The 72089-nt window shown below is 36.2% G+C and overlaps 1 protein-coding gene across 1 annotated transcript; it reads left to right on the top strand.

Moving 5' to 3' along the window:
• The first annotated feature begins 29181 nt into the window (after positions 1 to 29181).
• LOC149174792 (cysteine-rich receptor-like protein kinase 43) lies at positions 29182 to 34667 on the top strand. Its single transcript, XM_089422693.1, has 3 exons — positions 29182 to 29408; positions 33773 to 33906; positions 34137 to 34667. Exons 2-3 carry the CDS (start codon positions 33826 to 33828, stop codon positions 34353 to 34355), a joined length of 300 nt encoding a protein of 99 aa, XP_089278819.1. The 5' UTR covers positions 29182 to 29408; positions 33773 to 33825; the 3' UTR covers positions 34356 to 34667.
• Positions 34668 to 72089: the final 37422 nt, after the last annotated feature.

The raw sequence follows: 72089 nt of genomic DNA, 5'->3' as shown, positions 1-72089 counted from the left end.
ATCATCCAAGAATTGTTCACTTGTGTAATGTAAAGGAGGTTTCCCCCTCAAAGAGGCTGAATTCTAAGGCGTTGATCTATGTTTTCTATCTTTTGTGAGCTGGTTTCATAACATCATGATACCTTTAACTGCCTGGAAATTGTGTTTTGAACACATAGTGTGATTTGTAAACATGGTTATGGAACTATCACGATTGTATCAGATTGTCTTTTGGGTTCCTTCATTAATTACTACCTTTATGGGATCATTGATATTCCTTTCCTCTATTAAATAATGTGCAAACCACATGCTACAAGTATAAAATCTTTTGTTGTGTGTTTTACTTTGCTTTGATATTTTTGGTTGATCTAAGCCATTAAAATAGAAGGCATTCTTGGTAATCTCAATTACAGCCATACGATCTAGGTCTGTGTCATTGGATTTCCCTTGTAGCGCTCAGTGAAGAGGTAAAAAAATGGGAAATATTGACAATGCCCTATCCAAGCTTACCCTTATTACTTTCGAGTTTGACTAATTCGTTGGTGGATGTGCTGCATTTCCAATCAAGCCCCTTACAACCTATCATTGTTGTGATTGTTGATTTTAATTAATAGGCATCATATTCCTTGATCTATAGTTCACACATCCCCTTGTTGATTTGTTGTGTGATGGCATATCTGTAGAAATTTCACCGTAGATCACCTGATAATGCAATATACTAAAGCAAAATGCTTGATCTACTTCTACTATCAAACTTTGCGGAATCTTATTCAATTTGAGCAAGATCAATTGGAACACATATAGCAGAGAAGAAGAAATCATACACATGAAACACAGAAGAATACTCAGGGGAAAGCCTCAGCTGAAAACCCCGCTATCTATATTATCATATAAGTGGAAATATCTCATGATTACACAAAACTTTAGCTCTCAAGCTATCCAGCCCTCAGTACAATCCCTCACTGCTGCTCATAGACAGAATAGACAACACATATGCCTTCCTTCAGCCCTCCAAGCCTCCTATTTCCTTGCGCAGTTTCTCCTGTGTCCTCCAGCTACAACTTGTGTGATTCTCACCTCACATACAACACTGACCTCTGAAATAACTACGCAATCCTGAAGGAATGAATTCCTTCTGCATGGATGAGTTCCTTTCCTTTAATCTCAACTGGGTCTTTCTCTGAACTGACATGCATGAGTTATTTATGAGAGAATATTCAGTTATCTGGAGAACACTAGTTGCATGCATGCATTCATTAACTGACTGAACTCACAATTAGTTCCACAAGCTTTTTGGAACCAATTTAACTCATCTTAACTCAGTTAACTGAGCTAACTAATTATAACTCAAATACAACTCATCCTTATCTCCTAATTAAGGGATAACTTCCTCAATCAAAGGCATAACTGTTGCATGTCTTCACATAGACTTCATGTTTGATGTTCTCCAACTAATTAACTCAAGATGAATTAATTAATTATTTTTCAAACAGCTGCTGAGACCAAATTCGAATTTTAATTCAGGGACTAATTAAAAGTGGAATATATCCTGAAATGCTATTTATAGCAATGTTATTTTTATCATTTCTATTTTATCATTCCTTGTTGCTATTTTCAACACTGGTACCTAAAATACTATCTATAGCAATGCTATTTATATCATTTCTATTTTTCGCATTTCTTGTTACTATTTTCAACACTCCCTCTCAACAAGAAAGGCATTCAACTGGAACCCAATCCTGAACCTTTGGAATGTTCTGCATGCAACAATTCTCTCAAGTGTTGTTGCTCCAGCAACTCCATAAACAAAAAATATACAACCTAAATCAGAATGATGCCTCTGTCATCAAAGTCTCTGACTGCTATTACCTCTGTCGACTGAAAACTCTGCACCTCTGTGCCCTTCAGTATCTAACTGCTCTAGCCTCTGTCACTTTGATCTTTGATTGCATCAATCACACTGATTCCTCCTACTGCAGCCATTGTGTTGCTGGTCCTATCTCCCAGCACTGCATCCACACTGCACCTCCTCTCATCATGTTGCATCGTGTTGCCCACTACTGCACTACAACTCAATTACTGAGAAGTAAGTAACTGATCTCCCAACTGACCTCCCTGTTGGGCTAGAAACACCCTCTGATGTTGAAGCTCCCTTTGCCGCTGACAAGTGCTCCCTCTCTAACCTCTGCGCTGTTGCAACAACTCCTCGCATCTCACATCATTGCACACCTCTCTGTGTCATCCTTCACTGATGCAACACTCATGTGCCTCTCGCATTGTTGCAACGTGCTAGCTCTGCGTTGTATTGGGACTCCTGCACTGTAGCTCTCTTTGCTACTCCATCTCCATTCATCTCTACCCACTCAGTTAGTCCTGCTACTCCTCATCGGACCTCCTACAGCAAGGTCTAATCAAAGAAGTTGGGTACCTCAAGGATCCTACCCCTATTTCAGCCTTCTTGGGACCATCACTTCACATCGCCCCACCTCTCACTTGGAGGTATGGATGCATGTGATCCCTCTGCCCACTTGGCTCGAAATTTCCCCCTACTGGAGGTCTCTGCATGAGTGGATGCCTCCACTCGGTCTCCTCTCGGCTTCTCCAAATGTGGCTGCTCCACAACCTCTTGAAGCTACTTCACCAATTGTGGCTCCTCCACAATTATCTAAGACTTCTTCTGGCGCTGCATGTTGAGAGGTAATGTACTCTCCCTCTCAACCACCAAGTCTCTAACCTTTACCTTGCTCCTCAAGGCTTTGCATGCATCTTGAACCTCAAGAGCATACAGGTTCTTGACTCGTGAACCGATCTGCTTCACTTGTCTCATGGTGATGTGTCTAAGGAAAACCTTTCCCTTATTGAAGACCACATCATAGCCTTTGTCCTCCAACATCATGATCGATACCAAGTTCTTCTTCCATCCAAGCACATACTTCACATCTGTCAAGGTGATGCGAGCTCCATGCTCCCTCTGAAAAGCAACCATGCCCACTCTTGAAACACTATACTTTTCATCATTACCCATCCCTATGCGCATCTCAAGGTCTTTCTCCTCCAAGGTACTGAACAAACTCTTATCGCCGGTCATGTGGAAGGAGGCTCCAATGTAAAGAAACAAACCACAACCCATCATCGATGAAACCATGCATGCGATGAGGGTAAAATCCAATTCGAACTGAGAGGCCAATGCCTCACCTTCAGATCCTTCCAATGATCCCTGCTTAGATTTCTTCAATGGAAAATTAGTTGCATAATGGCCCACCTCATGACAATTAAAGCATCTCACTTTAGATTTGTCAATCTTCTTCCCTCCATGAGAAGAACTCGATTTGGGATGAGAATCCTTCTCCTTCACTTTCCTTGCCTTACTCGCTAAGGCGAAATTTTCTTCATCATCCTTGGATGAAGAACCATATCTGGTGCTCCTCCTTATCTCCTCCTACATCAAATCTGACCACAGTCGTTCCTAATCTGGAAGTTTCTCTCTTCCATTCACTGAGTCCTGGTAGCTATGTCAGCTCTTAGGAAGACCGAGGAGAGCAAGACTCACCATATCATCATCGGCTATTGTGATTCCTACACTTCCAACCTCATCTTTGCAGGTGGTGAGCTTGGTCAGATATGTAGAGATCGTGTCACCCTTTTCGTACTTGATTTTCTGAAGCTTGTCCTTCACTTCCAGCTTCCTCTTATCGTTGCTATTATAATATAGATCCTTCAATTTCGTTCACATTGAAAGTGGTGTATCCTTCCCATGGAGACTCCAGACAATATGGTCTCGAACTCCCTCCAAAAGAATCCTCCTCACTCTATGTTGAGATTTTCGGTTTTATTAAATTGGGCAGAAATCTCATGTATGTGACAACAATAGGATTAGTTGCTATATTAGCTCCAGTATTTTTTGAGGAGGAGTTAATGCATCCTATATTTGTTGTGAGGGAATTTATGATTCAGTTTTATGCTCCAGCTATATAGAAATGTAATCCGTAAAGGATTGTAAGAGTGTGTAGAGAAAGTAGAGGAAATAGGGGAGAGCTGAGAGCATGTGTGAATTATTAGATTTGTTGTAATCTCCTTTGAATAATAAGATTGCCGATGCCTCTGTTCTGGTGGACGTAGCCCAGATTGGTTGGGTGAACCACGTTAAATCTCTGTGTTATGTTTTTGTGAGGTTTTTGTTTGTGCTGTGTATGTTTATATTTATTCCAACTGCGCTTTGTTTAGTCTAACAAGTGGTATCAGAGCGGCGCAGCGGAGCGTGGAGGGCCCATAATCTACAAGTCGCTGGTTGTGGAGCTGGTGCGCGTGAGAGATCGGCTGAAGGTGGAGTTTCAGCGATTGGCGCGGTTTTAGCAGAGACAGTCGCGCCAATTTGGCAGTGAACCAGTTGGCACGTTTTATTTTTTAACAGACGCGCCCATTGGCGCGGATCCGAGGCTGATACTCACGCCAGATTTCCAATGTTCAGATTGGCGCGGATTAGGCACAGTTTTTTCGCTGTCCAGGAGCGCCCAGCAGATTTTCCCTCTGGTAAATTTGCAATTTTTGGTTTTTCTTTTAAAATTGTGATTACACAGTACGACAGAGGCGTTTTTTAATTCGGAATTGGAGATTGTTTGTTTGATACAACATGGCAAAAACTCAAAGTGCTCGTTTTGAGATCGAGAAGTTTAATGGCAAAAATAACTTTGAGATCTGGAAAGTGAAGATGCATGATCTGCTTGTGCAACAAGGCATGGCAAAGGCGCTGTTGGGAAGAGCCAAACAGCCTTACCCCATGACAGATGATGAATGGAATGAAATGGATGGAAGAGCTCTGAGCGGTATTCGACTGTGTCTGGCGGATGATGTTTTGTTTAACATCGTGTCAGAGAAAACTGCTGCTGGTTTGTGGACAAAGCTGGAGAAGCTGTACATGACAAAATCCTTGACCAATAGGATTCTTCTGAAGCGACAATTGTACAGTCTGCGTATGAAGGAAGGTACAGCTATTGCTGATCATTTAAATGTCTTTAATACTCTCCTGGTGCAATTAGAAAGTATAGAAGTAACATTTGAATCAGAAGATAAAGCTATAACTTTATTGTGCTCGTTGCCCGAGTCATGGGATCATTTTGTTACTTCTATAAGTCTTAGTTCATCAGAAACCATTGAATTTGATGATGTTGTTGGAGCTTTGTTGTCCGAAGAGACAAGGAAGAGGTCAAATGCAGAATCCTCTACATCAGAGGCAATGATGGCTAGAGGTCGTTCTAGAGAAAGACGCTCAGGTAAGCACAGCGACTCGTGATCAAAATCAAAAGGGAAGAAGAGTAAGGTAAAGTGTTGGTTTTGTGGCAAATCGGGACATTTGAAAAAGGACTGTTGGAAGAGACAGCAAGCATCCAAAGACGACTCTTCGACAGTGAAGCAAGAAGCAAACACGATAGATACAGGTTCGGCATCTGGTTCAGGTATGAGTGATGAAGTGTTATCAGTTAATTTGTCAAATCATGATCAACATTGGTTGTTAGATTCTGGTGCATCAAACCACATGTGTATTCATAAAGAATGGTTTAAGACGTATAGATCAATTAATGATGGAGTCGTGTACATGGGTAATGATGTCACATGTAATATTGTGGGAATAGGGAGTATACAGCTGCAAATGTTTGATGGGACAACCAAAATGTTAACTGATGTAAGACATGTACCAGATTTAAGGAAAAATCTAATTTCACTAGGAGCACTTGACACAAATGGATATAAAACTGTAATTCAAGGTGGAGTAATGAAAATTTACAAAGGTATTTTACTAGTAATGAAAACTAAGAAGGTAGAAAATCTATTTCAGTTAGAAGGAAGAACAGGGTTAGATCATGTGTCTACGGTGTCTGAACATGACAGTAGTTCCATTCGCTTATGGCATCAAAGGTTGGGCCATATGAGCGAAAGAGGGTTAAAGATTTTGGCTGATCGCAAGCTACTTCCTAATCTAAAGTCTGGAAAGTTAGGTTTCTGTAAACATTGTCTGTTTGGAAAACAAAGTAAGCAAAAGTTTAAAACAGGCAAACATACTAGTAAAGGAATACTTGATTATATCCATTCGGATGTTTGGGGTCCAGCCCCTACAACTTCATATGGTGGCTCGTCATGTTTTGTATCGTTTATTGATGATTTCTCTAGGAAAGTGTGGGTCTACATGTTGAAAAGGAAGTCTCATGTTTTTACAGTTTTCAAACAGTTTAGAGCATTGGTAGAAAACATCACTGGTAGAACTATAAAATGTTTAAGAACTGACAATGGTGGTGAGTTTACTTCCAAAGAGTTTGAAAACTATTGCAAGGATGCAAGGATCGAGAGACATGAGACCACTGTTTATACTCCTCAGCAAAATGGAGTTGTTGAATGCATGAATAGGACTCTTTTAGAGAGAGCAAGGAGTATGTTGAGTAACGCCGGTTTGCAGAAGGAATTGTGGACAGAAGCGGTGGCTACAGCTTGTTATGTGATAAATTGATCACCATCCACAGCGATAGGTTGCAAGATTCCTCAAGAGGTATGGAAAGGTCACCCTTGTGATTATTCTAAACTCAGAGTGTTTGGTTGTGATGCATATGCTCTAGTACCTAAACATCAGCGAACTAAATTAGATCCAAAGTCAAAAAGGTATATCTTTGTTGGATATGGTGATGGAACAAAGGGATATAGATTGTGGGATCCTACTACCCGCAAGATCATCATCAACAGAGATGTAAAGTTTAATGAATCCTCTCTTGTACAGTTAGATATAGATAATAGATTGAAACAAGATGATGTATCTGATTTTCAGCACATTCAGTTTGAAATCACTTCTAATGATAGCTATGATGACCATAGTTCAGATACTAGTCATGAATAGGTTTCAGAATCAGATCATGAACAGGGTTCAGATGTAGATCATGAACAAGTCTCAGATGCTGATCATGAAGAAGTTCCTACGGATGGTAGTCAGCCAATTGAGGAAGCACCAGAAACATCTTTAAGGAGGTCCACGAGAATTAAACGTCCTCCTAGAAGGTATGATGATTATGTTACTTCAGTTGCTTTAACCGCTAACGATGATGAACCTCTGTGCTATCAGGAAGCTGTAGAAGGTTCGAAAAGTGACAAGTGGAAAGAAGCTATGAAGGACGAGATGATGGCATTACACAAGAATGGCACATGGGATCTGGTTGAACTTCCGAAAGACAGGAAAACTGTGGGATGTAAATGGGTTTTCAAGTTGAAACGAGGTGTGAATGATACTGAGGATAGGTACAAAGCGAGGCTGGTTGCAAAAGGTTTTTCTCAGAAAGCAGGCATTGACTTTCATGAGATTTTTTCACCAGTTGTTAAAATAGTTTCAATTAGAATTGTGTTAGCATTAGTCGCTTTGCTTGATTTAGAATTGCAGCAACTAGATGTTAAGACTGCATTTTTACATGGAGACTTAGATGAGGAAATTTATATGGAACAACCGGAAGGGTTTGTTCAGCATCGCAATAAGAAATTTGTCTGCAGGCTCAAGAAATCATTGTATGGTCTGAAGCAGTCGCCTCGACAATGGTACAAGAAGTTTGATTCTTTCATGTTGAGTCAGAAATATATAAGAAGTGAATATGATCATTGTCTTTATTTTAAGCAATTAAATGATGGCATGTTCATTATATTAGTGTTATATGTTGACGATATGCTTTTAGCAAGCAAAAGCATAGTGGAGATCAACAAGTTAAAGGCTCAGATGGCAAGGATGTTTGATATGAAAGATCTAGGAGCAGCAAGACAGATTTTGGGCATGGAGATTTTCAGAGACAGGAGCAATGGTAAGCTGTGGCTATCACAACAGAAGTATATTGAGAAAATACTCTTGAGGTTTGGTATGAACAATGTGAAGCCTGTGTCAGTCCCTTTAGCTTCCCATTTTAAGCTTTCTTCCAGTTTATGTCCTAATACAGATGAAGAAAAGGAATATATGTCTCGAATTCCGTATGCCAATGTAGTAGGATGTTTAATGTATGTGATGGTTTGTACTCGACCAGATATTTCACATGCAGTTGGGGTTGTCAGCAGGTATAAAGCAAATCCAGGAAAAGAACACTGGTCAGCGGTGAAATGGGTGCTTTGGTATTTGAGAGGCACAAGTGATTATTGTATCACTTATAATAAAAGTAGTGAATTTGTTTGTGGATATGTTGATTCCGATTTTGCAGGTGATTTGGATAAGAGAAGGTCAACTTCAGGGTATGTCTTTACTCTTGCAGGTGGAGCTATTAGCTGGATGTCAAAGCTACAGAATAATGTTGCTTTATATACTACTAAAGCAGAATACATAGCTACTTCACATGCTTGCAAAGAAGCGGTTTGGTTGAAAGGTTTGATTGGTGAGTTTGGGAGGTTACAGGACAACATCAAGTTATTTTGTGATAGTCAAAGTGCAATTCACTTGGCTAAGAATCCAGCCTATCATAGTAAATCAAAGCATATACCAATCAAGTACCATTTTGTAAGACAGGTTATCACTGAAAGGGGTGTTTCTCTTGAAAAGGTGCATACGAAGGAAAACTGTGCAGACATGTTCACGAAACCAGTTTTGTTAGAGAAGCTGCGTTGGTGTTTGGCTTCTCTTGGCTTGCAGAAAAGATAAAAATAATAAATGAACAAGGCATCAGGCTAATTGTTGTCAAGGTGGAGATTGTTGAGATTTTCGGTTTTATTAAATTGGGCAGAAATCTCATGTATGTGACAACAATAGGATTAGTTGCTATATTAGCTCCAGTATTTTTTGAGGAGTTAATGCATCCTATATTTGTTGTGAGGGAATTTATGATTCAGTTTTATGCTCCAGCTATATAGAAATGTAATCCGTAAAGGATTGTAAGAGTGTGTAGAGAAAGTAGAGGAAATAGGGGAGAGCTGAGAGCATGTGTGAATTATTAGATTTGTTGTAATCTCCTTTTGAATAATAAGATTGTTGATGCCTCTGTTCTGGTGGACGTAGCCCAGATTGGTTGGGTGAACCACGTTAAATCTCTGTGTTATGTTTTTGTGAGGTTTTGGTTTGTGCTATGTATGTTTATATTTATTCCAGCTACGCTTTGTTTAGTCCAACACTCTAGCCACACATTTCTTCCATTTCGAAAATTCTTGGGCATTCGCTGCTACTGGTTTGGGGACTTCTTGATTAATGAATTCCTTCAAACCATTGTCCTCTAATACCGCTTCCATGCGATCCTTCCAGGCTATATAATTCGAGTTGCCATCTAGGGCATACTCGAGTCTCAAACCATTGAACGCCATTGGTGAACTTTGAGATGTGATAAGAATTCAATTTCTATAATCAACAACTTCAAACTTCGAACTTCTCCCTTCTTTGTATACTGTTCTCTGCTTTGATCACCTTTGCTTTGATACCACGTAGAAATTTACCGTAGATCATCTGATAATGCAATATACTAAAGCAAAATACTTAATCTACTTCTACTATCAAAGTTTGCGGAAGCTTAATCAATTTGAACAAGATCAATCGGAACACATATAACAGAGAAGAAGAAATCATACACATGAAACACAGAAGAATACTCAGGGGAAAGCCTCAGCTAAAAACCCCGGTATTTGTATTATCATACAAGTGGAAATATCTTAGGATTACACAAAGCTTTAGCTCTCAATCTATCCAGCTCTCAGTACAATCCCTCACTGCTGCTCATAGACAAAATAGAAAACACATATGCCTTCCTTCAGTCCTCCAAGCCTCCTATTTCCTTACGCAGTTTCTCATGGGTACTCCTACTGCAACCTGTGCGATTCTCACCTCACACACAACACTGACCTCTAAAATAACTGTACAATCCTGAAGGAGTGAATTCCTTCTGCATGGATGAGTTTCCTTTATAGGAAAATTCCTCCAACTGATAGTACATTGTCCTTGCCTTTAATCTCAACTGGGTCTTTCTCTGAACTGACATGCATGAGTTATTTATGAGAGAATATTCAATAATCTAGAGAACACTAGTTGCATGCATGCATGCATTAACTGACTAAACTCACAATTAGTTCCACAAACTGTTTGGAACCAATTTAACTCGACTTAACTCAATTAACTGAGCTAACTAATTACAACTCAAATACAACTCATCCTTATCTCCTTAATTAAGGGATAACTTCCTCAATCAAAGGGATAACTGTTGCATATCTTCACATAGACTTCATATTTGATTTTCTCCAACTAATTAACTCAAGATGAATTAATTAAGTATTTTTCAAATAGCTGTTGAGACCAAATTCAAATTTTAATTCAGGGACTAATTAAAATTGTAATATATCCTGAAATGCTATTTATAGCAATGCTATTTTTAGCATTTCTATTTTATCATTCCTTGTTGCTATTTTCAACACTGGTACCTGAAATGCTATATATAGCAATGCTATTTATAGCATTTCTTGTTGCTATTTTCAACAATATCAAAGAAATTGCATTGAGACCAAATATGGGAAACAAAATCAGAGCAAGTGATATGACCACAAATTCATTCAAAATAGCATTATCTATTGTTCTATGTCGTTCACATTGTCTTTGGTTTAACATTTGCACTGCAGAGTGCACACTGCAACTGACCTAATAGAGTGATATGCACATGTAACACCCTCCTGCCACATCCACCCAAGTTACCATGCCAATTGGGGTAAACATGAGACGAGAGGCTATTATGATCATATTTGACTTCCTAGGTGACCTTAAGGAAGTGGAATTGATGGAACATCACATACAACCATCCAATACCATCAACAAAACCCTCAGGAGACAAGTTAGCCACTCTGACATCCTGTCCCTCGGTCCCACTGTGTTTCTAAACAATTTAAGGCTCAGTCACTCTCATGCTATGGGCAAGGGAGCGACCAGAGACCTAAAGTCACTCTCATAGGCTTACCTGCCAGCGACTGTGGTGAAAACTTGCTAGTTTTGTGCCAGCAACCCTGGGATTTGAGCCACTTTTTCAGGCCCAAAGCCCAAGCCATTGCCCATAATGGAATGAAAGCTTAGAATTAAGTAAAGTACAGGGAAATAATGATGCAAAAGTAAATAGTTGATCAAGGCCTTAACCAAACCCCTACTAGCCATGACAGACATTTAATCCAACATATCAATGACATGTAACCTATAGGTGCAAACAATAGAGTTAAGTGTAGGGATCTCTTACTTATCTGAGAATCGTCGTGAACCATTATTTCCTCATGTCATTTGCTGCCTTAACACTTATTAGGTCATATATACAATATCCATTCAAATACAAGTAAAGACATACTGAGAGCCAAACATAGCTACTGCCATAAAAGGAACATATAACCAACATAATAGGAACATAATTACAATAAACATATCAACCATCAAAATCCATATATACACGAGTACATTTACTCGTGAAGATTAATGGAATGAATTTCTCATTAATCAATTCAGTGAATCGACCGGAGATCAGACTACCACGTTCCACCCGACCATAGATTGGCTGAGCCAAGTCTCTCTTCAGCCAATCACCCCTGTGCCATATTCTAAGCATGAATGTGGAACTCATAGAACACATTGAAAACACCAATCAATGTGGATACCACCGAAGTTCTCCACCTACACTGTGAGGAATTTGAGTGTCTCCTAGTCTCTCAGGCTTTACCATGCATCTGCAATCTGATCTAGGGATCACTAGTACCCTACATTGAGACATACTCTCTAGGATTTGCTATGCATTCCATCCTAGAATCACCAGGCCCAACAGAGATAAAATCCACCTCTTGTCTTTACTTTATATCTCACCATTCACCGGCAAGGATTCCTAGGCCCACCGAGGCACACAATATGGCTTTACCGCAAATCACAGTCTCGTTCAGGGGTTACTAGTCCAGTGGCTTCATGTATCCTCAGTCTAATTCAAGGACCACTACCACCATGTGTTTGTCAATTCATAGATCCACCCCACTCAACTTTGAATCCAATCCCTCCATCCCACACAAACCGCATGAGAGAACCCATCTCATCAAAGTTATGAGGAAATGGCAAGGCTAGGCTGAAAATACTATCAAACCTAGAAAAACCCATGCTATGGTAGAAAAGAAACACATGCAATCCCATGCATTCCAAATCTAGCAAGGAAAATACACATGCAAGTTTATACCTACAATGAAGCTTGTTGTAGTTGCTTGATCCGGTCTTTCTCTTCTGGATATTTGCTTCCTCTTGCCTTCTTTTCCTTTCTTGCTCCAATGCCAAAATGCTCCAAGAAAACTCAAGTGTCCAAGAGTATGAGAGAGAGAGAGAGTAATGAGAGATCTCCAAAGCTAAACTGACAAAAGGTTACCAACTGATCCTTAGAAGTCTTTTTATGAATGAGGCCTCTATTTTCTTCATTTTCCATTATTTTCCTTCATTTTACTCCTCACATGCAACATGTGACCTTTCACCTCCCTTTTCTCCTAATTTCGATTATTTTCATAAAAAAATGTGCCAAAAATTCCTTTTAATGCCTTATCCATTGCCTTTGCCAATTTCCTTAGCCATAAACAACCAAATGAACAGCCCCTAGGATGTCTTGCCCAACATTCAGTCTGGAATAAGTGTCCCAATCATCCGTGGTTATTGTTTTTAACATTTATTACATGAAATTTTCCCTAGGGTTGTTACATAACCCTCCCCCTTGGGGGACACCGTCCTCGGTGTTCAATCACATATATACCTTAGCAACATGGTGAAAGAAGACATACTACTTATGGAACTTTATAACACAACTCGATGCAGTATTTACAATTAAAGATTTGCTCAAGACATAACATCATGACAACATACCACATAGTGGAGCTTTATATCATAGCTCATTGTGGTATTTACAATTATCATCTTGTTGAGTTCCAATCTACATGACATCATAACATCATGATAATATAACCACATGATAGCATAATAACTTAATCGTAATAACATGACACCCATATCGCATAGTGGAGCTTTATAGCACAGCTCATTACGATATTTACATCCATACACAGTGTCCATATAACAACATCATCAAAACTATATATACCAAAACATATGCCAAATCATATACCAAAACATATGCCAAATCATATACCAAACATATATCAAACATATACTAACACCATATATCATGTATCAAAACATCATAAGGTATATATCAAAACATCATATAGCATGTATCAACCAACATAAATCATATATCGATCACCATAAAGCATATACTAAACCAACATAAAGCAAAACTAAACCACCATAAAGCATATGCCAAGTCATGATAAGCAAATACTAAAACATCATAAATAAATTACCAAACCACCATAAGAAACTACCAAAGCCACCATAAGCAATCATCAAACCACCATACGCAGTCATCAAACTACCATAAGCAATCACCAAACTAGCATACCAAGTTTGCTTTGCCTTAGCCGACAAACAAGGAAGGATACATAGCCCGCATCTAATATGTCATCTCCCGTGTAGCTTCATCGGGCCCAAAGTGCTTCCATTGCACTTTAACATTCTCTATTTCTCAGTTTCGGAGCATGAGCACCCTTTTCTACAATATACACTGAGGCTCCAGCTGGAATTCTCCATCTGGTTCCACTTGCAATACAGACCATTCAATCACATGATCAACATCTTTAATATACTTCTTAAGCAATGAGACATGGAAAACATCATGGAATTCCACTGTCAGAGGTAGTGCAAGTCGATAGGCTACTGGCCCAATCCTCTCAATGATACTGAAGAATCCACAAAACCGTGGTGCTAGCTTGGCACATGATCCAATATGTAAGGAGTTATTCTTCGGTTTGATGCCCAAGTAAACTTGTTCCCCAACCTAGAATGCCTTGAACAACCTGTTCTTGTCTGCATAACTCTTTTGCCTATCGAGTGTCTATGAAATTTTCAAAAATTAAATCTATTTTTACATAAAAAGTAATAATAATAATAAATAAATAAATAAATGCAATTAAATTAAACCCACTTTACTCATTCAATTAAATTTTCACTTTAAAAGTTCCATTTTATTTTTAAAAATGCTTTAAATTGAATATTGATGAAAATAAATTTAAGAAACATTAAGCTTGTAACCTTAATAATAAATAAATGAGTTTAAATAAATAATAAGATATTGAAAACTGTGCCCATTAAAAAATATTTAATCATAATAATTAATAGAAAATTTTATAATATTTAAAAATTTTAATGAAATAAAATATATAAATTCTATTTTATCTTTACATTTTTAAATATTTGTAAAATATAACACGATAGAAACAATTTTTCTTCCGAATAGAGAACAATGTTTTTTAAAATTAAATTGATTGAAGAATGTTTATGGAGTTGTCTATAATGCGACTTTTTGGAGATTCCGGTGACGGAATCGAGCAGAAGAAATTGAGGTTAAATCTTGATTTGTTGCAGTTAAAATGGTTTTTTAACTGCATATTTGGATTCAGCACCCTGAAAAACCCCTGGGACGCTTTCATTGTGCAGAAACTAGCTATCAAACTTGTGATTCCAATAAATTCCTGCCGGATTTTGACCGAAAAAATCTGCCGGAAAGGCTTTCAAAAAGTCCGTTATAGACAACTGCAATGTTTATTAAAATTAAATTGATTTTAAATTTTATATTGATATTTAAAACACATTGTTTCAATTTTTCTTCCGAATAGAGAACCATGTTTTTTAAAATTAAATGGATTGAAGAATGTTTATTAAAATTAAATTGATTTTAAATTTTATATTGATATTGAAAACACATTGTTTCAATATTACATTTGCTTTAATTTATTTTAAAACGAAAATAAAAATTATTATAAAAATTAATAATTTTTTATTAAAATAAAACAAAAAATTCATTTATATTAAATTAAATTAGTTTTCATTTAATGGATTTAAAAACTACACATTCTAATACTAATACTAAGTTGTTTACGAAGGTGGAGGAATTGTTAAAACAAATTCAAAAAATCTTGTCATAGCAGTGTTTGAATTATGTTTTTGATGGTGGAAATGGATTCAACACCATCAAAAACTTTTGGGGCACCCAAAATATTGAAGTTTGACAGTTTTAATTTGAATTTAGAAAAAATCATGCAAGATTTTATCAAAATATAACCAAAATTTTCATGATTTTCAAGAGAAAAAAGTAATCGAGTTAGACTAACTAGCAAAAAATTAAAATTATATTTGCTTTAATTTATTTTAAAATGAAAAAAAAAAGTATCATAACAGTTAATAATTTTCTTATTAAATCGGCATGGAGTATGCCGTAAAACTGCTTCTGCTTGGCTAAGAGCTCGTCTTCCTCGGACGTAAGGAAACAGGTTAACGGCCCAAGACCCAGAGGCATCTGGCAGGAGTGAAACCCTGCTCCCTTACGGACCACCAGCGGGTTATTACAGGTGGCGTGGTTTTCCTTGATAACGGTGATGAGTCAAACCGACATTCGCGGATAGCAGCCAGAGATGGCTGTCCTCACTGTTGGTTTGACACCTGAGTTTAATAAATTTTGCCACCTTCGGAAAAAAAAATAATAATAATAATAATAATAATTTTCTTATTAAAATAAAATTAAAAAATCAATTTTATTATATTAAATTCATTTTTCATTTAATAGACTTAAAAACAACACATTCCAATACTCTCTAACTGACAGAAAATTAAAATTGAAAAAACATACCATTGAAAAAAAACCGCAGAAATTAAGAAAATTTAGAATTCAAATTTCATGGATAATGGATGACGATGCATGAATGACATGTTATGGAGACCGGACAACGTGGAGGGCGTACCGGCGGTCGAGGGACAGCGACGGGCAAGGGACCTACGACGTCACATCAACCGCTAAATCAGAAAAATCTATTTGCCGGATATCCAAAAAGTCGCATTTTTATATATATATATATATATATATATATATATATTACTGGGTAAATAATGAATGTTGGATGAATTTAGAGACGTTACACCACTGCCCTTCTGTCTTCCATGATGACTGGTTTTCGTAATAGATTTTGACGGTATATAAATGTCAGCTATTTTTTTTTTTGTGATGGAGTTTCACACTCAGGTTGATTATCTGATTTTCCAATAATGAATTCAAAATAATTATATTCTCAAATTTTTTATCAAATTAAGAAATACTTTTTCATTTTTTTTAAATATTTTATATATTAAATGAAAAGTATCTGATAATATTTTTAAATTTTAAATTTTAATCTTTTAAAATCTCCATAATTATTATTGATTATTGCAAATTGGTGGGCACCCACTAGGTAAGATCCATAATTAATTTGAAAAACCAATAACTTCTGAAAATGATTTTTAACCTAAGATTTATAATCACTTTAACACGTTGTTAAAGTTTTAAAAGTGACTTACATGTGTACTTGAGGATTAAGTTCTTCACTTTTTTCGCAGGGAAGTTTATAAAATAATAATTTTTAATTTAAGCGGAAATTAATTTAGAGATTAAATTATTTATTTATATTTTTTTAATTTAATAGTTCAAATTTTATTAATAATATTGAATTTTTAAAAATTTATCTATATAAATGTGTGTAGGTAAGCAATTTCAAATAAGATTGTCCAAAAAATGTAGCTAATGATTCTCCAAAGCATAGAATGTTTTAAAAAGTTTTTATAGTTTGAAGATTTCAAGATAAACATAAATTTAGGCATAGTGAATTTTTGTATTTATTAGAAAAAACTTATCTTTATCTCCATTGGCATGATGCAATACTAAGCAATGAACTCTAAAGCTTAAAGGTTGAGACTAACACGACTTTCCCAAGCCTATAACTCATTGGTGTATGATATAAGATATAAAATAGTAACCTACCAAGATAGAGTAATCAAATTGAATGATTTTTTTAATTGTTCAATAAAAATAATAGACCTAGTTTTTCTTATTTTTATGAGTAATATAGTAGTTTTCACTTTAATTTTGAGATTTTTATATAATTTATTTAATTTATGTATTTCGTTAATCTCTTGACCAACTCTTCCCTATTAATCAATCCTATGTAAATCCATCCTTTGACTAACTACATTCAAAAGTCTAGAAATTTCATGAACGAATAGAGCTTTAGATTCCAACAAAAACCACACATTGAAAGACTCCATGCTAACATCAACCATCAAATAAATAGTACCATCTTAGATCCATCTAACACCAAATCTATCATGGGCAAGAGGGATCAAATCCCTTAAGGTGAAAACCTTCTTTTTGGAGTGTATAACTTGAGGAAAACTTTGCACCTCGAGGGATTTGATCCCTCTAGGAGCATGATAAATCTGGTGTTAGATTGATCTAAGCTGGTTCCAAATGACGGAAACAATGTCACATTTTTAGATTATCATTATTATGTATATGTTTGAGATAAACTTCAAAATTCACATTATGTTTTCTTTGCTTGGCATGACCATATCATTCTCTTCATTAATTTAGTCTTTGTTGTTTGCCTTGAATGATTTGTACATATGTATTTAGATGCTTTGAGTGGTTTGCCTATTTATGTGTTTGGATTTGGATGGTAATGTTTGTGAATATTACAGTTGTTGTGTTATATTTTTATATATGTATGTAATTATCTATTAGTATGTATTTAATTTTAGGTATCACAATTTTTGAAAACTAATTAATTCTTAGTAGTGTCCCTTTAGGCATTACTAAATATATCTTGAAGAGTAGTTTTAGTAATATACTGAATCAAGGTTAAACTTTGGAGAATGATTGATTTCGCCCATCTATTTCATTTTAATTCTAGGTATCACAACTTTTGACAACTAATTAATTCTTAATATTGTCCCTCTAGGTATTACTAAATATATCTTGCAAAATATTATTTTTTAATAAATGCAAGCAATCAAATAAGATTCGAAAACAACATCTACACTAAAATCAATGCATCTAGTGCAAGCAATCAAATGAGATTAGCAATCAATGACTACATTGAAATCAATGCATTTAGTGCAAATAATCAAATAGGATTATAAATCCATATCTACACTAAAATCAATGCATATAGTGCAAGCAATCAAATAGGATTAGAAATCAACATCTACACTGAAATCAATGCATCTAGTGCAAGCAATCAAATAGGAATAGAAATCAACATCTACACTGAAATCAATGCATTTAGTGCAAACAGTCAAATAGGATTATAAATCATCATCTACACTGGAATCAATGCATCTAGTGCAAGAATCTTCTTTCTTCTCTTCCCCCTCCATCTAATCTCAAAAAATATTTTTATCTAATGCGAGCAATCAAATAAGATTAGAAATCAACATCTACACTAAAATCAATGCATCTAGTGCAAGTAATCAAACAAGATTAGAAATCACCATCTACGTTGAAATCAATGTATATAGAGAAAGCAATGAAATAGGATTAGAAATCACCATCTACACTGAAATCAATGCATCTAGTGCAAACAATCATATATAATTAGAAATCACCATCTACATTGAAATCAATTCATCTAGTGCAAAGAAGCAAATAGGATTAGAAATCATCATCTACATTGAAATCAATATCTATAATGAAAGAGATCTTCTTCCATCTTTTTGTTAGCCTCTCTCACAAAACAATAATAAATCCAAAATAAATAAATTAATTAAATATTCTAAGTTAAGAATTTGTGCCTAACTCTTGGGTTGTTCCTCTAAGATAGGAGTTAGTTTAGGTAACTCCTATATTGGTGTATGTCTGGTGAGAAATTATCTCAACCAAAGGAGAAATTATCTCAACCAAAAGTGTCTAAGATAGCACGCACTATCTTGAGAACACTATCTCTCATCTATTTATTTGTAACACTATATTCAATTATTTTAATGAATGAAAATGTGAGAGAGAAGCATGAGGCTTCAGCCTTTTTCCGCCAATATTTTGTGTCTGTTTTTATGTGTGCTTTATCTATTTGTCTGAGTTAATTTCTATTTTCAATATGTGGTATCAGAGCAATATGAGCCTGTGAGGGAAATAGGAGAATAATATGACCGTGCGAGTGATTGAGTGTGGTTGCTGATTAACTGTGGCAAAATTTTTGAAGATTTTATCCTTTGCTCATTCCACTGGACATACCTTGTGTGGAAAGGACAGACTGAACTTAAGAACCGCTGCCTCCCATCGGCGAAGTACCTAAAGAGGTCGATCTGCAGAGAATCTGTCGAAGAGGAACATATGTTTCGGGCGACTCTTCGCCACATCCTTGCCGAATTGGAGCTCACGACCCTAAAACCCTCGGCGGTTTAAGAAAATTAGTGTTCAGCGTTATGGAAGACCGTGGATGAGATTCATTTCAGAATATACGATCGGATACGTTGATTTGAAGATCCACTTGCTTTATCCCAATCGTGAGAATCCATTGGGATCTCTGAGTCGTTCACACTATTTTTAATTTTGGAACTTGCAGTCTAGCACTACGGATCTGCCAAGTTCATCATGGCCTCTTAATGAAATATGATTGCAAAGCGATGTGCAGAGATGATAAGCGAGGCTCCGGCGAGGAATATCTGATGCCTTTCCCTGCTGGATTCTCGGCATTCTCATCCACCACGGTGTAGAAACTGAATACACAGCGGATCTTGAAGATCTTAAAGGCAAATTTCAGAAATGCGAATCTCCTTCCCCGGGACCAGTCAAGCATGATCTGCTCCCTCCAGCCCAGCTTAATGTTGGAAAATGCTTATATTTCGGTATCGTACAAGCACAAAGAAGCCAGCAAAGCCAACGTGAAGCCAGCAGAAGCCAGCAACTAAGCCAACCGTGCGGAAGAGCCGTTGTATAGCCACTGTAGAGGAGCCTGCCCGAGCCTATGATGACACTGCTAGATACATGAATTCGTTTGAGAACCTGCGTGGCGAATGATGCGTAGAGCCACTGCTTGAAGGCATGGAGGCATGAATCATAGTGTACGTATAATCAAGTTTCGTTTTAAATCCTCCAAGGGACTAAGTTTTGCCACATTGTTTTTCCATTCAGCACTCAGCTTCTCTAATATAATCGTGCTTGCATTTATATTAAAATGGTATGTTACTGCATTTTATGTTAACGTTGGGACAACAGTTTTCTTCCTGAATCCGTGGTCGATGGAAATGGTCTGCTCGGACATTTGAGGGTCGTTTTGTATTGGTTGGTTCAAAAGGTATTTGCATTTGATCCAAATCGAGTCTGGCATTTGAACCAGCGTCCTCCAGCAATAAGAACCAGAGTTCAAACACCCCTTCAAACATTTTCATTCATTCCAGCATGTTTGACAGTGTTTTAAAGGTGTTAAGAAGAGCATTTTGAAATCTGCAAGATCGATTTTGAATAATCGATTATGAATACCCATACCCATACTTATGCGTTTGTTGAGTATGGAACAGACTTGGGTAGCTCAAAAGATGTGAAAGGAAACCCAACAGAGTTCTTTCGCCGAGTTGGTCATGGTGCTTCTTATGGTCTTGGTGTTAAATTGGTTTAATGAGAGCAGAGTATGCAGTAGACCATAATGTAGGGACTGGTTCAGTATTGGTTCGCTTCCGGGAAAGATTCTAAGAGTTAGCAGGCATCCTTGGCATCGAGGTCATGGAATTCATGGAATCTCTGCAGCAAGGGCATATATTACTCTCTCAATTACCATTTTAAGAAAGTTATTGATCTGATATTGCATTTGAACATATAGACCATGTCCATTTCTTTCCTCAAGAGGAACAAAACTAGCCCAAAATTTCCTTGTATTGTCTTGCTTTTCTCCTTAGAGGTATTGCGTGAGTCAGAAGTTGATAATCTCCCCCAACTCCATATTAATAGCGGCCAGAGATCTATTTTCCTAATACTCTGAGGTCTGAATGGAATTATTCCACGTGAATATATCCATATTTGAATTGATTGACTTTGATGTCTTCCTAAGATCCAGTGATGAGGTATTTGCTTGAAGGAAAGCAGTTAGTTTGCACCTTGTTGAGTTTTTATCCCTTTGGAATAGTTAGCGCCAAATATTCATGATTGATGTCTACTAATAAAAGTCTGTTGTAGTTTGATACATTTACTACAACACAGTAGAAAATCCTATCATAAAACGACTAATTTTAAAGGACAAACAAATGACGGTATGCTCTAGTCATTAATTAGAGATTGACGGTTTACTTCAATCCACCCGTTGTCATGCATTTTTGTTGGGTCCAATTTGGGTAACTAGTGCATAAATGAGAATTGCAACTTTGATTGTAATCTATTGATTTAGCTTCGGAGATGTGTTTTCGATGTAAAATTTTTGAAGTAGGAAGACGGCCTTCGTATGAATTCGAACTGCAACTGAAGTTGAATTGAATGGAAGGAGAGAGGAATTACACGACATGGTCTTTCCATATTTCTCAGAAATCTAGAAAATGACTACAAACCAATAGTCGTAGGCTATCTTTTAGATTTTTTGAGAGTCATTGGAATTTTTCTCATTAAAAGTTCTCCAAACATATAGCCATGCTCCGTGTATTTTTTTTTAATGTAATTTTTTTGGGAGTAATAAGGGTGATGTTTTGAAATCTTTGGAGTGATAAACTTTTCAAAGGAAAGTTCATTGATGTAGGAGGTTGAGTCAGGTTTTTGAAAGCATTTGCTTCCAAAATTTGCGAGTGTCAAAATCCCATTGTTTGAGAAAGCTTTAATTGCAATGTTGTAAAAGATGAAAGGTTGATGATCTCAATACTCAATAAAAACATATATTTGTGGTGATTGTGTCCTAGATCCACCCGGAATTGAATAAGGGGATCTTAGGTACACCATGTGTATTTGTGATGGCGAGTGTTTTTATGACTTCATGTTGTTGCTTATGATTTGTGTCTAGTTTTGACACATAAATGATCTCATTTAACACACATAAAGTTCAATGCAAGCAAGCACAACACTTGTAACAGAATAGCTTCAAGGAAGGATAATTAAGCTCAACACATGCATTTGCGTCACTACAACAAATAATCAAAATTTTCAACAACGGCATTCTACCTCAACAAACAAATTCACTCAATACAATCAAGTTCATGAATCTGCAGACTCCAGCATTTCAAAGCAATGTCTACATCACTACAATCAAGTTAATGAATCTGTAAACTTCAACGTTTCAAAGCACAATCTACATCAACATTATTGAACTTGTAATCAAACTCAAATTACATTGAATTGTAAGGGTGCATTCTCGGTTGAAACCGACACCCAAGTCTTCCATCGAGTCAAATTGAATTCATTGTAGTGAGTCATTGAAATCATTGTAAGCTTTTTGGGTGCATTTTCAACAGTGTTCGACACTCAAGTGAGTCCATGAATTTTAACTCTAAAGCAAACAAGCAACAAGTTCACATCTCCTACAAGCAAGCACGAGTATTCATTCAAGCAATTTGCATCACAACAGTACAAAGTTCAAACCTTCAAGCGACCCAGCGTGAAGTTCATTGCAGCAACCATCAAAGCAACCAAACAAGTTCAACTCTAACACCAATCAAGCAAGTTGAGATCGACATCAAGTGAGCGTGGCTATTCATTCAAGTGAGCGTGAAGTCATTCATGCAAACACGATCGTCATCAAGCGAGCGTGAATTCCAGAGTTTAAGCAAGAAAGTTCTACAACTCTAGCAAGTGTTCTCAGCAAGTACAATAAGCAACAAATCAAGCGAGCATGCCATTCAAGTCCCATAGCAAGCGAGCCTGTCATCCAAGTAACAAAATCAAGTGCAACAGTTCAAAGCACGACATCTATGACAAGGGAGCCTGATTTCAAGTGAGCAAGTTCAGATGGCGCAACATATTTAGTGGTTATACATTCTTCACAGTTTGATCATCTCCAGTGATAAAGACATGGTGCACATCAGCAAAGAAACTCTTGCTGATCTTTCACAACATCTACAACAAACACATGAAACCATTGAGTTTCTTCAACTAGAGTCACAACTACAAAGAGATGAGCTACAACAGAAGAGTGCTTCTTCCAAGTCATTCAACCATATAGATGAAGACAAAGATGTTGATTCCAAATCACTCATCCAAACAACTTCAAGTGTCGAAGTTGTTCATGATCAAATTCAAATTTCTTCCAAACCCACCATCAAGCCCTGGGAAGAAATTCAAAATAACAAGAATCGACGAGGCTTAGGATATGTCATTGATGACACCAACTTACACATCCCAGATTATTCCAAGCCAATTAAGTTCATCAGTGCAGGATTTCTTGCACAACACACCTCAGAAGGTTCTGAGAAAATTGCAGACAAATAGAATTGCACGCAATCTGAAGTTGAAGTCCAACCGAAGTGTTCTCATTGTCAAAGAACCGGTCATATGGAAGATCAGTGTTTTGATCTCCATCCTTGTTGCCATTGTGGCAAGCCCAATCATTCCTCAGAAAAATGTCGCAACCAACAAAAATCAGCTAGATTGAAGATACATTATGAATGGATCAATCCTTGGGAATGGTCATCCACAGTGAAAAGATTGTCTCAATTCTACAACCGACTACAATCACACATAGTGCAGCCAATAGTGAACAGATGATGGTACTCTCATGCAGTTGAACGAGGGAGTACAACAATGAAACTCTCCTACACCTGAAGGGGGGGAGTTCAAATATATTTTGGAGAATATTGTCTCTCCTTTCAGCTGAAAAAGGGGGGAAAATGTCAATGAAATTGACAAGTGGTTGTCAGACTGAAAGTCTCGACAATATCAACGAAGCAGCCAGTGGGCATCTTCATCAGCCAGTGGGCATTTTTCATCAGCAGTGAGCATCAGCAAATTCGCTAGTGGGCGATCGACAGCCAAAGCAGCAGTGAGCAGCTTTCATGATAGTAAAAACAACATTGAGTTGTTTTTCGACATCTTCAGCGAGTGGGCAATCATCATCAGCAAACACGCCAGTGGGCGTTCATCAAATTGTGTCAGTGGACACCGGATGCTGTTTTCAAACAAAGGACAGTTGGATCCTTTTGCGGCTTGGCACGTGATGGAGTTGTCAAGCAACATTCAGAGATGAATCAGGCATGTAGCTGATTCATGTTCTCTTCAGATTTGAGTTTTTTCCAGCATCCAGTTTTGGCGGTTTTTTTAGGCACTGTTTTTGAGGATCAACATGAGAACTTGGAAGATGGTTCCTCGTTCTTATTTTGGATTTATCATTGAGGGGGGGAATGTTAGCCTCTCTCACAAAACAATAATAAATCCAAAATAAATTAATTAATTAAATATTCCAAGTTAAGAATTTGTGCCTAACTCTTGGGTTGTTCCTCTAAGATAGGAGTTAGTTTAGGTAACTCCTATATTGGTGTATGTCTGGTGAGAAATTATCTCAACCAAAGGAGAAATTATCTCAACCAAAAGTGTCTAAGATAGCACGCACTATCTTGAGAACACTATCTCTCATCTATTTATTTGTAACACTATATTCAATTATTTTAATGAATGAAAATGTGAGAGAGAAGCATGAGGCTTCAGCCTTTTTCCGCCAATATTTTGTGTCTGTTTTTATGTGTGCTTTATCTATTTGTCTGAGTTAATTTCTATTTTCAATACTTTCCAACCTTGTCACTATCTCCCACCCTCTCTCGTATCTCCCCCTCTCTCCCCCCTCCATCTTTATGTCTCCCTCTCTCTCCCTTACCCTTCTCTCCCTCTCTCACTCCTATCTTTCTCTCTCTTCATTCCTCCTCTCCCCTTTCCTTCATTTTATCTCTGTCCCTCCCTTGTCACTCCTATCTCTCCACGTCTACCACTCTATGTCTTTATTCTTCCCTCCATATATATATAGAGTTAATATATACCGTGATATATTAATATATATTATAATATTACAAATTTAATATTATATTAAATTTAATATTGTACTAACCCAAAGTAAGTTATTAAATTTAATAATATTAATATTAGATTTAATGATGTTTTTTACATTATATGATAACAAAATTTATAATAAAACTACATCAAATTAATATTTTCAAATATTGCAAATTAGATGTAGAAATATTTATGTTTTAACGATCTTAATGTATCCATATGATATTGTCTTTCCTTTTAAAGATTCATTTTATAAATATTTAATTAAAAGAAACATTAAAAGATTTTGGAGTAGGGTTGTGGATTCTTTATTGAGTTAAGGTTTTCCATTCAAGTTAAGAAATCATATTCACTTTAGTAAAGAGTATATATGTTTAAAATTTTATTTAATTTGAAATTTTAATGCGGTAAATTTTTTGTTAAAGTAAATTTATGATCCATTCAAATTCACATATATGATAAACACATAAGATAATTTATCCATTCAAATTATATATAATAATACATCGTTATATTTTCTTAATTCATTAACAAGATTAAAAAGTTATATATAATCTAAACATTCAAGTTATATATAATTTAAGATTAAATTAATGTTTTGGTGGATATTAACCAAAATTATTTTTTATTATTTTTAAAGACATAGCATACTTATGATTTCACCAAATTATTAATACACCCAAAACCAAAACAAACATACCTGAACTCTAGATCATTTCACATAAGTTCATGCTCTTCAATCCATTGAGATCCAATTTTAGCTGGAAATGAAGGGATGAATTGTTCATAATCTGCGTGATGCCAATCTGCAAATTTAAAAAGGTAACAACGCCATAAATCTAACGTATGGCAACTCATCTTCAAAGCCTAACTAGCCCATACGTAAAGCCTAACTCGCTTGACCACGTTTTAATTCTTCAACTCTCCACTTCCATTTGTCCTGCCAATTCATTGCAAACTTGGGGATTCAATTTGGAATTTGGAGATTATGGCTTATGAATAAACTTGATTGAGAAAGGTTTGGCTTGCATGAGCAATTTGTCCTTCCATTCATTGCAAACTTGGGGATTCCATTTGGAATTTAGAGAGTATGGCTGACCAATAAATTTGATTCAGCAAGGTTTGGTTTGGTTCGGTTTGGTTTATAAGAGCAAAATTTAATGGTGGAATTAGAAAGATAAGTGAAAATAAGAAAAAAACATAAAATAAATGTGTATAGTATTGGAATAATGAAAAGAACATGTGGAAAAATGGATATATAACAAAAGGGTTTTCTAAATAGGAGAGAGTGTTTTTTGTATTAGAATCAGATATAATTACATTGTGCATCCAAGGAGAAATTGAACCAAAACGTACAGGACCAAAGTCTTCACTCATATAACCATTACTAATTGAGATACCTCACCTAAGCCAGATAAAAAAAATTGATTAAAAAATATCATTAAAGAAGAAAATATCAAAATTTAAGCTAAAAAAATCACGGTTTGATATTATGAAGAAGATGTTCATTCTATAATAGAGGAATCTAAATAAGTTTGTGATACATTATCATTAATATATGATACATATATTATAATACATCATTCTATTATCCCAAAGTCTCTTGAATTCGTCGTCCTAATCATAATTTCTAGTCCCTTTGTAATTCTTGATATTATATTTTCAAGTGGATATCATAATTTTAATGGATTATATTTTTAACATTAATACATACATACATCTTAGTAATATTAAAATAAAAGTCAATCACAAAGTACATGTTTTAGAAAGAAAAACATAATGTTGGCACACAAATTTAAAATACGGCATATAATTTCACAAAATCAAAACCAAAGTTCAGTTTTCACGGTAATTATTTTTCTATTAGTATAATTTTTTAGAAGTTTTTATTTTTTTTCTTGAGATTTTTTTTGGTTAAATTTTTCTGAAATTTGGTAGGGATTTTTTGGACTCTTAAGTTTTAGCTATGCAATCTTGGTAAATCTACTATAAGGTTTTTCAGGGGATTAAATCTATTTATACATTTTAAAACATGTTTTAAACAACTAAAATTTATAATTTGACCAAAAATTTCTTGGAATCTTAAGTTTCAACTATGCAATCTACGTAAATCTACTCTAACGTTTTTTTTGGAAGTTGAATCCATTTATACATTTAAAAACATGTTTTAAACAATTAAAATTTATAATTTGGTGAAAATTCTTATTTAATGATTAAGTTGCTTCATAAATGGGTAGATTAATCTATTTTTTAATTCAATTTTTTTATTTTATGGACATAAATGAAAGATGTTAACATATTATAGTTATTTTTCTACATTAATGAATAGAATTTCAAATATTAACTAGATTACATATTAAAATCTATATTTACCTTTTTATATTACTTAATACAATCATAAAAATATTATTACAAATTCTCAAATAAATAGAATTTCAAATATTAATTAGATTGCATATCTAAATCTCTATGTTTCTCAAATAAACAGAATTTCAAATATTAATTAGATTGCATATCTAAATCTCTATATTGACCTTTTCATATTTACTTAATAGTAAATACAATTATAGAAATATTATAGAAATTCTCAAATAGTATTATGTATAATATATTTACCTTATAACATTTCCTAATATAATTATATATGGATTTATAAAAAAAAAAGTTATACTAATATGTTCGTAGATTTTTGGTGATGGGACTTGCATTCATATTGCTTGTATTTTTCTACACTACGAACATATGGGTTAAGCCTCTAGAGATTTGAATACTAGTGGGACTACTTCCAAATCGATTCCAAACACCAAAACTCCAAGACCGGAATTGGTGACGAGACTTGCATTTATATTGCTTGTATCTTTCTACACAACTGGCATATGAGTTACACCTCCAAAAATTTAAACACTAATAAAATTACTTACAAATCAATTCCAAACACCAAAACTCCAAATACTAAAATTAATGATAAAACTTGGATTCATATTATTTGTATTTTGTAAAAAAATATATCCCGCCCAATCCATATTTTCACGAAATCAAAATCGAAGCGAAGGCCAGCTGTCAATCGCACCCAAAAAGTGAAGGCAAACATACGTGGCAAAAGGTCATGCGTTTTCGTTAGGGAATCCATATATTTCCTTCATCCATTCACTATGAATATCTTTGCAAATTTGAGTTGGTAATAAAGTTAATAACCCACTTTGGATATTTTCATTGAACACACAAAATTTATAACTATAAATATAAAATTGAATAAGCATTAACGCATCACAAGCAACCTAGTTTTAAAAAATTATTCAAATTGTCATTCATAGGCATGAACACTACACACAAAATCTATTTTTCGAAAATGACTCAAATTATCATTCTTGTTTCTATCCATGCCAGCTGTCCAATCTCAATATACGACAAAATGGACTCAAATTATGATTCTTGTTTTATTTTGAGTGCCAGCTATAGTATGTGGGGTATGATACAGAATCAAAATCTGGGTCAAGGAAGTTTGTACATCAAAGAAAACACTAAAGGATAACGTGAATATACATCCCATGCAATACATACATCCTCATAAAATCAGATTGGGACAGGCTGCGATTCACATAAAAAGCTCTTGGTGAGAAAGGCCATTCATAGACTAACTAAGAAGTTACACGCGTTTCTGAAAATTTCAAGTGAAGAATGGTAAAAAAAGGTTTTATTTAAATAAAATTTAATTACTTATGACAACATTAAAAGTTTTTATTAATATATTAAGTTTTAATATTCAAATTACTTTTTATCTTAAAAAACTTAAAATTCTAAGAAACTAAGAAATTATATCAAATCACTTCAAAATTAAATAAAGACGATATAATGTTAGTAATTGAATTAAGTTTAAACATAATTTAATTAACCAAAAAACAATAAAAATGAAGATTTCATCTAAAAAATAAAACAACTAATAATATTGTATCGTTGAATGTTATCAATAAAAAATAAGAAATATGATTAACTAATATTATTTATATTAAACTGTATACACTTTAATATATATGTTTATTATTTTTATATATATTTAAGTGTTTTATATTTTATTACTATATATATAAGTGTTTGGTCTGAGCAGAATAATGGACACAAATGGGGGCGGTAATTACCTGGAGGGATTTGGCGGGGACACGGGTGTCTTTATGCCGACTGACTTTCAAGCGTCTGCCAAGAATCTCTTAAACAAAATTGTCAGGGGAAGCAGCAAATGACACGAAACGATTTACGGTCTGGTCCAGTGCACCAGAGATTTAACTACTGACGACTGCAATACATGTCTATCCTACTCAATCAATAAAATATTCACATCTAATCCCACTACCGGAGTTCAGTATTGGAGCCGAAGCTGCATACTTCGTTATGAAATATATCCCTTCTATAATTCGTCCGTGCTTCGAGGAGTCCCCGTGGAAGGTTCAGCTAATCATACACAGATCAAGTATTCACAGAAAAGAACCCACATAATCTTAGGTATTGTGGGTGGCCTGGTTCCGGTGTTAATCGTATGCGCGTTCCAAACTGGGAGAAGACTGAAGTCCGCTCAATTTCGAAGGCGATACCAAGGTAGGTATTGCATGTTATTGAAACTATCACACACCCATCTAAAATCGTTTTTTTTTCAGAAAGAAAAGCATTATATTTATATTAAAGAAATATAAACATCATAATTCTGATGGGTCTTAAGAAAACAAGACCGCGACAGAGAGAGCCATTGTTTTAGGAGAAAACAGCATAACATCATAGCTGTAGCATCACATAGAAACATATTGAAAAACTTTGAGGAAAAGGTCATCACCACTATTGACTCATTGTGCATCAGGAATAGGAGAAGAAACCCACAGCACATCTGATTACAACCTTCAGAATCAAAAATGAAAACTCTATACCCTTCAGACGTGCAGCAGTCATGAGAAAGGAGGATAGAGTGCCGAGACAGAAGACAGCACATCTTTGGCGGAAATGTTTGAGTCCTCAAAAATTTTTAAATTTCTCCGTTTCCAGAGGCACCAGATTGTTGTGGGGAGGATTGGACGTTTGTTAGCACCCTGTCCTCCCCACCAGGCAAAGGCAGAGGCACCAGATTGTTGTGGGGAGGATTGGACGTTTGTTAGCACCCTGTCCTCCCCACCAGGCAAAGGCTGCATCAACAGAAGAGAAGTTAGGGCGCTGAAAGGAAAAAAACGAAGCGAGATCATACCAGATTTGTAGAGAGACCATGCAATTGAAGAACATATGGAGATTCGTTTCCTCCTCCATTTTGCAAAACACGCATCTGCTAGGGCCCTGCCAGGATCGCTTCCTCAAATTTTCCCAAGATAAATTCTTGTTGTAAAAGACAAGCCAAGAGAAAATGATCACTTTGAGGGGGCAGGCGAGCTTCCACCATAACACTGGGAAAATCTTTCTAGCCGGCATAATTTTCTTTGAAATGAGATCCAAGTAGATGACCTTGACAGTAGCTTGAGTGTTTGAGAGAGATAACGACCATACCAGATGGTCATCAATCCCGGTCTGCTTCAGACTTGCTTGATCAATGGATAATTTGAGGTTTTCCCAGAGGGAAGACAATGCCTGAGAGATACCAAGATCAGCAGCATTCTTGAGCATAGGATAGGGTCCTCTCCATCTATCAATAATTCTGTTCCAAGTGAAAATACCAGACCTGTGGAGGTGAAAAAGAAGAGGATCTGGAACCTGAAGATTTCCATTGAAACCAACAAAAGAGTCAAGACCAATGAAGATCTTCCTACCAGAAAAAATTCTCCATTTAAGGTTGTCAAGAAAGTACTGCTCAATTCTCCTGAAACTCAGCCAGATAGCAGACCCCTGTTTGATACCAAGAGAGCCAAACCTGAACCAGAACTCCAAGCTTCTACCTTTTTGATATTTTTGGCGGATAATTGCACTCCATGGATTTGTGTTAAAAATGCCTCTCCATAAGGATTTGCAGAGAAGGGCTTTTCCAAAAATCCTTATATCCTTCAGACCCCAACCACCCAATTTTTTTGGCAGAGATAAGAAGTCCAGTTTTGAAAGATGGAATTGCCTCTTTCCGCTTTTGCCCCCAAAATAAAATTGGCAGAGATTTTGTTCATGGCGTGAATAATGCTGGCCGGAAGAAGAAAGAGGTGGGCCCAGTAGACCGACAGCTGCATCAAAACTGATTGGGCAAGAACGACCCTTCCACCCAGAGATAAGGATCTGAATTCCCATAACGATATCTTGCTATGAAATGATCAATAAGCCACCTCCAATCATCCTTTGAATATGCATTTGGTTTAAGGCGAAAACCCAGATACTTGATTCCATCGGACAACGGCCTGGAGATAATCCCAAAGAGCTGGCAAATCCAAATTATGAAGGCCTCATCTGTTTCATTGTGAAAGAGGACCGATTTTGACTTGTTGATAGCAAGCCCAGAGGCCTTTTGAAACCGGTCAAGAATAGACTTGATGCAAATCCAAGAGACTTTAGAGAGCATAGCGAAAAGCAGAACATCATCTACGAAGAGGTTATGAGATATATGTATATGCTTGCAGATTCTGATCGGAACATAATCATTTGCCTCCACTGCGCGGTTGATATGCAAGCTCAGAGGATTAATAGCTAAGATGAAAAGAAGAGGCGACAATGGGCATCCTTATCGCAGGCCCCTTTCCGCCTGAAAGAAAGGAGAGGGAAAACTGTTAACCAAAACAACATAGTTTACATTTTCAAAACAGGCCATAATCCATCGAATCGGGCCCTGCTCTAAGCCGATTTTTGCAAGGAGACTTTGCAGATATCCCCAATCCAGAACATCGTATGCTCTCTGAAGGTCAATTTTCATGATAGCTGCATTTGTTTTGTGCACAGACATAGAGTGAATGCATTCTTGTGTACTGGCAACTGCATCAAGAATATTACGGCCCTTTAAGAAAGCATGTTGGTTTGGAGAGAGAGAAGATGCCAGAGTCCCTTTAATTCTCTCTGCAATAATCTTAGAAATAATCTTGAAAGTTATGTTGCAAAGAGATATGGGCCTAAAGTCCATAAAAGATTCAGGCTCTTCCTTCTTAGGAATAAGAGCAACGTAAGTGGATGAGGTGTGCGGATGAATACTGCCCGAAAGTCTGGATGCTTCCACCATGCTGAGCAGGTCCTTTTTTAATAGGTCAAAAAAACGAATGAAGAAGTCAATTGACCATCCATCGGGGCCAGGAGATTTATCCTTCTTGAATGATTTCATAACCTCAAGGAGTTCTTTTTCAGAAACTGGGCAGAACAGGGCTTCATTTTTGGCTTGGTCAAACATCTCTGGCATCAAATCTATGCCCCATCTTATGTCGTTGAAGGCAATCACACCATTTCTGCCGTATTGTTTTTTGAAGAAGCCTATAGCCTGCTTAGTAATATCCTCCTGTGAGACAGCTAAATTCGTTGTTTGATAGAGTTTTCAAATTTGAATGCACAGGTGTGGATGGTTTTGTTTTTCTAAATAATATAGGATAATTATTCTCCAAATCGGAAAATTAAATTAAATTTTATTGGAATTAGCAGAGGAGGTGTAGAGTAACAGGTTGTTTCGGAAAATTAAATTAAATTTTATTGGAATTAGCAGAGGAGGTGTAGAGTAACAGGTTGTTTAGGCGGTTTAGTTAATGTATTGTGTGATGTAAAGGTTTTTGGTTTGAAATTTTAGCAGAAAAATCTAGTTATATTAAAATTTGTGAGATAAATATAAAAAAAATTAAAATAAACATGCATTCATCAATTTCAGAGAGAAAACATTTAACAAAACCAGAGCTGCAGCTCGTTTTTAACTGCATCTTAAAAATCCCTTGTTCAACTCCTTTCCAACTACATCAAAATCCCCCGTTCAACTCTGTTTTCTAACAAACAGTGAAATGCCCTGTTTTGTTCTGCAATTATCTCGCCATCGCCTTGGCTCCACATGCGAATATCTTCGGAAATCTTACAATACATACACTCTACATATATTGACAAACAGGCCAAAACAGAGTTCTGCAATGTCAAGACAACGCGGTCAATTAAATAAGATATCCGTCACTGTTATGGAATAACCTCCGGGGGACCGTTTTAAAGCGTAGTTTAAATAGCGGACATTTTATCTCGGAAAAGGTTGGTCTTTTGGGTAGATTTTTGGTTAAATCGTGTGGGAATTAAAAATAAACTAAGTTAAGTTTGTCAAGTTAGAATTTAAGATGCCCACTTATTTTAATGATAATATGATCGGAATAAAAAAAAAAAATAGATTACCTTTATTATGTTGCCAAATTTAAGGCGCCCAGGGGATTTTAATGAAAAATAAGTTACAGTTGTCAAATTAAGATGCCCGCAGATTTGAATGATGCTCATTAAAATACTAAAAAAATTAAAATTTTGCGATTTCTCTAAGCTCTGTTTATCAAGAATAAACGCTGTAGTAGGATTATTCCAAACTCAATTTAGTTTCCAAACATTTAATACTTCTCAGAATTGATTTACCTAAATCTATTTTCCCAAAATATTCTCAGTTCTGCGGCTTCCCTCTCTCCCGTAAATATTTATTTTTTTGAATTAAAAAAAAGAAAAGTACTAAATAAAAGTCCCAAGTCATCGAGGTCCATTAGATTTGCTTAAATTTTATAAAATATTTAATTTTTTTAACCCACATTTTAGATAAATTTTTTAATATTTCTCAAATTTGATAAATTTAAACCTACACTTATTATATATTTTGTATTAATACCGCTCTATATTACAATTTTTGTTTTGATTATTATGTTTTCTGACGGTTGTCATGGCAAAGCTCGTTATATATCTCCTTCAATGGTAACAAATTATACAATTTTATTTTATTTTTATATTTTCTAACCTAACTCTGTATTTTCATTAAATTTTTATATTTATATTTTCTAACATAACTCTGTATTTTCATTATATAGAAGATGAGGAGGAAAGCACACTAATCAATCGTGATCGACTCATAGTATTTACAATGGAAACATTGATAGCTGCTACTAAAAACTTTGATGATGGTAACAAGCTCGAAGAGGGAGGTTTTGGTCCTGTATATAAGGTAACATAGGCTAAGAAAGCTACCACTTGTCATTTTTACAGTTTTAAATTATAATGAATATGGGGTGTTTACAGTTTTAAATTATAATGAATATGGAGTGCTCTCATCACACTAAGCACCGTTGGATGCAAATTCCTAGCCTGAAAACAAATATATTGCACGCAGGCAATTAAGTTAAAATGCTTTACAAAAGTTTCATACGGAATTTTTTTCTTGTTTGAACCGTTCAGGGAACTACTCAGGATGGAAAAGAAATAGCTGTAAAAAAATTGTCTTTAAAATCTATGCAAGGGAGGAAAGAATTTCTCAATGAAGTTAAACTTGTCGCCAAAATTCAACATAGAAATCTTGTGAATCTATTAGGATGTTGCGCAAAGGGATCCGAAAGGTTCCTAGTTTATGAGTACTTACCCAATAAGAGCCTTGATACAATCATATTGGGTAAGTGACTTCCATTTTATTTTTTAAAATACATACCAAACATTAATGTTCAAAGAACACTTATATTTAATCCCATTCACAGATACAGATCCAAACAAACGCAAAATGCTTGATTGGCCGAAGCGTTACAACATCATAATGGGAGTAGCTCGTGGGCTTCTCTATCTTCACCAGGATTCTCCGCTACGGATTATTCATCGGGACATTAAAGCAAGTAATGTGTTGTTGGACGAGCAACTGAATCCAAAGATAGCAGATTTCGGCTTAGCAAGACTTTTCCCTGAAGATGAAACTCACATCAGCGCAAGAGTTGTTGCTAGGACTTAGTAAGATTTCAATACAACATCGCTCTCATACACTGCCAATGCATATGCTTTACTCATGCTGATTTATTTCAAGAGGATTCACAATGTTGTACACCTACTTCACACCAATGATATTTTTGTCCTTTGGTAAATCAACCAAATCCCATGTGTCATTCTTTTCAATAGCTTCAATTTCTTCATCCATGGCTTGCACCCAATTTTCATCTTTGATTGCTTCTTCAAACGAAGAAGGTTGGAATGACAACAATGTAAAATTTGAATTTGATTGCTAGGAGAATCTTGATCTGTTGATCTGCTTGAGGATCCATGCTTCTATGAAAATCTTGGAGTCCTTGTTGGTGTGTCTCTGTTTGGTGTCTTCACCTATGATTCTTGCTGCTCCGTTTCTGCTACATCATCTTCGTCCATCAGTGGCACTTGTGCATCAACTGTTTTGTTTACAATTCCATTCTATGACTCTTATTCCTTGAACAAAACATCTCTGCTAATTATGGACTTTTTTGAGACAGGGTTATACAATTTGTAAGCTTTTGATTGCTCACTATAACCAATGATTATGCATTTTTCACTTTTATCATCCAGTTTGCCTCTTCGCTCCTTAGGCACATGTACATAAGCTACACATCCAAATACTTTGAGATGAGATACGCTACAATACATACCTGACCATGCTTGTTCTAGTACTTTGTTCATCACACTCTTTGTAGGAGATCTGTTGATAACATAAATAGCACATGCAACTACTTCTGCCCAATACTCATTAGACAAGTTTCTACCTTTCAACATGCTTCTTACCATGTTCATAAGAGTCCTGTTCTTTCTCTCTGCTACACCATTCTGCTGCGGTGTGTACCTAGTTGTAAACTGTCTTCTGATCCCATGTTGTTTGCAGTGATCATGGAATACCTTTGAGTCATATTGTCCACCACTATCTATCGATCACTTTGATTCTTTGCTAAGGCTTTGAATTATTTGAACTTTGCAAAAGTTTCAGACTTCTACTTCAAAAAGTAAACCTAAGTCCTTCTGTTGTAGTCATCAATGAAAGTGATGAAGTAGTAACTTCCACCAATCGACTGTGTCCTCATAGGTCCACACAAGTCTGTATACACTAGCTCAAGAGCTTGCTTTGCTCTATATGCAACTTCCTTTGAAAAAATTTCATGGTGTTGTTTTCCCAAGATGCAACACTCACAAGTACTAGCAGGCTCTTTGATGGGAGGTAATCCTCTGACCATCTGTTTCTGCTGCAACGATCTTAAACCAGAAAAGTGTAAGTGTCCAAATCGAAAATGCCATAACCAATAATCATCAGAACATGCAACTGTAAAAGAACTCACCTGACCACTGTAATTCAAAGTGAGAGGAAAGAGTTTGTTCCTCGTCATCTACACCTTTGCTATCAATTGCTTGCTTGGGGGCTTGTTATATATAACAACTTCTTAACCATGAAAGGTAACTCTGTATCCTTTCTATGTCAATTGACCAAAAATTAATGAATTATGTTTGAGACTAGGAACATAATATACCTCTGAGATTGTCTTCGACTCCCCCTGCTTGGTCAGAATGTTGACCACTCCTTTGCCATCTACTTCCACAATCTTGTTAGTCCCCAACTTTACCTCTGTTTTCACAGATTGATAGAAATTTGCAACCAAATCCTTTTTGCCTGTCATGTGGTTACTGCAACCACTGTCTAACAACCACACACTAGTAGAAGGTTCATGCATGGTATGGCAAGCTAGGAACATAGAGTTAGTACTCTTTGTAGTGACATTAGCTCTCTGGTTCGCTTGATCAACTATTTTCTTCCTGCAATCACGAGCAAAATGACCAAATTTAGTTGCTTCCATTTACATGTTCATGATCTTCTCAGTCATCTCTCTGACCACCATGTCTTCAGCTTCGTCCTCTACCTCTCATTCTACTTTTGCCTCGACCTCTGTCTCTTGAAATAGAAACCTGACTTTTGAAAGCTGCCTCTAAAATGGAATCCTTATTTATGTCTATCCTTGCCTCATGCGATAGAAGTGATCCCATAAGTTCATCAACTGTCAATGATGCCAAATCCTTGGCTTCTTCTATGGTTGCTACCACAACATCAAATTTGGTAGACAAAGATCGGAGGACCTTCTCAACCACTCTTTGATCTTTTATATCTTCACCATAAATCTTTAACTGATTTACAATAGTTATGACCCGATTCATGAAAGAATCGATGTCCTTTGTCTCCTTCATCTGCAGACTTTCAAAATCTCTCCTAGTATTCTGCAACTTAACAATATTGACTTTGGCCATACCTTTATAGTTTGTCACCAAAGTATCCCATGCTACTTTTGCTAAAGACGTGGTCATAATCTTCTGGAACACTACTATGTCCACTCCCAGTTGAATAAGTTGTAATGCATGACATTCTTCTTCTTGTCTTTCTTCCATTGTTCCCTCTCTGCATTAGTGATAACTTATTCTTCTTCTTCGTTTATAGGTTCTGAAAACCCAAACTTCACATAATCCCAAACATCATGTGCCTGCAACGTGGTCGCCATCTTAATGGCCCACACATCATAATCTTTCCCTGTAAATGGTGGGAACTGGTGCTGCAAATTTGAGAAAGCCATCTTTCTCCAAAAATTTCTTTTTTAAAAAAAAACCTAAATCTCTCCTTTGTAAAATCCTTTTTCAAAAAAATAATACTTCTTTCAATAAAACCCTAAGTGTTTTTCCTTTTATATAAAAAAAACTTTATAATAAACCCTTTCATAATTTTTTTTTGAAAAATCCTTTTTTATTTTACCACACCCTATATAAATTTAAACGAATTACGTAAACCTCATAAAACAATCACAGTAAATATTCATGTTAATCTCATAAAATTTTTATGAATAGCGTAAACCGCCTGTAACTTTTCGTTTCCAAAGAGGAACAACCCACGTGAATATGACAAACGTACTCCACGTGAAAAAATACGCCTTTGAATACTACCAAAACTCCTTTGAAACGTCAACGAATGGTTCACGTTGTATGCGTGCTAACGCTCCTCACGGCAGCTCCGAATGCTTGCGAAGCCTAACGCTGTTATAACGCTCTGCGTATAATTGTAATACGTTAATGCTCAACCACTACGAGAAACAATATATTTATCCTCTCACAAAGATTGCTGCTAATGTGTTTTTCTTTGCTCTAATACCAATTCGTCGGAAAGGCAGAGAAGACAAGACACAATTCACTTAACTCACTTGACTCAACACTCAAAAACTCAATCATACAATTACTCAGTTAACTGATTCTCCATTTTTATCTAACTCCTCATGCAAGAGTAATTATCTTATTTTAACATAATTTCATTTATAATTAAGTGATGAAAAGTACATTTTGTATATATTTTTGAGGAGTGTATTTATAAAGAAAATCAAACCGCTGCCAAAATGTGAATAGCTGCAAAATAGTGTACTTTCATAAGGTATAAATATTTTACCAAGTAACTAAGCTACATAAAAATATCACCAACCAATCCTCTAAGCAAGCCCATTACCAATAATATCAAAATGTTTAAGGATAACACGCAAAATAATGGAAATATTTGATCTTGGTTTGTCCAACCTCTTAATCCAATCATCAAGACAAAAAGGAACAAATATGTTTTTGATTGAAGATGGAAAGGAACAATATATTTCTGCTTGACCACCAAAGTCCATAGACTATGTATAAAGATCAACCTCCAACCACACTTTGAAAATTGAAATAATTTTTTTAGAACCCAACTACCTAAGGCTTTTGGATTCAGGATGAGGTCCCATTTGTCCCCAAACAAGATCCCTTTTTCATTTTTCCGAGACCAGAGAAGAGAAGAGAAGAATCTCCTGATTTTTTTCTAGAATTCACTTTGGGATCGAAGCTAAGGAGGCCCAGTAAAACAAAATGGCCTCTAGCGTTGATTTATTAAGCACCAGGCGACCTACCCGTGATAGCCATCTGTGACTCCATCGATTCAATAGGTTATCCATGTTAGCAACCAACAAGGCCCAATATTCTTTACAATAACCATTGCGTTTCAACAAAAAAAACCAAACATTTTAAGCCTTGCTCCATGGGCCCATAAAAGTACGGAAGAAACCAGAACATGTGACATATCTCCATCTCAAAAAGATTGTGATGTGAAATTGAGTATTTTTTAGGCATTTATAGACATGCCTATAGCATGCTTGAATAGACAATAGATACACTAACATCGATGTATCCCAGACATCACCATCACAAAAAATAAGGTTATCATCCGCAAATAGCAGCTTAGTATAGCTAAGTTATGGGCAATAAGAACACCATGGAAAGCCTCTCGTCTCTTTGCACCATTGAGAAGTTGACTTAGACCCTCCAGCACTAGTAAAAAAGGAAGAGGAGATAAGGGGTAGCTTTGTTGCAGGCCTCGCTGAGCATTGAAGAAGGGAGAAGCCGAAGCATTGATCAACATAGCAAAAGAAACCTACTCAATACATGACATAACCAAATTAATCAAATCAAGGAAAAAACCTAGATGAGTAAGCAAGAGTATGACGTAAATCTAGTTTACTCAATTATAGGCTTTTGATAAATTGACTTTAATAAAACCCCTTTCAAATTTTAATTTTTGATGTTGTGCAAGGATGGCCTCATGAAGAATTTGTTTACTTTCAAGGAAAGGAAATTATTGAATTTAGGCTTCTTTGATCCATATCAACTTTTTGGGACATGTTTTCGGTGGTAATTACATCAAAATTCATTTTTTGAATGGTTCATCGTTAGGACAAGATGAAGAATTAGATCATGGCAAGAAAGAAACAATTACTTTTGACTAAAAGAAACACTTCTAACTAGACCAAAAATTAAGGGAAAAATATTTACTTTAATTTAAATAAATAACTAAAAATATATACAATAATATAATTTATATATATCTAACTTTTGGAAAAACGAAAAGAATTATACCCAATTTATAATTTGAGGGACAAATCATTTTCTTTTTAATTTGAAAATGTAACCAACTAAAATACATGTATACATATATTAATATTATTATTGGAATTATGAAGAGAATAATTACCCAATTGGTACTGAGAGGTTTAGGATAATTTATTAGGATCAAGTATAGAAAATATTAAAAATAAAGCTGAAAATTCATTTTTATTACAAAGTTTAAGTAATATGAATCCCTAAAATATATTACCAAATACGATGTTTAAATATAAATCAATTGTATTAAATAACAAAAAGAAAAAGGGAACAACAAATAAATAGAAAAGGGAATAAAGAGGAAGCAACAAACCCTAGCGGGAATCAAAAGAGACCAATATTGAAAAAATTAAAACATTTAATGAGTCAAGGGAATAAAATTAAAACTAAAAAAGAAATAGATAAAATCAAAGGAATTGATAAAGAAAACAAGGGGGCTAAGAGGAAAGGGCAGGGATCCAACAACTTCTAATTTTCCAGTTGTCATCCCTGTTAAGATTACTAGGCCTCCTCTCAATTTCTATGGCCTCCCTAAACTTACGATGATGAAAAGGAGCAATCCTTACAATAACCCAGGCCTCCTCAATGCATATATGATGCTTTGTCTTCTCCGCATGTTCCGTCAAAGCTGAAGAGCAGGTCCTCCCATGTTTGATGTTGGCTGCATGCTCACGAATCCTCTGACCAATAGAGCACCGAGTTTCACCAACATAGGGGGTCCCACAAGAACATGGGATAACATAAAGACCTTTCATATCGTTGGCGTCTACTGGGTCTTTTACAAATTTTAAGGAGCTATGAATTGTGTTAAGGGATCTAAAGGTTGAGGGAACATTATGCTTCCTTAGGATTATCGCAATCGTGCAGGTGGTCCCTTGGATGAAAGGGAGATGCATCCCAAAGATCTGATCTTTAGGGTCTTTCTTAACCTTAGGACCGACCTTTGCTATCTCTAAGGAAATCTTTAAGACCCTCATGCCTACTATACCCATTATTAAAAAAACATTAAGGAGATGGGTTTTCTCTTTATAAAGGTGGTTTTCATAAGAAATTTTTAGTGCACGATAATTTTCAAGGGAAATGTATCTCCAGAGAATAGGCTTAAGTTTGAAAGTGACTATCTTTGCAATAAATTTGTATATAGCATTACAAATGGAAATAGGTTGGAAGTCAGAGAACAAGAGACGACGACTCGATTTCGGGATGAGATCCATAAACATAGAGTTGAAAGTAGGATAAATCTATTCCTCCTTTCTCGATTCTCAATAACAACAATTAGATCTAGACCGAAAATATCAAAATACTCTAAAGGAATTATACACTCAAACCATCCGACCGGAGACTTTTGTCTCTTTGAAAACTATGTAGCATCAATTTAATCTCCTCCAATGATACTTCCTCCATTAAATCCCTGCATTTCTTCTCATAAACCATTCTTGGGAAGGGCTGGACAATTTGAATTATTTCAACTATTGAGGATACCTGAGGGGATTTATATTGACCTTCAAAAAAATATTTTTCCAAGTTTTCCAGACCGTTGAAAGAAGAGATCTGAGATCCTTGATCATCCTAAAGGAACCAAATAGTATTCATAACTTTTCTTCCGTTTTCAAAATCCTAAAAAGACTATGTATTCTAATCACCACTTTTTAACCAAATTTCTTTGATTTTTAAATGCCACTCCTCATCCTTGAATTTTAAGAGGCTAATCCTTCATTTTTGTAGGGACCTATGGGTGTCATATGTTTCACGAGAAGAAAATCCTTCCCCATCAGATGAAGAAATAACTTCCAGCTCTTTTTCAATGCTTCAATCTCTTTGGTCTCCAACACTTTCTTCCTCTTTGCCCACATAACATTCTAGCCAACACTAGGATGTGGGTTTATTTCTTAATCGTGAATATGCAAAATATGTTTTTTTTTTCAAAGATTATTTTCCCTCTCAAAAGATGCTTTATTTGATTGGTTAGGATTTATGATAGGGATTTAAAAGTATTATTTTTTATTAGCAAAAATGTCCAATGGTCAACACACTGAACATAATTTAGCCAAAAAAATACAAACAAATAGAATTCCGAGAAAATCTTGCAGAAAAACTATCATGCTTTCCCAACAAACTAGTTGAACATGAGTTTTCCAAATGAAATTATTAACCCATGTTGAGTTAAGTCAATGGAAATTCAAAATTGCAATCAATATCCATTGTCGGGCAAACTTTTCCAAGAGTAAAACAGACAACAAAATATATATTTAATTGATATAGTAGTTAAGACTAGGGTGGCACAGTGATTAACCAATACTTGGTCATGAAATCATGAAATTCGATTGATCATGCATTCATCCATTATCTATAATATGATGGGTAACTTAAAAAAATTCATTAACAAATAGATTTAAGCTAACAACTTAATGAAAAAACTAAAAGCACTCCTTCCCTTTTTTTAAGGTCACATGCTAGATCATCTCTACGAACTGTTGAAGCTATGCTCAGATAGATTGTAGTTATCAATTCAAAAGAAAATTTTAACCCTAATTAGGTTCAAAGGTTGGAAAAGTGACATCAAATTTGAGTTTAAAGTGACTCGTAATTTTTTCTTGTGTTCATATAATATTCATTATGTTTAACAAATTTTCTGTGGGAATTCTTCGTATGATTTTTGTGGTGACTTTTGTATGGTAATTTCTTCATTATTAATAGACATCCCTTTGCCTTTGATGCCTACCTATTCACTCCCTTTAAATTGATAATAGTATATGTGTTATTCATCTACTTATGCATAAGCTATAAGAAACATTGTTATAATTGAAAATAATGGCTAAAATTATGTCTGTTATGAAACCACAAAGAGAAAAACTATAACAATGGGCTTAGAAAAATATCTACCATGAGATTTATAGAAATATTTTTAAAACATAAAATAATATATATATATATATATATAGCGAGAGAGAGAGAGAGAGAGAATGTAATGTTCTAAACTTAAACAAATAGTGATATATAAAGAAAAAACAATTCTCAACACAAAAATTTTTAACAAACAACACATGCTCATAAAAACTCTGTAAGTAGAACTAGCTGAGCCATTTTATTAATCAATGGAGTAATACAATAGTATAGATAGATGCACTTGGGCTTGCCTCAATGGAAAGCATGACAAAATCTAGGTGATGAGACAATGATATCAAGTACTAGAAAATGTATGCTCCTCTAATGCTCTGCGATGCCTAGAAAACTACACAACTGGCTGGAAAGGAACTGCAAGAAACTCCACTTCCGCTGCTCAGAACATGCCACAAATTCAACCCCCAGCTCCTTGACCGAAACCCACAAAAAACCAGAAATGGTTTGGCTTGATTTTGACCTCCCAAAATCGACCCCCAAAGGTACTGTGCAATCCCCAACAATTATGCACTGTCTGCAGCAAAGATACGGCTATAAAACCCACTTCCACTGCTCAGAAATTCTGAAACTTTATATCTGCGATCCTTGTGCAAATTCCCGAAAAACCCAAAAATGGTTTGGCCAGATTTTGACCTCCCAAATTCGACCTCTTCTATGGCCCACACCCTCCAAACAACTCCAGAAATACGGCTTGCGAGGAATGACCATAAAGTTCTTCTCCAAGCTCTGAAATGGAAGAAAAGACCACTCCAAATATCTCCTCTAACCTCCACGATAAAGCTCAACCTCAAGGACTGATACTTTAACCACCAAATGAGTTCCCACACACTGCTTCTGCATTGGCCTAGGTAGTGCGAAAGTCACACTGCCAAGCCAAAAGCTCAATCAGCTCCCAAAATCTCCTATATGCTAAAAATCCTCCCTAGCCTCCTCTCCGAAAAATCTCACATCAAATCTCCACTACTAAGCACCACCAATAAACTCCGCCTCCTCTCCACTGTGTCCCCTGGTAATACGCACAACCTGGAAGGGAATACTACTACTGGGAATCACAATTTGATCCTCCTCCTGAAGAAATGAAGAAAACCTTCCTAGGGTGGCACTCGAAGTCCCCCAAAGAAAGGGTAAGCTCTTCGCCTGAAGAACTTGTGCCAAATAGCTAGTGACTTGGCTAAGCAGCTTGAGAAACCAAAGAGAAATCAATATACTCCAATAAGATGAATGAAATGAGGGGAGCTACCTTCCTTATATATATTTAGTGGGTCACCTTTTCCCTCCATTTTCCCTCCTTTGTGGGTCCGTCAGTAACCCATCGATTTTCCCTCCCATGCAATTCGAACTATTGACTTAGGAAGTGCTTATTTTCCTTCTGTGAACAAAACCAAAATAACTTACTTCTAACTCCTAAGTCTCCTAAAAAAATTGAATGGGCCCCGTCTCCTCCAAAATTGGCCCCAAAATGTAGAAATATATCATGTTCCAAAATAATTTAGAAAGGGACATTACAGAGAAAGTAATCAAATAGGATTAGAAATCACCATCTACACTGAAATCAATGCATCTATTGCAAACAATCAAATATAATTAGAAATCACCGTCTACACTGAAATATGCATCTAGTGCAAATAATCAAATAGGATTAGAAATCATCTACATTGAAATCAATGCATGTAGTGCAAGATATCTTACTCCCTCTCTATATATATATATATATATATATATATATATCCCTTCATCTCTCTTTCTTTGTCTCTATATCTCACCCCCCCTAAACACACATGCTCTCTCTCTCTCCATATCTATCTATCTCTACCTCCCTCCCTCTCTCTTGTTCCCTCTCTCTGCCTCCCATCTATATCTCTATCTCTCTCTTCATCTCCTTTTTCTCTCTATATTATCCTCAAAACATACACACTCTTTCTCCATATATATCTATCTCTCCATCCCTATTCCTCTCCCTCTCCCTCTCTCTTCCCCTTCTCTTCCTCTTTCCCCCTTCTGTCTCTCTTCCCTCCTGCTCTCTCTCTCTCTATGTTTTTCTTGTTACCTCCCTCTCTCCTTCTCTCTCACACGTCCTCTCTCTCTTCCTTTCTCTCCCGCCTCCCTATGTTTCCCTTGACCCCCTCTCTCTCTTCGCCCTCCAGCTATATCACTCTCTCCTTCTCTCCCCCCTTCCTTCCATATCTCCTTATTTGTCTTTCTATCTCACCCTGAAACATACACTCTCTCTCTCCATCTCTCCCTTTTCACTCCCTCTTTCTCTCTCCAATTTTCTCTCTCTATGTCTTTCTTCTTCATGACCTCTCTCCCCCTCCAATTCTCTCTTTGTCACTCCTTATCTCCTCCCCTCTCTCAATTGTTCTCTCTGGTCCTTCCCCTCTCTCCTTTTCTCTCCTACCTCCCTCTCTCTCCCCCCATCTCTCTCTTTCTCTCTCTACCCCCCCCATTCTCTCTCTTTCTCTCTCTCTCCCCAACCTTGTCACTATCTCCCACCCTCTCTCCTATCTCCCCCTCTCTTCCCCTTCCATCTTTATGTCTCCCTCTCTCACTCCCCTCTTTCTCTGTCTCTTCATTCCTCCTCTCCCTTCTCCTTCATTTTATCTCCATCTCTCCCTTTTCACTCCCTCTATCACTCTATGTGTTTATTCTTACCTCCATATGTATCTATATAGTTAATATATACCATGATATATTATAATATAACAAATTCAATATTATATTAAATTTAATATTGTACTAACCCAAAGTAAGTTATTAAATTTAATTATATTAATATATTAATATTAGATTTAATGATGTTTTTTACATCGTATGATAACAAAATTTATAATAAAAGTACATCAAATTAATATTTTCAAATATTGCAAATTTGATGTAGAAATATTTATGTCTTTAAAGATTTTAATATATCCATACGATATTGTTTTTCCTTTTAAAAATTCATTTTATAAATATTTAATTAAAAGAAACATTAAAAGATTTTGGATTTTGTGTGTTTCTTTTGAGTTAAGAAATGATATTCACTTTAGTAAAGGGTACAAATATTTAAAATTTTACTTAATTTGGAATTTTAATGTGGTAAAACAATTGCTAAAAGTAAATTTATGATTCATTCGAATTCACATATATGATAAATACATGAGATAATATATGCATTCAAATTATATATAATAATACATAGTTATATTTTCTTAATTCATTAATAAAATTAAAAAGTTATATATAATCTAAACCTTCAAAATAATCTAATAAAATTTAAACTAATGTTTAAATAAATATTAACTAAAATTATTTTTTATTATTTATGAAAACATACCATACTTACACATCACGACCGTTATACTAGACTATAACAATAACTTATGATTTGATCAAATTATTAATGTATCCCATACCAAAACAATAAACATTCCTTAACTACTTTAGATCATTTCACATAGGTTCATGCTCTTCGATCCATTGAGATAGAATTTTAGCTGGAAATGAAGGGATGAATCGTTCATAATTTGCATGATGCCAATCTGCAAATTTAAAAAGGTAACAACGCCATAAATCTAACGTATGGCAACCCATCTTTAAAGCCTAACTCGCTTGACCACGTTTTCATTCTTCAACTCTCCACTTCCATTTGTCCTGCCAATTCGTTGCAAACTTAGGGACGCCCAAATGTAGAGCCTAACTCGCTTGACCACTTTTTCATTCTTCAAATCTCCACTTCCATTTGCCCCGCAAATTCATTGCAAACTAGGGTTTCAAATTGGAATTTGGAAATTATGGCTTATGAATAAACTTGATCGAGCAAGGTTTGGTTTGCATGAGCAATTTGTCCCGCCAATTCATTGCCAACTTAGGGACTCAATTTGGAATTTGGAGAGTATGGCTTATGAATAAATTTGATTGAGCAAAGTTTGGTTTGTATGAGCAAAATTTAATTGCGGAACTTGAAAGATGGGTGAAAATAAGATGAAATAGATATAAAATTAATTTGTATGGATGGGAATAGTGAAAAGAATATGTGGAAAAATGGATGTTTAATAAGAAGGTTTTCCAAATAGGAGAGAGTTTTTTTTTTTTTTGGTATTAGAACGAGATATGATTACATTGTTAACCCAAGGAGGTAATGAACTAGACTTACGAGACCAAAGTCTTCACTCACAAGACCATTGCCAGTTTAGATGCCTCACCTAGGCCAAATAAGAAAGAGATTTGATTAAAGAAGACCATCACTAGTCCAGATGCCTCACCTAGGCCAAATAAGAAAGAGAGTTGATTAAAGAATACCATTAAGCATATAGAGGAGAATATCAAATTTCAAGCTCAAAAAATATCATAAATCATGGTTTTGATATTATGAAGAAAACATTAACTCTTATAATACTATAATATTTTAATAGAAAAAACTAAATAAGTTTGTGATACATCATCATTAATATATTATATATATAAATATATCATTTTATCATTCTAAAGTCTCATCTTAATCATAATTTCCATTCCCTTTGAAATTCTTGATATTATCTTTTTAAGTGGATATATAATTTTAATGGATTATATTTCTAACACTAATGCATACAAACATCTTAGTAAAATTAAAATATAAGTCAATCTCAAATTACATGCTTTAGAAAGAAAAATATAATGTTGGCACACATATTTAAAACACTGCATACAACTTCACAAAATCAAAATCCAAGTCAAGTTTCCAAGGTAATCATCCTTTCTTGGAAACAATAGTGTAATTATTAGAAGTTTTTATATTTTTTTTTTGGCATTTTTTTGGTTAAATTTGTTTGGAATTTGGTGTAGTGTAATTATTAGAAGTTTTATATTTTTTCTTGGTTTTTTTGGTTAAATTTGTTTGGAATTTGGTAGAAATTTCTTTGAATCTTAAGTTTCAATTATGCAATCTATGTAAATCTATGGTAGGGTTTTTTAGGGGGGTTGAATCCATTTATACATTTAAAACGTGTTTTAAACCATTAAAATTTATAATTTGATCAAACATATTATCTAATGATGAGATTTCTCCATAAGTTGGTAGATTAATCTATTTTATAATTCAATTTTTTATTTTATGGGCATAAATGAAAAATGTTAACATATTGTAATTATTTTCTCTACATCAATAGATAGAATTTCAAATTTTAACTAGATTACATTTTTTTTAGTAAGAAATATTAACTAGATTACATATCAAAATCTATATTTACCTTTTTATATTACTCAATACAATCATAAAAATATTATTACAAATTCTCAAATAAATAGAATTTCAAATATTAATTAGATTGCATATCTAAATCTATATTGACTTTTTCATATTTACTTAATACAATTATAGAAATATTATACAAATTCTCAAATAGTATTATGTATAATATATTTACCTTATATCATTTCCTAATATAATTATAACGGATTTATAAAACAAACAGTTATACTAATACCATAATTTTATTAATGGATAATTGTATTAATGTAATTGTGTTAGTAGATATTTAAAAAAAACAAAGTTCTAGAACACTAGTGGGACTCCTTGCAAATTGACTACACCAAAACCCCAGATGCCACATGATTGTATTAATGTAACCGTGTTAGCAGATAGTGGACAAATTGTGATTCTCGAACACTGGTGGGACTACATGCAGTGGACAAATTGTGATTCGTGGGACTACATGCAAATTGACTACGCCAAGTTAGTAAATATTTAAAGAAAACAGGGTTAAGTGGACAAATTGCACATTGGTGAGACTACTTGCAAATTGACTACACCAAAACCAAAGGCCGGAGTTGGTGATAGGACTTGCATTCATATTGATAATTGCGATTCTCAAACACTGGTGGGAGTACTTGCACATTGACTACACCAAGTTAGTAAATATTTAAAGAAAACAGAGTTAAGTGGACAAATTGTGATTCTAGAAAACTGGTGAGACTACTTGCAAATTGACTTGGGACTACTTGCACATTGACTACACCAAGTTGGTAAATATTTAAAGAAAACAAAGTTAAGTGGACAAATTGTGATTCTAGAAAACTGGTGAGACTACTTACAAATTGACTACACCAAAACTAGAGGCCGGAGTTGGTGATAGGACTTGCATTCATATTGCTTGTATCTTTCTGGAACACTGGTGAGACTACTTGCAAATTGACTACACCAAAACCAACTAGTGGAGTTGGTGATAGGACTTGTATTCATATTGCTTGTATCTTTCTACACTACTGGCGTTTGAACACTAGTAAGACTACTTGTAAATCGATTCCAAACACCAAAATTCCACGCTTCTAAATATTTAAACACCAATAAAACTACTTACAAATCTATTCTAAGCACCAAAATTCCATAGACCGACATTATTAGTAATAAGATTTGCATTCATATTACTTAAATAAAAATACAATATATCCCACTAATCCATATTTTCACAAAACCGAAACCGAAATTGAATAAGGTTTTCACAAAACCAAAACGGAAATTGAAGAAGGCGAGCCGTATGGTGAACATATTTTCACGAAATCAAAATCGAAGTGAAGGCCAGCTGTGAATCCCACAAAAAAAGTGAAGGCAAACATACGTGGCAAAAGGTCATGCGTTTTCGTTACGGAATCCATATATGAATATCCTTGCAAATTTGAGGTTGGAATAAAGTTAATAACTGACTTTGGATATTTTCATTGAATACACAAAATTTATAATTCTAAAGATTAAATTGAATAAGCATTAACACATCACAAGCAACTTAGCTTTAAAAAAATATTCAAATTATCATTCATAGGTATGAACACTACACACGGAACCTAGCTTTCGGAAATTACTGAATTAACATTCTTGTTTCATCCATGCCAGCTGTCCAATCGCAATATAATACAAAATGGACTCAAATTATGATTCTTGTTTTATTTGAATGCCAGCTATAGTATGTGGGGTATGATACAGAATCAAAATCTGGGTCAACGAAGGTTGTACATCAAAGAAAACACAAAAGGACAACGTGAATATACATCCCATGCAATACATACATCCTCACAAAATCAGATTGAGATAGGGTGCGAATCACATAAAAAGCTCTTGGTGAGAAAGGCCATTGATAGACTAAGAAGTTACACGCGTTTATAAAAATTTCAAGTGAAGAATGGTAAAAAAGGTTTTATTTAAATAAAATTTAATTACGAAGGAGAATATTAATTTTTTTTATTAATTTATTAAGTTTGATTTTTTATTTATTTTTTGATAAATAAGAGACCAATCTTCTATTAATTTAACCAAATTGCATAGTTTACAAAGTGTCCCAGTCAATAGGGACAGCAAAAAACCAGGGACCTAGGCCCCACAAAAGCTCTACAGGCAACCCACCAGGGGTCCACAAAGAGATCCACTGTGGACCCCACTGCACCCAACAAACGGACCTGAAAACAGCTATAGATTGGGTCCACTAAACAAATTTGGGTTTGGGACCCTCAAGCAACAAGCACGAATCAATCCCACCCGTTGATTACACAACATCGATCCAACGACCATCATGGATATCGCGCGAATGAGAAGCACGAAGGTTAACCTCTCATTGCGACGTGTCACACACTAAGTGGAATCGGAGGCAACTAACAAAAAACCAGATACCACGCTTGTCCCACTCTATATACCATTTATGGTTTTGCGCCCAAGGTTTCACGGGAAAACCAGAATGCTCAGTCGCCAAGCGAAGACCATCCGACCGTTCCCATAGACATTTCTGAGCCTTCCACCTGGAGTCTCCATCAAAAACCGCTAAGCCAAAAGCACACAGGCAGCTAGATCTGTGACGCTGCCCAAATCGTAACCTTCATCATTCAACCGAAAGTGAACAGAGTTGTGGAGGGCAGCCAAAACCAAAATCGTAGACGAATTAGGTGATACCATCCTCCCCCCTGTCTCCTGATTCCCTTCGATCAGTATTGTTCATCCACAGTTCCATATCTTTGGTTGCTAGGTAAAAACAATCCTCTCGCAGTTTTCCGGCAGGTAACGACTCCTAGGCATGCTAAGAATCCTTGTACTTATTGGTCACTCCTTCGTTGGCCAACCAATCTGCTAACATATTTGCCTTCCTTCTAACATGAACAAATCTTATTGTTTTAAGGGTTTGCAAGTGAGAGTGGATACGGTAAAAAACCTGCAGTAGCTTTCAGTGCCTCGACACTTTATCTGGTGAAGTTCCATTGTGAATTTTCTTGGTTGCTCTAATGATCAATTCCGAATCTGCTTCAATGATAGCATTCTGTAAATTTTCCTCCACCAGGATCTCCAAGCATTGTTCTAATGCCAGGAGTTCAACCATATTATTGGTACCCTTTCCCAAGTGGCATGGAAGATGTATTTTGTTTGCCCCTGATGATCTCTTATGGCACCCCCAAAGCCAACGACCCCTGGATTGCCCTTAGAAGCTCCATCAATGTTTATCTTAAAGAAGCCCTGTGGAGGGGGCTTCCAACTATTGGCCCCTATTTTTATTTTTCTCAATCCCTTTATTATTCCTTGAGGACTGATGGATTGTAGTCCCAAATTTAGTATAATATTTTCCTTGTGAGGCAGAGGAGGATCCTTGGGAATTGATTCTCAAAAGGATTTTAACTGTATCTTTAAGTTGTTTTAGAATTTTATTGATTATGTGCTGGGGCTTGCTAGCTTTACTTTTGAAGATTCGCCTATTGCGCTCTTTCCAAAAATTCCAAATGACAAAGCCTAGTACTAGCATCCAAGCTTTGCTGATGATCTCATTCTCTAAGAAGTTCTTCCTCCAGTTTTTCAATGTGTTGGATATGTTGAGACTGTCCCTGTCGGTTTTCCTAAAGATTGAGGCCACCCAGTTCCACACCTTAGCAGAGAAAGGGCAGAGGTTGAGAAGGTGTTCAATTGTTTCCTCATGTGAGCCACAGAGGTAACATTTGGACGACCAATGAAGCCTTTCTTTAGTAGGTTTTCCCAAGTTAGGATCTTTCTTTGATGCAAAAGCCAAATGAATAACTTTATTTTCATCCAGTGAGGAGTTTGCCAAAGCTCCTTCCAGACTTGTTCTATATTCCCAAAGTTAAAACCTGTGACTGCCTGTTTTGCTTCTTTGAGGTTAAAGTTACCTTCCTTGTTCTTCCCCATCTAAGTTTTTCAGGTGAGAAGGAAACCAGAATCTGCCTATGCTCTAAATCCTGGGTAAGAGCATCTGCCTTGGCCTTCAAAGGACTCTCATCACTGTAGCCTAGGTCTTTCCATTTTCTCCATTTTACATTATTACTTCCATGGTCCCAGAAATCTTTTACCAATAACAGACCTTTGCTCTCTGTGTCTTTCTTAAGGGCTGCTAGGTCATTCCTGTTCAGGATGGGTTCCTGTTGCCAGCTGTCCTCCCAAAATCAAGCACGATCGCCTGCTTGGATTTCCCAGAAATAGTGTTGTTGAACAATGCCTTTATTCTCCCAAGCAAGTTTCCAAATGTGTGAGCCCCTAATCTATCCTAACATTCTGATATGATCTTTCTCCTGCCAATCCTTGGCATACTTTTGTTTCCAAAGTTTGGCCCAGGGGGCATTCAGCTCCTTGATCCATCTCCACCAGAGCTTGGCTCCCGAAACTTTGTTGAGAGTTTTCGGGTCATGCAGCCCCAAGCCGCCATGGCTTTTGGGCCTACAGAGCTTGTCCCAGGCCACTAAAGCCCACTTCTTCTTCTCCTCCCCTTTGCCCCACAGAAAGTCCCTTTGAATGCTCCTTATCTATTGCTTAATACCTTGAGGAGCAGGGAGAGTTGCAAACATGAAAATGGGAATGGCCTGTAGGACCGCCTGTGTGAGCACAAGTCGACCCGCAAGGTTTAAGGATCTGCATGTCCAATTTCTAATCTTGTCCTGAAGTTTATTTAAAATTGATTCCCATATTTTCTTGCTTAGAGGTTTTTCAGTAAGTGGAATGCCAAGATATTTAGACGGTAATTGTTCCCTATGAAAACCAAGAATTCTGGTAATGTTTCTTTGTATAGCAATATTGGTATTGAAGAAAAAAACTTTTGATTTGTTGAGGCTTACCTCTGTTCTTGCTGCCATAGCAAAGTCGTTTAGTATGTTTTTTATTTCTCTTGCTTCCCTAACTGTGGGTATGCCTTGCAACATAGTATCATCCACAAATTGTTAATGGGTGTTAGCCTCTCCATCCGAGGTGAGCTTGATTCCCTGAATTCAACCTTCAACATTTGCCATTTTGATTGCCCTACCTAGCCCTTCCATCATGAGGATGAAGAGGAAAGGTGAGAGTGGATCTCCTTGTCTGAGCCCTCTAGAATATGAGAAGGGACTTGAAGGAGCTCCATTAAGCAGAATGGAAAAGCCGGTTGTGGTAATTAGTGTGATAACCCATCTAATCCAGTTTTGGTCAAAGCCATAGGCTATTAGAATAGATCTAATATAAGACCAACTAAGTTTGTCATAGGCTTTCGCAAGGTCTAACTGAATGATCATGCTTGCTTGCTTGTTGCATTTAAGAGAGTGTACCACCTCATGTGCTTGGATGATGTTGTTGAGAATTTGTCTTCCTTCCACATAGCTTGTTTGCTCTTCCAAGATGAGGGAAGGTAACAGGGGCTTGAGTCTATTAGCTATCACTTTGGAGATGATTTTATACACCACATTGCATAACGCTATGGGTTGAAATCCATCCAGAGTCATAGCATTTTCCTTTTTGGGGATTAAAGCTATGAAGGAGGCGTTCAGTGCTTTCAGAACCTTATTGGATATTCTCGAGTCTTCCACAACCTCAAGGATGTCCTGCTTGACTATTTCCCAACAGGCTTTGAAGAAGTCTACATTGAATCCATCCAGGCCTGGTGCTTTTCCACTTTGCATTTCCTTAATCACCTCACTGACCTCCTCTTCCGAGATCGGTCTGTTGAGATTGTGATTGTCCTCTCTGGCGACCAACTTGGGAATATACTAGGTGAATTGATCTATGAACCTAGATCTATCCTTCAATAGCTCCTTTGCAATATCGGAGACGTGTTGAACTAGACTCAATTCCATGTCCATGTGTGATACAAGCTCAATACCTTGAGAATCCTTAATCTTTGTGATTCTATTGTGTGCCTTGTGTGCCATAGTGGATTTGTGAAAGAACTTTGTATTTCTTTCTCCCTCTTTGATCCATTGAATTCTAGATTTCTGTCTCCAGGAAATTTCCTCTTGCAAACAGTGGTCCTCCCAATCTTCCTGCAGAGCGTTAGTTAGTTTTTGCCTCTCTTCATTGAAGCCCTCTGTGATATTGATCTGATTGATTTCCTGTAATTTCTGCTCAGTTTCTATTCTGGCCTTGAGGATATCACCAAATTCCTTTTTGTTCCAAGCTTTAAGTTTGGATTTAATATGTTTGAGTCTCTGCTGGAGCATGAACATTTTGGTACCCTGAATATTTAACTCCTCTTTCCACCATTTGTCAATGTTACTGATGAATTTGGGGTGAGAGAGCCAGGCATTTTCGAATCTGAAGGGCCTGTTTCTCGGAGTGCCCATAAAGGTAGCTTCTAGCTGAACTAGTCAGTGATCCAAACCTCCAAAGGGCATAATGGATGCAGTGATGGCTGGTCCAGTGAGGAGGAGATCCTCAGAAATAATAAATCTGTCAAGCTTGGAAGCCACTTGAGAAGCCCCTCCCCTTTTATTGTTCCAAGTGAAGGTTCCATTTATAGTCTCAGTATCCACTAGTCCCATGTTCCTAATGAAATCTTGAAAGGCTTCAGAGTCTTTGCCTAGCAGTCTAGTGCCTCCTTTTTTTCCAAAAGAGATCTTATCATATTGAAATCACCTACAACTATCCAGGGCAAATCGGGATGTCTTGCTCTTAGACCTTCCAGAGAGGTAAGAAGCTTGAGTTTATCTGCTTGCTTCTGAGGTCCATAAACATTTGTTATCATGTAAGTCTCCTTATCACCTACAGGACTACACACCAAAGATAGATAGTTCCTGGATGCTTCAGCCTCCAGGATTCCAAATTTCTGTGGATCCCACATCGTTAGAATCCCCCCTGCCGAGTTATTTGCCTTAACCTCTAAGTACTCATACTTGATTAACCATTTATTATGAATTTCTCTTATTTTATCCATTGAACATTTAGTCTCCTGAATAAAGACCATATCTGGTTTTTCTTCCTTTATTCTGTTACTCAGATTCCTTTGTTTCCTTCTACTACCTAAACCTCTAATGTTCCATGTTGTAAGCTTCATTAAGAAAGGTTAGTAAAGGAATAACTAGTAAGATCTTTCATCTTACCTAAGTTAATCAGTAGTTTTCCACATTCGTTTAGCAGTTCATTCTGTCTTTTCCTTCCCCTTTTCCTTCTTGAATTTTTTGGAGATTGTGCCCGTAGGTTCTCCATCATTTTGACCCCACTTTGCTCCTAGCTTTCATGGTTTCTCTTGACACCAGCTCCCTTCGATTATGCCCTCCATAGAAAGAGTTGTTGAACTCGATCATAGTCTTCTTTTGGCAAGGAGTCCACTCCTTTGTTCCTGCCTTGTTCCAGAAATAGTTCTAGATCTAGATTTTCCCTGGCTAGAATCTCCTATGGTTCATGGTCCTCTGTTCTTGCCTCACTTGGGGTCATCTCATAGTCTTTACTGATCTCCTTGTAGCTTGGTAGATCCTCCTTCTGCTGGTTGTTCACTGTGATATCCTCCATTTCAGCTTCCGTTTCTTGCTCCTTCGATGTGTTATCCTTGTCCTGGACTGTCTCCACGTTCTCCTCTACTTCCTCTAGGATTTTAAAACTATTGTGTCTTGTATTTCTGTCCTCACTGCTTTTCTTGTGTGGTTGTCTACCCCATTTCCCTTTGGCCCCAACCTTGGTAAAATCCTCGTGATCTCTATCCAAAGAGGTTTTCCCATTGCCTTCCATATTGTTTGTTGGGCAGTCTCTAAATAGATGGCCGTGTTCATGACATTTGCGGCACCTGAAAGGTATGTGCTCATAGTCCACTGTTTGCACCTAATCTTCATCATATACCTCTAAAATTATTGCTTCCGAAAGGGCTCCAGATAGATCTATTTCCACACATATTCGGGCAAAGGAAGTATATTTACCTTTGAGAGTTGCCTCTGATATCTTCAGAAAATGCCCCAACTTGTTGCTTATGGTTTTCAAAGATTCTGGCAGCTAGTGATCTAGAGGTAGTGAGTATAGTCTGATCCAAACTGGTACAAATGTAAATGTTTCACGTTTCGGGACAAAGTTCATCATCCATGGCTGCATGTAGAGTCCTGCCACAACATAGAAATAAGGCCCCCCTTCAAACACCCTATCTTTGTCCTCTAGGTCCGCGAACACCACCGTGAAGAAGCCCTTAGAACCCAGATGTAAATGTATTTCTCCCTTTGGCTTCCAATGGCTTCTAATCCATATGTATAATGCCCTCTCCGTTGGCCATAACCCCATGAACTTGTAGATGATCGCATGTTCTTTCATATGGTCCCCGTGCGCTTGAATCGCTGGATTACTCAATATGACCCGGGGAATGATGCTCGATTTAGGTTTGCAGACTCCCGTAGTTCTTGTGGAAGTCATTTTTTCGCTGTCTCCCTCCTCCTTCTTTTCTTTACTTGTTTCTTGTTGATTCCCTTCCTGATCCTGGGATTTGTTTCTTCCAGCTGTCTCTTTGCCCTTTGCTTTTGAAATCTTTTCTGATGGTTTTTTGAAATGCTTCCCTCCTACTTCCTTGCCTCCTTCTGTGACTACCTGACTGTAGGAGGGAGCAACGCTCCCCCTGCGCGTCCCGCCATGGAACCCTAATGCAAAACCCTAGCGTTAACTTTGATCCTCGTTCAAGTTGTAGACCCTCTCGTTTCGTTCATTCATCGATCATCCTATTAAGTTTGAATATTCAAATTACGTTTTATCTTAAAAAAAAATTGTATAAGGTTAGTAATTGAGTTAAGTTTAAACATAATTTAATTAACTAAAAATTAATAAAAATAAAGATTTTATTTCAAAAATAAAATAATTAATAATATTGTATTGTTGAATGTCATCATTAAAAAATAAGAAATATAATTAACTAATATTGTTTATATTAACATATATACACTTTAATATATATGTTTATTATTTTTATATATATTTAATTGTTTTATATTTTATTAATATATATAATTTTTAATAATTAAATTTATTAAAATATGTTTTTTAATATAATAATAATTCACTTTAAAATGAAAATATAAACAAAAAAAACTATAATTAAAAAAAAAAAAAAAAAAAAAAAAAAAAAAAATTAGGGCTTTGACACTACAAATTAGCTCATAAAACTGGTTTCTTATAAAAAGGGCTAACAACAATTAAAAAAATCATAATATTGGAGTGTTTTTTTAATGATAGAGATAGACTAAAAACCATCAATAACCCCTGGGCACGTAACATACGGCACGTAACATACAATGGATGAAAACTAATACCATGTGACCAAACAATTAAACATGTGGACCAAATTCCTTCGAATAGCTCTGCAACTGCTCTGCCCACCACAGGAAGTCGAGTCATTTTTTGCTATTCTTTCCTATAAAGAAGACTTTGCGTCCTCCTTTTTGTTATGCTCTCCCATTCAGAAGACCTACCTCCTCACTTTTTGCTACGCGCTCCCGTAAATAATTTTTCTAAATAATATAGGATAAGGAACAGCCTGTTTAGTTAATTTATTGTGTGGTGTAAAGGTTTTTGGTTTGAAATTTTAGGGGTAAAATTTCAGTTATGTTAAGGTTTGTGTGGTTTAAAGTTTTAAGTGAATTGAATTTTATTGCTTAAGAATTTTGGGTAGCAGCTATTCAATTCACAGAATAAAATTTTCAATTATCTCAAAATTCACAAAATTTAATTTAGCAAATACATTGGTTTTTATTGAAATTCACGAATTTTTCAAAAACTAGAATTAACTCTTTAGGATTATGAGTTAATAAGGTTCTGGAAATTTTGATTAATCCTTCAACTAGAAGAACATAAGTGTATGGCCATTGAGAGCAATGGCCAGAGATATGTTTACACCTTAATTCCACCCTTCCAGGTAAAATTGGACCGCCATCTGCCTCCAGTCAAACTCTGATGTTTCGCTATTCTCCACTATTCTACCATAATCCTAATCTCGAGCGTCGACGGGCTCGGGCAAAAAGAATAGATATTGCGAGTGGACGGCCTAGCAAGCCCTTATGGTATATTTCCAAAAATGATATGATGAATCATCACATATAAGATACCATACAATATAATGGTATATAGGTGAGCACAGTCTGCGAGAATAGATTATTAAAGAAAATAATAGTTGTGAATGAAATACACGAATTATGCCTCTGAGAAACAGAGCATACATTCATCCAATTTCAGAGAGAAAATTTTAACTACATATTGATAACCCCCGGTTCAACTCCTTTTGAACAACATCAAAAATCCCCTGTTCAACTCCTTTTGAAGTTGAACAACATCAAAAATACCCTGTTCAACTCTGTTTTCTAACACAGTGAAATGCCCTAACCGGAAAAACAACACCCTTTTTGTTCTGTAATTATCTCGCCTCCGCCTTGGCTCCGCGTGCGAATATCTTCAGAAATCTTATATAACATACACTCTACATATATTTGACAAACAGGCTAAAACAGAGTTCTGCAAACGCGTTCAATTAAATAAGATATCCGTCACTGTTATTCAATAACCTCTGGGGACAGTTTTTAAGCGTAGGCTAAATAGCGGACATTTTAGCTCAGAAAAGGTTGGCTTTTTGGGTAGATTTTTAGTTAAATTTGGTGGGAATTAAAAAAACCCTAGGTTTAGGTTGTTAGGTTGCTTAGGAGGGGATTTCATAAAGCAGGTTATAGTGGTAAAATTGTAGAATTGGGGATGCCGCCCATTTTAATGATAAATCTGATGGGAATTACAAAAAAACTAGGTTGCGGATATTAAGTTGCCTAATTTAGAGTGCCCAAAAGATTTTAATAAAACCAAGTTACAGTTATCACATTGTGAAATTTAGAACATCCAATTTTAATGACGCTGAATAAAACACTAAAAATTTAGAATTTTGCAATTCAAAAATTGCTAACCAAAAATTATTTTGGAATTTATCCCCTCATGAACTACAGCATGAACTACTCTCTTTACCTACCTCTAAGCTCTGGTTACACACACCCTGAACAACTCTCTTTTCATACGCAGTAAACAGGAAGAAAAAAAAAATAAAAAAAATCGCAGTGCTGCGTGCATGCCGGCCATTGAAGGAGAAAAGTACTCCAGTCAAAACTTCAATTAATTATGCGTCGCTCCCGCCTTTAAAAGGAGGAAATCTGACTCTCCTTGCCTTCCCCTAAGCTCTGGTTATACACGCAGCCTGAAAAAATCCGGCTTTAAAAGGAGGAAATCTGACTCTCCTTGCCTACCCCTAAGCTCTGGTTATACACGCAGCCTGAAAAAATACACAGCAAACAGAAAGTATAAAAAAAGAAAATTTCGCAGGGCTGCGTGCATGCCAGCCATTCAAGGAGAAAAGTACACCAGTCAAAACTTCAATTAATTATACGTCGCTTCAGCCTTTAAAAGAAGCAAATCTGTGACAGGATACCAATATTTCCTAAACTATTTATCAATTAATACACGGGTAGTATATCAATATTTTTTAAGCTATTTAGGCATTACGGACAGTATAGGGCATCACTTAGATTTTGTAATTGCTTAAATCTAACTCATAACATATACTATCTTTGCATTAATGAATGAATAGCTCAAAAAATATTGATGATCATTTTCTTGGTAAACAAAGAGCAGCAGGTTTGTTGAAAATAAATACTCTATTGGGATTATTCTCAACTTAATTTAATTTTCAAATATTTAATACTTCTCAAAATTGATTTCCTTAAATCTATTTTCTGCAATATTCTCAATTTTTGTAGCTTTTTCAGTTTTTATATATATTTCCTGAACTATCTATCCATTAATATACTGGGTAGTATATTTCCTGAACTATCTATCCATTAATATACTGGGTAGTATATCAATATTTTTTGAACTATTCATCCATTAATGTACCCTGCAGTATAAGTTATCAATTACATTTTGTACTTGCTTACATCTAATTGATAACATATAATACTTTGCATTAATGAATAAGTTACATAGTTCGAAAAATATTGAAAACCATTATTTTTGTATAAACAAGGAGTGACATACTTTGCATTAATGAATAAGTTAAATAGTTCGAAAAATATTGAAAATCAGATTTGGTTGCTGTCACAAAAGAAGGAAATTCAGCAGATCTGTGGCATAAGCGTTTGGGTCACATGAGCGAGAAGGGCTTAAAAATCTTTGTTGGTAAAAATTTATTGCCAGGTTTGAAATCCTACAATCTTGATCTTTGTGAGAATTGTATATATGGTAGACAAAGAAGGGTTTCATTCCTTAGAGGTGGCCATGACAGAAAGAAAAATGTGTTAGAATTGGTACACTCAAATGTGTTTGGGCCTGTTAACATCAAATCATTAGGAGGAGCATCATATTTTGTAACATTTATAGATGATGCATCCAAGAAGGTTTGGGCATATCCTATGAAAAATAAAAGTGAAGTGTTTGGAATATTTCAAAAATTCGATGTTTCTGTTGAAAGAGAGACTAACAAATTGCTAAAGTGTTTAAGAACAGATAATGGTGGAGAATATTGCTCAAATGCATTTAAGGAATATTGTAATAGGTTTGGCATAAAGCATGAGAAGACTGTGCCTGGTACTCCTCAACAGAATGGTGTCGCAGAAAGGATGAATCGCACCATTATGGAAAAGGTGCGAAGTATGTTGTCCAATTCTGGTTTGGAGAAGAATTTTTGGGCTGAAGCAGTCAGGACCACTTGCTACCTCATAAATAGATCTCCAACTACAACGTTGGATGGTGGTATCCTTGAAGAAGTTTGGACTGGTAAGAATTTGAATTATTCTCACTTGAAAATCTTTGGATGTGAAGCATTCGAACATATTCCCAAATAAAATAGAACTAAGCTAGATGATAAATCTATGAAATGCATTTTTTGGGATATGCGGATGAAGATTTTGGTTATCGTCTATGGGGTCTAGTCAAACATAAAATTATTAGAAGCAGGGATGTTATATTTAATGTGTCAAAAATGTTCAAGAGGACTATAGGTGAGTTGGAGGTCAAGAAGGTTATTGACAGGTTTGAAGAGCAACAAGAAAACATACCACCAATACAAGAAAATGAACAGCAAATTCAGGAGCATGAAGAACAACAAGTGGAAAATGATGAACAACAAGAAGAAGGAATCTTGCAAGAGCCTTTATAGGAGATTCAACCTGATAATGCACCACCACAGTTGGTTCACAGATCTTCTAGGCCTCATAAGCCTTCATAAAGGTATCCTCTTTCAACTATATTTTGTTGACTGACGAAGGTGAACCTAATTGTTTTCAAGAAGCTTGTAAAGTCGAGCACAGTAAAGAATGGAAGAGAGAAATGGAAGAAGAAATGAACTCTTTGTAGGAAAATAAAACTTGGGAGTTGGTAAACCTCCCAAAAGGTAGAAAGGCTCTACAAAACAAATGGGTGTATAGGATTAAGCATGAAGGTGACGAAAAGAAGGAGGGATATAAAGCAAGGCTGGTGGTGAAAGGTTGTGCCCAAAAAGAAGGTATTGACTTCATTGAAATTTTTCACCTGTTGTTAAAATGTCATCCATTAGAGTCATTCTTAGTCTAGTTGCTGCTTTAGACCTAGAATGTGAACAGTTAGATGTAAAAACTGCATTCCTTCATGGTGAATAGGAGGAAAACATTTATATGGAGCAGCCAGAAGGATTCATAGAAAAAGGCAAAGAAGGCCTTGTTTGTAGGTTGAAGAAGAGTCTCTATGGGTTGAAACAGGCACCTCGACAATGGTACAAGAAATTTGATTCATTCATGATGGAACATGGTTTTCAAAGGTTGGAAGTTGACCATTGTGTCTATATCAAGAGGTATGATCAAGGAAAGTATATCATATTATTGTTATATGTGGATGACATGTTGATTTTTGGGCATGATAAGAATAAGATCAATAGGTTGAAGAAAGATTTGGGTAGCAAATTTGCAATGAAGGATTTGGGACCAGCACAACAAATATTGGGCATGCGGATTATACGTGACAGGAAAAAAAGGTTGTTGTTGTCACAAGAAAAATATATCAAGAAAGTGCTTGATAGGTTTAATATGAAGGATGCCAAGCCAGTTGGTACACCCCTTGCAGGCCATTTCAAGCTGAGTACTGAATTATGTCCTAGTGATGACAAGGAGAAAGAAGAGATGAGCAAGATTCCTTATGCTTCAGCAGTTGGCAATTTGATGTATGCCATGGTATGCACACGACCAAACATTGCATATTCAGTGGGAGTAGTGAGTAGGTTCCTTGCCAATCTAGGCAAACAACATTGGCAAGCAGTGAAATGGATTTTAAGGTATCTCAAGGGTACTTGTCATTATTGTTTATGTTTTGGTCACGATGAGACTGTGCTTGAAGGATTTACAGATGCAGATATGGCTGGAGATATGGATACCAGAAAGTCCACTACAGGTTATTTGTATACATTTGCAGGTGCAACAGTATCTTGGTTATCAAGGCTACAAAGAATAGTAGCCCTCTCTACAACAGAAGCAGAGTACATAGCTACAATAGAAGCTTGTAAAGAGATGTTGTGGATGCAGCGATTCCTAACAGAGATAGAAATAAAGCAGGACAAGTATGTGTTATATTGTGATAGTCAGAGTGCCATTCACTTGGCGAAAAACCCATCATTTCATTCAAAAACCAAGCACATTGACTTAAGGTACCATTGAATCTGACATGTGTTGGAGGAAGAACAATTATCCTTGGAAAAGATCCATACAGATAGGAACCCCGTTGATATGCTCACTAAGATTCTACCATGAAATAAACATGATTTATGAAGAGGCATGGTAGGACTCGGTGTGACTTGCTGACTCTTATTTGGCTTCAAGTGGGAGAATGTTAAGTGTGAAGCCAAATTCATGAATCACATGCAGGATTCTAGATTCTTCTACACCGCCATCAGTTTCTAGATCTCCAGGATTCTAGATCTTTCTACACCACCATTCATTTCTAGATCATTCCAGATCTCCATCTAAATCACATACAAGATTCTAGATCCTTCTTTTGCCTCTATAAATTTGTAATTGCTTTGGCTAAGGAAAGCAAGCCAATGCCCAAGCCTGTTATATAATGCAAAGTGATTTCTGTTCTCCAGTGATTGTTTTATCTATTCCGCTGTTTCTGATTGAGTAATATTGTCGTTTCTCCATTTGTCTGTCTCTGAAATTATTCTTTGTTATTGCCGTCTAAGTCTCCGAGTATAAATCTGCTATGTGTTACGTATGCTCTGATCCAACAAGCAAAATCTCCTGATTTTTTTTCCAGAATGCACTTTGGGATCGAAGCTAATGAGGCCCAGTAAAACGAAATGGCCTCTAGCACTGATTTATTAAGCACCAGGCGACCTACATGCGACAGCCATCTGTGACTCCATCGATTCAATAGGCTATCCACGTTAGCAACCAACAAGGCCCAATATTCTTTACAATAACCATTGCGTTTCAACCAAAAAAAACAAAGCATTTTAAGCCTTGCTCTATAGGCCCATAAAAGTACGGAAGAAACCAGGACATGTGACATATCTCCATCTCAAAAAGATTGTGATGTGAAATTGAGTATTTTTAGGCATTTATAGACATGCCTATAACATGCCTGAATAGACAACAGATACACTAACATCGATGTATCCCAAACATTACCATCATAAAAATTAAGGTTATCATCCACAAATTATAGCAACTTAGTATAGCTAAGTTATGGGAAATAAGCACACCATGGAAAGCCTCTCGTCTCTTTGCACCATTGAGAAGTTAACTTAGACCCTCCAACACTAGTAAAAAGGAAGAGGAGATAAGGGGTAGCTTTGTTGCAGGCCTCGCTGAGCATTGAAGAAGGGAGAAGCCAAACCATTGATCAACATAGCAAAAGAAACTTACTAAATACATGACATAACCAAATTAATGAAATCAAGGAAAAAACCTAGATGAGTAAGCAAGAGTAGGATGTAAATCCAGTTTACTCGATCATAGGCTTTTGATAAATTGACTTTAATAAAACCCTTTTCAAATTTTAATTTTTGACGTTGTGCAAGAATGGCTTCATGAATAATTTGTTTACTTTCAAGGAAAGGAAATTATTAAATTTAGGCTTCTGTGATCTATATCAAGTTTTTGAGACATGTTTTCGGTGATAATCACATCAAAATTCATTTTTCTAAGCGTTTCGAACCAACCAGTGTGGTTCATCGTCAGTACAAGATGAAGAATTAGATCATGGCAAGAAATAAACAACTACTTCTAACTAAAAGAAACACTTCTAACTAGACCAAAAATTAGGGGAAAAAATATTTACTTTAAATTTAAATAAATAACTAAAAATATATATAATAATACAATTTATATATCTAACTTTTGGAAAAACAAAAAGAATTATACCCAATTTATAATTTGAGGGACAAATCAATTTCTTTTTAATTTGAAAATGTAACCAACTAAAATACATGTATATGTCATATATTAATATTATTACTGGAATTATGAAGAGAATAATTACCTAATTGGTACTGAAAGGTTTAAGATAATTTATTAGGATCAAGTATACAAATATATTAAAAATAAAGTTGAAAAATCATTTTTATTACAAAGTTTAAATAATAGGAATCCATAAAATATATTAACAAAGGCGATGTTTAAATATAAATAAATTATATTAAATAACAAAAAGAAAAAGGGAACAACAAATAAATGATAAAAACTAAGTTTATTACCTAAATGGCTCTCCAGGTGAGATACTTGGAGAGTGTATAAACACTCATACACACACGCTCTTACATACTAGATCAAGAGAACAGCCTAGCACATATACGCTTTCATAGAATCAGGTGGTTTGAACCACTCCCTAACAAATAGGATCTCAATCCTATCTAAAGCAACAAACACCTAAACATAGGAAAGCTTAACTTTCTCCATTAATGCTAACACTCCCCCTTAATGGAGAAAGAGTTCACTAAAAAACTCAAATGACATATGACACCTGCTAGTCTCAGTCTCAACTAGGCTTACAATGGGAAAAGACAGAGCTTTCATTTTTGTCTTCTCGCAGCAGAGCCCATACTTGTTCATTTGTGGATGAGGTCTCATCTTCACTTTATTTGTCATGAGGTAGTGTTGTATCTTCACCTCATTTCTTCCCCTATGAAGGAAAGCTTGAATTCTTATTCTCGCCCTTCTCAGAATTATGGCAGGCTGGATAGGAGAATTTTCCTTCTCACTATTTCCGGTGTCAATCATCTGAACGTCAACGATGATGTCTTCATCATTCATTAATGCAACTTCTGTGTTGACTTCATAAAGACATGGTGTTTCAAGCCATGCTTCAAGAAACTTCAATTCTTCTTCAAACTTCGATGCTTTTCTTGCCTCCCAATATCTGCACAAAAAACAATGTTAAATTTATAAAGAGGACCACATTTGCTTTTGTCTTCCTACTCCTTCAGGAGAGCTTTCATTTCTCCATCTCTCCCTACTCCATCCCTCTTTGCTGACATAGTTATTCCTTCAACCTCTTCACTCAGTTCCATTGTTGTAGGCATGTTCTGCATTTGATCTGTATATGAAGATAGACCTTCTTTCTCACCAAACAGTAATTCATCAATAAGATGTTTTTCAATCATCAAATTGATCCACTCATCATGAGGTATATAAGTCTCATCCAACTTAATTTCTGCATTAGGAAAACTTTCAGGTTCTACAATAATGGATGTGTTTTCATCATCACAAGTTTCAGGTACAGACACACATTCATGACCCATCATTGCATCTTCGGTTTCACAATCAAATATGGGATCATTTTCAAGAGAAATATCTTCAGCATCATTGCCCTCATTCAAACAGTATTTCATCTCTAAAACATCCCATAAAAACTTTGTACTAAGAATCTCTCCATATTCATATATTATGGTGAGTATGATGTTGTCATCTATTGCAGATGTTATAAGACTTAATGCTGATGCATCTCCACTATCATTAATAACATCTTCAACATAATCCATTAAATTTACCTTCCATAGTATTGTTTTTATTTCATTTTCCCATATTTCATAATTTATACTTGAAAAAGACGGTAAATTTGGCATTAACCATTTAATAATCTCACCAGATTCCAAATCTGCATCTTGATCAGCTATAGGTCCATCAGCATCAACCTAAAACACATCACTAAATTCAACAAAACAATATTTTTCGTTTCTCCTTTAACGCTTTCTCCTTAGTTTTCTTCAAGACTCTTTCAGTCTCCTTTGTTGACCCATTTTTCCTTCTATTTCCTCCACTGCATCGAATGCACAATAATGGTCCCACTCCTTCAGTCAAGAAATCTACAATGCCCTGAACTAAAACCAACAACTATCCAAGTAGAGATGGATAATCCTTTCTTGATTTCAAGTTTATCTCGATGCCCAGAACAACAAATAGCAGAAATTAAAGAAGAAAATAAAGACTCCAAAGGCTCATGTCACCATAGATGAAGTTGGTGACCAGCATTAATATCAATAAACCTGATCATATGGTCTAGAGAGAGAACACTTGCAATTCGGTAGGTCGACTTCTACTCAAGTCCCAAAGACGTAAAGTTCTGTTAAGAGAGCTTGAAATTGACAAATCTTCATCCAATCCAGCCAACTTGGTGATGAAACCATCATGAGCTGGCCAAATGAGCCCGTCAAATGAATCTTCCACGGAGAACGCGCAGGGCTTGGCAGAAATTCGTGGGGACGGGACCCTCAACAGCAACAACAAGTTGATTTCAAGCAATAACACTGCGATATCTAAGCATAGATTGGCTCTTTTCCTCCCTGATCAATGCCACGAAAAAAATGCCACCGTGAGCAGGCACCTTCGCTCTAGCAGCAACCTCCACATAGGAAGCACGACACATAAAACTCAACCAGATAGCAGCACCTATGGGTAGATGACATAACCACACCACGCCTCCACTACACCAGATCCGCCAACGATCTCCAAGCCACTGTTGCAAATGCCCACATACGTGACCTTCAACTCAGTCGCAACAGATCCACCACCACAGACTTCGCACATCACCTTGCACACACTAGATCTGCTGCTCTCTGTTAAGTTGCGTGGATCCACCAACAAACAACAGCTTAGATAGATCTTTGAAGCCGCTCTCGGTTGATTCAAATAGGTGCAGCTCAATCTGCTAACCGGTAGGATTGACCAGCAAATGAGCAAATCCGACCCTCCCGTAGTACACCGGTAGCTTCGGCTCCCACTGCTGCAGATTTGTTCAAACTCCACATTTGTGATCTTGCGTCTATGCCAATCGACGGATTTCACGCGAGCTGCTCGGCCTCAAGCTCTCCTAGCGAGCCTCTCTAAAGATTACAACAAATTCTCTGATTTTCCACTAAAGGCAACCTTTTATTCTCCACATCAGGCCACCAATTCCTCCACAATCTCGCAGCCACCACGCGGATATTCCAAGCGGAATTTCTTCTGTGTTGTCGCTGGTCTCACGCAACCATGATCGTTTTCCCACTGCAGGCACTTCTATCAACAGGTCAACTTTTGCCACACCAGGTGCCAGAGACCATCCCCGCAGTTTTAAAATCAAGCCTCCAGCAAATCTCCTCCCCTGGTTTTTGGTAGTCAACAACGCTTTCTTCTCTGCTACCATTGATCTCACGCAGCCAGCAAGAAAATAATTATTCAAACTTCTGCAATCTCCTGCAGTGATTCAATGATTTGGCATCATCTATGGACTAGATCTTTGATTTTTTCTACGCGGAACCAGATCTTGTTTTGTTGCGCCCGATATCATGCACCCCACCTCACAGCTTCCTCGTGGCCTCCGTTAGGTTGTCTGCAACTAGTCTTATGTCGATCAATCGCTGCCACAAGTGATATTGTTTCCCTCTTCTGTTTTCCTCAAAGTTTTCCTTTGACGATCCTGCCTCCTCGTGGCTCCTCGGCATCCAACATCGGTGTCTCGAGCTCCACACGTAGCAACCATGTAGGTCTCAACACTCCAACACACGCTGCGCCACCGAGAGAGATGGCTCCATAATCCAAGCTCACTAACCAATCCGAGCTGCCACCAAAATCCGCGGCTGAAGCAATGGTATGACGACTCTGAGTCACTGATCTAGATTCGTGGCTGACCCAAACTCCGCGCATAGTTTCAACACATCACAGACCCAAACGGTCCTCCTTTGCGCCACCGCTCGTCCTGCAACTTACTCCTCTGCTCGGCACGATTTACCACTGTGGACTCGCAAAGGTCTTCGTGACTGTACACTAGATATCTGCGATGATCGATCAAATGAAATTGTGGTGAAGGATAATAGTGGGATCAGCGTGATTAGCCCTTCACGTGCTTGCGAAGATTTCGCCTTAGTCGCACTCTCCATTTAGCTTACAGGATTGATAACCCTGAAGCTCTGATACCATGATAAAAACTGAGTTTATTACCTAAATGACTCTCTAGGTGAGATACCTAGAGAGTGTATAAACACTCATACACACACGCTCTTACATACTAGACCAGGAGAACAGCCTAGTACATATAGGCTTTCACACAATTAGGTGGTTTGAACCACTCCCTAACAAATAGGATCTCAATCCTATCTAAAGCAAAAAACACCTAAACTTAGGAACACTTAACTTTATCCATTAATGCTAACAATAAATAGAAAAGGGAACAAAGAGGAAGAAACAAACCCTAGGGGGGGATCAAAACAGACCAATATTGAGGAAATTAAAACATTTACTGAGTCAAGGGAATAAAATTAAAACTAAAAAAGAAATCGATAAAATCAAAGGAATTGAGAAAGGAAACAAGGGGGATAAGAGGAAAGGGAAGGGATCCAACAGCTGCTAATTTTCCAGTTTCATCCCTATTAAGATTACTAGGCCTTCTTTCAATTTCTATGGCCTCCCTAAACTTACGGTGATGAAAAGGAGAAACCCTTACAATAACCCAGGCCTCCTCAATGCATATATGATGCTTTGTCTTCTCCGTATGTTCCATCAAAGCTGAAGAGTAGGTCCTCCCATGTTTGATGTCAGCTACATGCTCATGAATCCTCTGACCAATATAGCACCCAGTTTCACCAACGTAGGGGGTCCAACAAGGACATGGGATAACATAAAGACCTTTCATATCATTGTGGTCTACTGGGTCTTTTACATATTTTAAGGAGCTATGAATGATGTTAAGGGGTCTAAAGGTCAAGGGAACATTATGCTTCCTTAGGATTATCGCAATCGTGTATGTGGTCCCTTGGATGAAAGGCAGATGTATCCCAGAGATCCGATCTTTAGGGTCTTTCTTAACCTTAGGACCTTTGTTATCTCTAAGGAAATCTTTAAGATCCTCATGCCTACTATAACCATTATTAAAAAACACATTAAGGAGATGGGTTTTATCTTTAGAAAGGTGGTTTTCATCAGAAATTCTCAGTGCATGATCATTTTCAAGGGAAATGTATCTACAAAGAATAGGCTTAATTATGAAAGTGACTATATTTGCAATAAATTTGTATATAGCATTGCAAATGGAAATAGGTCGGAAGTCAGAGAATGAGAGACGTTGACTCAGTTTCGGGGTGAGCGCCATAAACATAGAGTTGAAAGTAGAATAAATCTATTCCTCATTTCTCGATTCCTCAATAACAACAACTAGATCTAGACCGAAAATATCAAAATACTCTAAAAGGAATTATACACCCCAACCATCCGGCCCGGGACTTTTGTCTCTGTGAAAACTATGTAGCATCAATTTAATCTCCTCTAATGATACTTCCTCTATTAAATCCCTACACTCCTCATAAACCATTCTTGGGAAGGGCTGGGCAATTTGAATTATTTCAGCTATTGAGGATACCTAAGGGGATTTATATTGATCTTCAAAAAATTGTTTTTCCAAGTCTTCCATACTATTGAAAGAAGAGATCTGAGATCCTTGATCATCCTAAAGGCACCAAATAGTATTCATAACTTTTCTTCCCTTTTCAAAATCCTAAAAAGACTATGTATTCTAATCACCGCTTTTTAACCAAATTTCTTTGCTTTTAAAATGCCACTCCTCATCCTTGAAATTTAAGAGGCTAATCCTTCTTCTTTCTAGGGACCTATGGGTGTCATATGTTTCATGAGAAGAAAATCCTTCCCCATTAGAGGAAGAAATAAACTCCAGTTCTTTTTCAATGCTTCAAGCTCTTTGGTCTCCAACGTTTTCTTCCTCTTTGCCCGCATAACATTCTAGCCAACACTAGCATGTGGGTTTATTTCTTAATCATGAATATGCAAAAGATGTTTTTTTTTCAAAGATTATTTTCCCTCTCAAAAGATGCTTTATTTGATTGGTTAGGATTTATGATAGGGCTTTAAAAGTATTATTTTTTATTAGCAAAAATGTCAAATGGTCAACACGCCGAACATAGTTTAGCCAAAAAAATGAAAAAAAAAAAGAATTTCTGGAAAAACTGTCGTGTTTTCCCAATAAACTAGTTGAACATGAGTTGTCCAAATGAAATTATTAACCCATATTGAGTTAAGCCAACGGAAATTTGAAATTGCAATCAATACCCACTGTCGGGCAAACTTTTCCAAGAGTAAAACAAACAACAAAATATATATTTAATTGATATAGTAGTTAAGAATAGGGTGGTGCAGTGATTAACCAATACTTGGTCATGAAATCAACAAATTCGATTGATCATGCATTCATCATTATCTATCATATGACGGGTAACTTAAAAAAATCATAAACAAATAGATTTAAGCTGACAACTTAATACAAAAACTAAAAGCATTCCTTCCCTTTTTTTAAGCTCACATGCCAGATCATCTCAACGAACTGTTGAAGCTATGATCAGATAGATTGTAGATACCAATTCAAAATAAAATTTTTAACCCTAATTAGGTCTAAAGGTTGGAAAAGTGATATCAAATTCGAATTTAAAGTAACTTGTAATTAGTTACTGTGTTCATATAATATTCATTAGCTTTAACAAATTTTCAGTGGGAATTCTTCGTATGATTTTTGTGGTGACTTTTATATGGTAATTTCCTCATTATCAATAGACATCCCTTTGCCTTTGATTCCTACCTATTCGATCATAGTATATGTGTTATTCATCTACTTATGCATAACCTATAAGAAGCAGTGTTATAATTGAAAAGAATGGCTAAAATCATGTCTGTTATGAAACCACAAAGAGTAAAAATATAACAATGGGCTTAGAAAAATGTCCACCATGAGATTTATAGAAACATTTTTAAAACATAAAAGAATATATATATATAGAGAATGTGATCTTCCAAACTTAAATAAATAGTGATATATAAAGCAAAAACGATTCTCAACACAAAATTTTAACAAACAACACATGCTCATAAAAACTCTATAAGTAGAACTAGTTGAACCATTTTATTAATAAATGGAGCAATACAATAGTATGGATAAATGCACTTGGGCTTGCCTCAATGGAAAGCATGACAAAATCTAGGTGATGAGACAATGATATCAAGTACTGGAAAATGTATGCTCCTCTAATGCTTTGCAATGCCTAGAAAACTACACTGCTGGCTAGAAAGAAACTGCAAGAAACTCCACTTCCGCTGCTCAGAACATGCTACAAATTTAGCTCCAAGCTCCTTGACCAAAACCCACAAAAAACCAAAAATGGCTTGGCCCGATTTTGACCTCCCAAAATCGACCCCCAAAGGCACTGTGCAATCCCCAACAATTATGCACTGTCTGAAGCAAAGACACGTCTGGACAACCCACTTCCGATGCTTAGAAAATTTTGAAACTTTATATCTGGGATCCTTGTCCAAAACCCCTAAAAACCCAGAAATGGTTTGGCCAGATTTTGACCTCCCAAATTCGACCTCTTCTATGGTCCACGCCCTCCGAACAACTCCAGAAATACGACCTGCAATGAATGACCATAAAGTCCTTCTCCAAGCTCTGAAATGGAAGAACATACCACTCCAAATATCTCCTCTAACCTCCACGGCAAAGCTCAGCCTCAAGGATTGATACTTTACCCACCAAATGAGCTCCACACACTGCCTCTGCGCTGGCCCAGGTAGTGCGAAAGTCACACTGCCAAGCCAAAAGCTCAATCAGCTCCCAAAATATCCTATATGGTAAAAATCCTCCCTAGCCTCCTCTCTGAAACATATCACATCAAATCTCCAGTTCTAAGCACCACCAATGAACTCAGCCTCCTCTCCACTGTGTCCCCCGGTAATACTCAGAACCTGGAAGGGAATGCTACTACTGGGAATCACAATCTGATCCTCCTCCTGAGGAAATGAAGAAAACCTTCCTAGGGTGGCACTTGAAGTCCCCCGAAGAAAGGGTGAACTCTT

Source organism: Pinus tabuliformis, chromosome 4_1 (assembly GCF_031772625.1).
Source record: "Pinus tabuliformis cultivar Carrire ecotype Pingquan chromosome 4_1, CPIR1, whole genome shotgun sequence".
NCBI lineage: Eukaryota > Viridiplantae > Streptophyta > Pinopsida > Pinales > Pinaceae > Pinus > Pinus tabuliformis.
Note: the sequence above shows the minus strand (reverse complement) of the source record. Positions and strands in the feature narration are given on the sequence as shown.

Coding starts and splice junctions, on each gene's coding strand:
- LOC149174792 (XM_089422693.1), top strand. CDS start 33,826: ATGGAAACATTGATAGCTGCTACTAAAAACTTTGATGATGGTAACAAG. Junction 33,907..34,136: donor GTTTTGGTCCTGTATATAAG/GTAACATAGGCT, acceptor TGAACCGTTCAG/GGAACTACTCAGGATGGAAA.